Source organism: Nelumbo lutea, chromosome 8 (genome assembly GCF_056320005.1).
Source record: "Nelumbo lutea isolate HS-2025 chromosome 8, American lotus-T2T, whole genome shotgun sequence".
In the NCBI taxonomy this organism is placed as follows: Eukaryota; Viridiplantae; Streptophyta; class Magnoliopsida; order Proteales; family Nelumbonaceae; genus Nelumbo; species Nelumbo lutea.
The window spans coordinates 36,050,240-36,112,690 of NC_142691.1; the positions used below are offsets into that span (position 1 = coordinate 36,050,240).

At 39.0% G+C, this 62,451-nt stretch overlaps 1 protein-coding gene and 1 long non-coding RNA gene across 2 annotated transcripts; both read left to right on the top strand.

Moving 5' to 3' along the window:
* The first annotated feature begins 18,246 nt into the window (after window positions 1–18,246).
* On the top strand, window positions 18,247–19,573 carry LOC148843819 (uncharacterized). Its single transcript, XM_088958799.1, has 4 exons — window positions 18,247–18,377; window positions 18,464–18,597; window positions 18,677–18,955; window positions 19,172–19,573. Exons 1-4 carry the CDS (start codon window positions 18,360–18,362, stop codon window positions 19,221–19,223), a joined length of 483 nt encoding a protein of 160 aa, XP_088814925.1. The 5' UTR covers window positions 18,247–18,359; the 3' UTR covers window positions 19,224–19,573.
* A 3,249-nt stretch (window positions 19,574–22,822) lies between these two features.
* Window positions 22,823–34,484, top strand: LOC148843820 (uncharacterized). The gene is made up of 2 exons (XR_016103532.1): window positions 22,823–23,729; window positions 33,999–34,484. It is a non-coding gene; the product is annotated as an uncharacterized LOC148843820 (long non-coding RNA).
* Window positions 34,485–62,451: the final 27,967 nt, after the last annotated feature.

Here is a 62,451-nt window from a genome sequence, read left to right on the forward strand (position 1 = left end):
TTTTAGTTTAATAGTCAAACTGATGAATCAGGTCATGAAATTTAATGTACTAGGGTTTCTTTTGTCTTTGATTACAATGGTAAGGTTTGATTGGTCAAATAAGGCTGGGATGATGAATATTTATAGATGATAAGCTTTAATCAATGAGATTTATTGAAAATGAATTTATACTCAATTGTGGGTCAAATGGGGGATTTTCAGATGAAATTTGGTGGGTAGGCATTTTTGGATGTCCTGAATCTGATGGAAGTGATGGATTTGTGATAAAAGTTGTTGATTGACATATTTGGTTCATATCAAGGTTTCAACTTATTGTTTATCAACTGATGAAAATGATTGAAATGGAATCTTGCTCATTTTGAAAGGAATTGGAAGACTTTTAGGTAGAAATTGGACAAGAGGATGTTTTGGACTTAATAAGAGGTTCTTGGATGCTTGGGCTACATCTTCTAATGTGATTTAATCATAAACACCAAATTGGAATCTTTGTTGATCAAACGATTAAACAAGGGAATTTTAAGTTAAAATTTGGTGTGTGGGGCATTGATTGATATGAGAAGTGTATGTTTCCAATTTGAGAAAGAATTGGATGATCTTGGTTGTCTAGTTCTATTTATTCAGAGCCGCCATAATGGAATATTGGAATTTTTACGGTTGATTGTCGTAGAGTTAATGTAAGATTTGGGGGGTGATCATATTTTAATGTCCTTAAGGCAATGGGCGTGTTGGATTTGGATTTATGGAGTCAAGGTTTAAACATCACGTAAGTTCGGATTGTTAGAGAAGAGGTTGGTGTAATGACCAATAGATCTTTAGGGTTTTGTCATGAAATTCAACGTGTAACTAAGCTTTAGTTTCCTAAGTCTAGAGATCATGTTTAATTGGATTTTTGATGTTGATCTTAATGTTCTTGTTTGTCATGTAGATTGTGCCAAATGAGGGAATTTTGGGTTTCAACAAATTTCAAATTAGACTGGTTACATTTTCAAGTTTTGGGGTCTTAAAAGAGTGTATGAAGAGATAGGGTGAAGGGACCAAGCAAAAATTGGGTGCTGACAACAACTCATTAAGGAGAAGACTACATCAAGTGTTCAAATTGTGTCAATATTTTTGAATCTTGAAGCAATCAACTACATAAGATGCACTTCCTTGATGCTCAACATCACTGAACTTAGTATGTGTAACCTTAAAGACCAATAGCTAGAATAGATTTGGTTCATAGGTTTTCTTGAACTTAAACAAGTGATATAGTCAAAAAATTATATTTTGAAAGCCAATGGAAGAAATACCAAACCTTTGGGTAAGAATTTCCAAGGTTTGTAAGTGTTAGGATGCTTGTTAGGCAAGATTTCCTAAGCTCTATAAAATAGTTAACTATTCAGAAATGTATAATTGTCACAACTAAGGAAAGTTTAGTCTGGATAAGAAATAGAGTCAACTACCTACAAAGGCATAGCCAACTAAGTGTGATGGTTGAGGCATAAAATGCTAGGACTATGAAATATAGTCAACCAACCCAAGAGGCATAGTTAACTAACTATGATAGCCAATGAATGTGTTGTATTTGAGAAAAAAGATAGATTGAGATCAAAATGATATTATTTAGCTAATATGGAGGAACCCATTGCCTAAAAGAGAAAAAAGATTCCTCCCTTCATAAAGTATCCAACTAACGATTTTCACAACTAACTACTTCAAAGAAAATTTGACCATTTAAAGCCTTAAATCATTATTACCATTTATGGAAAGCTTTGAATCATTTGTAAGAAACAAAAAACAATCCCTTTAACGGCTAGAAAAAAAATTACTTGCTTTCAAATCCTCTATAAGTAAAGAAGTTTTGCTTGATTCAAAACAATAAGTAATGTGTTAGGACCCCAAACCTAGAAGAAAAGGCCTAGGCCTATCTGGATGGTGTTCGGATACCTGAAGGAGACAAAGCCATTAGAGTTAAGTATCAAAAGACAAAACCATGTGCATGGACCTCATATGATAGTATCTATGCTAGACACAAATCCTTGCACATCAACCAAAGCCATTGAGCCTATTCAAAGAATCAGAAGTTGTTATGATTGTAATCATGAGCATTTGCATATAAATATCGGCATTGCTAATGAGAAAGACAAAGATATTTTACCCCAACTCTTCCCTCTTCTTCTTGTAGGAGGTTGTGTTCTCTAGAAGAACACCTGTGTCAGGTAGAACTCTAACAATTGGTATCAGAGCTTGGTATGCCAACCACCAGGTCGTCCTCGATGGAGGACAAGGTCGGTCAGTTGGAAATGAGCTTCCACCAATTTGAAGGGAATCTCAAGGAGATTAAGGAGTCTCTGACATTGGTGGTATCTGTTGGAAGGGTCAGGATCCATCATAAGGATGGCTGAACCATGCTAGACGGCTAGGCGAAATTTCAAAATTTCCTAATCCTTCTATGAATCGAATTCCCTATATTTTGAAAAGGCTACAATTTTTAGGATTGGTCACGCACTGAACCAGACCATATTTGAAATCAAATGAAGAGGGAGATTTGTACTTGATACAGATACCAAAAATGTAGATCCCAAGGTGGAAGTTCATGACCAAATCAGTTATAAAGACAACCTCCACTGAAGATGGCACAATGTATAGGTGAAGTTGATTAAGCAAAACTGAGATCCAACTACATAAATCAAACTAAGGATGATGAACCTAATATCCCGTGAATTTTTCTTGCAAAAATCAGAGGAAAACTGGTCTTTATCAGTTTGATAGCTGATGTCAAATTAGGAAAAAAAATGGGAAACAAAAGGGTACAGAGAGAACTTGAAACTTCAAAAATATTAAGTTGTCTTGTACTGATCTCTATCTGTCAGGTGACAGATTTAAATCACATCTGGACTCTAATTACAGATATACCTTATCTTCTTATAAGATTAAGTGCTCCATACCTAGATGTGCCCCATATATATGACAACTTAAGTTGTCATGTAACAACTTAAATAGTCATATTAATTATGGACCTTAAGCCCATCATCTATAAGGCTCACAACTCAAGGGTGTTAATGTTAGACAGTTTTGTACGCCCTTAGCTTCAATCAAAATGATGTACTTTATGACTTTATTGTAAACGAATAAAAGTGCATATTTGATTCATGTTCCCTTGGTATGTTTCTATGTAATACCCTTAAACTGGATACTTAATGAGACTCGTGTTAGTTTAGAATGTTCACAGTCAGTGGGTCGGTCTGGGGAGACCTATCCTGACAAGGCTGACACTGTGGTGCCACCAAGTCGGTTGGGGTGGTTTGTCTCAGCTACCGGGGTGAGACCCTAGGCACATATAGTGTAGGATTAATTGAATCTTTGAACTGGACCAGATTTCCAGTATTGCCCTAGACCTTGGAGATTGATGGGCAAAATTGAAAAGTTACACTCGACCCCTAGACTCGATTATGATACTGCACTAGGTGTCGGATTGGGCTGTCTTAGATGTACTAATCAGTAGATCCTTAACGGGGGTCAAAACCTGGGTATGTTGGGACAATCTGAGAATTCATTTGAGTGGGTGATCATAGTGACAGGATCATCCCCTTTGTTGAACAAAGGTAATGATCGGTGATGCACTCTCACTGATGGAAACCAAGATTGCCGGCAGCCGATTTCAATCATTGAGATTTGTTTTGCAAAATATATTTTATATGAGATATAAAAGTATACAAATTATGGTTTCAAAATGATTTGCAAAAGGTTTTAATTCCCAGGATCCATATAAGAGAGAGTGCAACACTGTTCCTTGCAGCCGAGGGAGAGGTCCTCTCTTGTCAGGTAGTGTATGATCATTATGGGCTGAGAGGTTAAGTGTAAGACCATTGAGGATAATACCTGATGGGCTAATCTTGCATCTGCTCACAGTCCCTGGGTGTTACAAGGTGGCTTGGCCCAGCGACCACTTAGGGTAAGTGTTGGGCCCATAGAGCCCATCTAATGGGTTTCAGGGGTGCACTATCCATAACAGTGTATTCGGCCAGGCCTTGTAACAAAGGGTGGGCTGAACCCATGTGGCTGATGTGTAGATCAATGTTTGGGTACCAAGCCATACAAGGAAGCTCAACTGGGCAGCAGTTTGGAAGGCTAAATGAATACATAACCTTAAATGGGCCCTAAGCCCATTTCGAACTGGGCTAATTTGATTAGTCACTTAAGGGGGCGAATTCTGAGATGGATCAGCTGATAGGATTGGGTCCAGACCCTATCCACTTAGAGAGTCCAAGATCTAAATGAGATTTAGATCTGGAAACCTCCTAATTAGATTAGGAGATGGCTGATCTAATCTGCAGATAAGATAAGGGTTATCTCTTATCTTAAAGGGACTTCTAATCCAAATATGATTTGGGTTAGCAACTCCTAATGGGATTAGGAGCTGATCCCTTTAAGTCTATAAAAGGAAGAAGGGCCGGCAGCCTTTAGACATCACAAGCAAGCAATACATAGTCTTGTGTTCAGAGCTGAAATCACAGAAGAGAGAATCTGGACCCTGCAAATACTCTCTTGCTGCCTCCTTCTTGCAGTCGCCGCCTACAGCAGTTCGATCTTCAGTTCTTGGGAGAAATCAATATTGGATCTTGATTCCAATCTTTTGGAGAAAAGATTGGTGGGAGTTGTATTCACAAGTCATCCAGATGATTCTTGAGAAGGATCAAGTTCTTTTGGAAGAACACTGTTGATTCTGCTCCACCCTGCACTGCGCCATTTTCAGTGGGAGCAGATTTTGGATCCTTCCTTGGGCGTGAACACCTCCATTGGGAGATACCACTTCTCTGTATCAGGTATTATCTCTCCCTACTCCTTTTGGTTCAGATCTGGTTCAGTTTATTGTTCAAGAATGATTCTTGAAAATATGATTTTCTAAATAGGGAATTCGATTCCCAGTTGAAGGGAGAGAATTTTTTTTTGAAATTCGCCCCCTTATTCCGCAATCTTTGGGCATCTAGATTTGGTTAATATTATGGATTTTTAACGGGCTTCCAATGGGCCTTACAGATAATTAATTGATTGGATCAATTTATCCCTGCATGAGATGTTTGGATGTGTGATGTGCTGCGTACATGGTCCATAAGTACTTGGCCCATGCTTATTCGACAGTGGCTCTTACATACACCATGGCTGAATGCACATCATTGCTATGGTGTCCCTTCTAGTCATTGGATGACCTCCCTCAGTAGTGGACCCCACACCTCATCGAGAGATTACGTGCGAAACCCTAGCCGATTCAAGGCCCACTGAAATCTGACTTTATGAAAGTCAGTGGGAGCCACTTTGGTTTGACCTAAATCAAACTAGGGTGTAATTAACCGTTCCCTCCAGCTAATATGAGTGCAAGTGATAGGGAGATTCATATGATGAACTCTCTAAAGGCCTTCCATCATTAGCATGATGATGGATCCTTCAGTATGAGGAAACGCATCAGAAAATGGGCTATCCATTTGCTATTGGGCTTGTTTAAGTGTTTCATAAGATGATAGGGGCGTCATAGACCGATGTGGGAGGGGCTTCACCAGAAAATGGGAACTCTCTCATGGTACCTTGGCATTCACGAATATGATGGGTAAGCACTCACTGGATAGAAAGGTTTACCTGAAAACGGCTCTGAACCTTGTTTGACAGAGGCCAAAGGGAAAACTCATATGATGAGTGGATATGATCCTTCACAGAAAGGTGGTGGGGTTATGCAGCTGAAACAGTTGACTCCATGCACCCTATGTGATTTCCCACATTTCCAGAGACAATCCGTAGTCTTTGTCACTAAGAAAGGAGGGAAATCTCAGAGATGAATAAATGGAAATGGATCGTAGATTAAAATCCATATCTATGAAATGAACATGAATCAAATTAGGTTATGGACTGATGTTTGCTCTTTTATCAGAAAATAGCAAATGGATCATTTGCAAAGCTTCTTGACGACAACAAGCTTAAGGGCCCAAACTATGCCGACTGGTACAGGAACCTTATGTTGGTCCTATCTTCTGAAAAGCTGGACAAAGTGGCAAAGAATCCTGCCCCGGAGCGTCCGGGTGACGGGGCTTCTGAGGCCCGAAGGAGAGACTATTAGGAATGGGAGGAGAAAAACTCCCTTGCCCGGTGTTACATCATTGCCTCCTTGGACAACTCAATACAGAGGCAGTTCGATCAAATCGAACTTGCCAAGGACATATTGGACAGTCTGATGACGATGTATGAAGAGCAGAATCGTTCTACTCGACAAAAGGTCTTGAAACAGTTCATGACCACACAAATTTCCAAGGGCCAACAAGTTCACGACCATTGTCTTCGGATGATGGGTTACATCAATGAACTGGAGGGTCTTGGATCCGGGCTTGACCTTGCGACCCAGATAGATGCTATCCTTAATTCTTTGCCTCATTCCTTTAATCCGTTTATCATGAATTATAACATGAACAAGCTGAATGTCAGCTTGCAAGAGCTCAGCAATATGCTGCAAAGAGCCGAAGAACTGATTAGAAAGGATGAGCCTGTAGCTATGCTTGTTGAAGCTAGCAAGACGGGCAAGAGAAAGAGGAAGGCAAAGAAGCCTCAGAAGAAAGCCACTAAGGGTAAGAAGCAGAAGAAAGACAAAGCATCGGATGCCTGTCACTTCTGCAAGAAGACCGGCCATTGGAAAAGGAACTGTCCTACCTACCTGGAATCCAAGAAAGGTAATTTCGAATTTTGTGTTATATAGAAGGCTGAGTGAAAGAGAAGTTACACTCTACTTGGGGACTACTGCAACTGTTGCAGCTGCGGCAATAGGAACCGTGGAGTTAATTTTTAGAGAATGAATAATTGCACTCAAAGATTGTTTTTATGTACAAAATTTATGGAGAAATTTGATTTCTGTTTCAAAACTGTGTGCAGATGGTTATTCTGTCTTCTTTAGTAATACGATTACTATTAAAAGAAATAACAGATTCATCGCATACGGGGAACTGGAGAACGGTCTCTATGTTCTACATCCTTCTCTAGAAACTAACATAACCGAAACTACGTCGGTTGAAATCCCTAAGAAGAGAGCCCATGATATAGTTAATCCCACGTGTCTGTGGCATTACCGACTTGGCCACATCGGTGTTGACCAAATCACAAGGTTGGTAAAGAATGATCCTTTGGATTTTCTAATTGTACAAGATCTTCCCACCTATGAGCCTTGCCTACAAGGCTAGACGACGAAACAACCATTTAACGGTAAGCCTGAAAGATGTACAGGCACACTTGACCTAATACATACGGATGTATGTGGTCCCCTGAGTGTTAGCACACGAAATCAACACATGTATTTCATCACCTTCACAGATGATTACTCACGATATGGTTACGTGTACCTAATGAGACACAAGTCTGAATCCTTTGAAAGGTTCAAAGAGTTTAGACAAGAGGTCGAGAAACAATTAGGGAGAGAAATTAAAGCCCTTCGATCTGATCGAGGTGGTGAGTATCTCTCTGACGAATTCAGGGACTACTTAAAGGACAATGGGATAGTATCACAATTAGCTCCTCCTGCTACACCACAACTCAACGGTGTTTCAGAGAGGAGGAATAGGACCTTATTGGATATGGTCCAGTCACTTCTCATACACTCAGGGTTACCCACATCTTTTTGGGGTTACGCATTAGAGACTGCGATTTACGTGCTGAATCGGGTTCCAACCAAATCGGTACCGAACACTCCATATGAACTTTGAACCGGAAAGAAACCAAGTGTCAGACACTTGAAGATTTGGGGTTGTCCAACACACGTTAAAAGAACGAGTGCAGACAAGTTGGAATCCAAGACCAGTCGTTGCCTATTTGTAAGCTACCCAAAAGGCTCTTTAGGTTACCTGTTCTATGACCCAAGTGAGTAGAAAGTGTTCTGCAGTCGAAATGCCCAATTCTTGGAGACCGATTACATCCTGGACACCCATCATCAGGAAATTGTTCTTGATGAGGAGAGCTCAGGAGCAGTGGGAGATGTCCCACAAGTTCCAGGTAATGACCAACCTAGAAGATCCACTCGGGTATCTAGGCCACCAGTCCGTTATGGTTATGACCAGGATAGTTACCTGGTGGAAACCTTGACTAGTGAGGAGGATCCCGTGACTTATGCGGAAGCTATGTTGGACATAGATTCCCAGAAGTGGGTGGAGGCCATGAGAGTAGAGATGGACTCAATGGAGACCAATGGAGTCTGGACTCTAGTATATCCGCTCTCTGGGGTAAAAGCAATCGGTTGCAAATGGATTTACAAGAGGAAAAAGGGCCCCGATGGTAGGGTTGAGACCTTCAAAGTTTGTCTGATGGCGAAAGGGTACACTCAGAAAGAGGGCATCGATTATGAGGAAACCTTTTCGCCTGTGGCCATGCTTAAATCCATTAGGATCCTGCTAGCTGTAGCAGCATACCATGATTATGAGATTTGGCAGATGGATGCCAAAACTGCATTCCTGAATGGAGATCTTACGGAAGATATCTATATGCAGCAGCCACAAGGCTTCATAGCTGCGGGTCAGGAAAACATGGTATGTAAACTCAATAGATCTATTTATGGACTTAAGCAAGCTTCTAGAAGTTGGAACATCCGTTTTGACTCTGCTGTCAAATCGTTTGACTTCGAGCAGAATCCGGATGAACCCTATGTTTACAGGAAGTACAGTGGAGATAAAGTTACCTTCTTGGTTATGTATGTAGATGACATTCTACTCATTGGGAATGATGTAGGAGTGTTGACTACGGTGAAAGTATGGCTTTCACAGCAATTCTCCATGAAAGATCTTGGAGAAGCCTCCTATATACTGGGTCTTCGACTCTATAGAGATAGATCGAAGCGGATAATAGGATTATCCCAATCTGCCTACATTGACAAAATAGTCAAAAGATACAACATGGAAAACTCCAAGAAAGGAAATGTTCCTTTCAGGCACAGAGTCACTCTCTCCAAGAAGATGTCTCCAAAGACTTCTGAGGAGATTGATGGCATGAAAGACATTTCCTATGCCTCTGTCGTAGGGAGCATCATGTATGCAATGCTGTGCACTCGTCCTGACATTGCTCAGGCAGTGAGTATAGTAAGCAAATTTTAGGTCAACCCAGGGCAGGAGCACTGGACTGCTGTGAAAAACATACTAAAGTACCTTCGAAGGACAAAAGAGTTTTGTGTAGTATTCGATGGTAATTCACTACAGATCCAAGGGTATACAAATGCCGATTTTTAATCGGATCCAAATGATAGAAAGCCTACATCTGGATATGTTTTCATGATAGGATCGTGTGTTGTTTCCTGAATGTCAGCAGACAGGGGTCATCAGTAGCAAATTAAAAGTCCACAACCGAAGCCGAATACATTGCCGCAAGTGGAGCTGCCTTATGAATGAAAGTGTTCATTCCTGAATTTGGAATTCAGCACATCACCCATTCCACTGTTGTGTGACAACAGAAGGTTGATGTTAAGAGGTAGCATCAGCGGAGAATGTGGTAGACCCAATGACTAAGCCACTGACACAGAAAGTGTTTGAGAAACATGTGGAAAGCATGGGACTCCGGATAGTACCTAATTGGACCTAAGTGCAAGTGGGAGCTGTTAGACAGTTTTGTATGCCCTTAGCTTCAATCAAAATGATGTACTTTATGACTTTATTGTAAACGAATAAAAGTGCATATTTGATTCAGGTTCCCTTGGTATGTTTCTATGTAATACCGTTAAACTGGACACTTAATGAGACTCGTGTTAGTTTAGAATGTTCACAGCCAATGGGTCGGTCTGGGGAGACCTATCCTGACAAGGCTGACACTGTGGTGCCACCAAGTCGGTTGGGGTGGTTTGTCTCAGCTACAGGGGTGAGACCCTAGGCACATACAGTGTAGGATTAATTGAATCTTTGAACTGGACCAGATTTCCAGTATTGCCTAGACCTTGGAGATTGATGAGCAAAACTGAAAAGTTACACTCGACCCCTAGACTCGATTATGATACTGCACTAGGTGTCGGATTGGGTTGTCTTTGATGTACCAATCAATGAGATCCTTAACGGGGGTCAAAACCTGGGTATGTTGGGACAGTTTGAGAATTCATCTGAGTGGGTGATCATAGTGACAGGATCAGCCCCTTTGTCGGACAAAGGTAATGATCGGGGATGCACTCTCACTGATGGAAACCAAGACTGTCGGCAGCCTATTTCAATCGTTGAGATTTGTTTTGCAAAATATATTTTATATGAGATATAAAAGTATATAAATTATGGTTTCAAAATGATTGCAAAAGGTTTTAATTCCCGGGATCCATATAAGAGAGAGTGCAACACTGTTCCTTGCAGCCGAGGGAGAGGTCCGCTCTTGTTGGGTAGTGTATGATTATTATGGGCTGAGAGGTTAAGTGTAAGACCATTGAGGATAATACCTGATGGGCTAATCTTGCATCTGCTCACAGTCCCTGGGTGTTACAAGGTGGCTTGGCCCAGGGACCACTTAGGGTAAGTGTTGGGCCCATAGAGCCCATTTAATGGGTTTCAGGGGGTGCATTGTCCATAACAGTGTATTCGGCTAGGCCTTGTAACAAAGACTGGGCTGAACCCATGTGGCTGATGTGTAGATCAATGTTTGGGTCCCAAGCCATACAAGGAAGCCCAATTGGGCAGCAGTTTGGTAGGCTAAATGAATACATAACCTTAAATGGACCCTAAGCCCATTTCGAACTGGGCTAATTTGATTAGTCACTTAAGGGGCGAATTCTGAGATGGATCAGCTGATAGGATTGGGTCCAGACCCTATCCACTTAGAGAGTCCAAGATCTAAATGAGATTTAGATCTGAAAACCTCCTAATTAGATTAGGAGATGGCTGATCTAATTTGCAGATAAGATAAGGGTTATCCCTTATCTTAAAGGGACTTCTAATCCAAATATGATTTGGGTTAGCAACTCCTAATGGGAATAGGAGCTTATTCCTTTAAGTCTATAAAAAGAAGAAGGGGTGGCAACCTTTAGACATCACAAGCAAGCAATACATAGTCTTGTGTTCAGAGCTGAAATCACAGAAGAGAGAATCTGCACCCTGCAAATACTCTCTTGCCACCTCCTTCCTGCAGCTGCCGCCTACAGCAGTACAATCTCCAATTCTTAGGAGAAATCAAGATTGGATCTTGATTCCAATCTTTTGGAGAAAAGATTGGTGGGAGTTGTATTCACAAGCCGTTCAGGGGATTCTTGAGAAGGATCAAGTTCTTTTGGAAGAACACTGTTGAGTCTGCTCCACCTGCACTGCGTCATATTCAGTGGGAGTAGATTTTGGATCCTTCCTTGGGCGTAAACACCTCCATTGGGAGATACTACTTCTCTGTATCAGGTATTATCTCTCCCTACTCCTTTTGGTTCAGATCTGGTTCAGTTTATGGTTCAAGAATGATTTTTGAAAATATGATTTTCTAAATAGGGAATTCGATTCCCAGTTGAAGGGAGGGAAAAATTTTTTGAAACTCGCCCCCTTATTCCGCAATCTTTGGGCGTCCATGTGATGGATTTCCTATCCCTTCAGTTAAATGGCCAACTTAAGCCTGATTTGTATGGTGTGGGACCCCACAATGACCTCACATAAGTCCACACGGGTTCAGCCTAGCTTTCGTGAAAAGGCTTTGTTGAATTCACTACTAAACGTAGCGAACCCTTGAGCACATCACTATGGGCTCAATATGGGCCCAATATTTACACTTAAATGATCATTGAATTTAGCAATCCTATGAAGACTCAAGGATAATGGACTTAAGTAAAATAAAGCCCTTTAGGTAATCAACCCTTAATGGTCTCTTACACCTAACCTCTCGGCTCATAGTGATCAAACACTGCCCAACATGGAAGTACCTATCCCTTGGCTGCAAGGTATAGTGTCACACTCTGCTTGAATGGATCCTAGGAATTAAAACCTTTTGCAAACAAAATTTCAGACATAGTTGAAATCCACTACCGACAATTTAGGTTTCCATCAAAGAGAGTGTAAGCCCTACAATTCATTTTTTTTGACAAAGGGGGCCAGCCAATCTTATCACTATGACACCCACTCAGATAAATTCTCATACTACCCTAACATATCAGGTTTTGACCCTTGATGGATTCTATTGATTGGCATATCAAAGACAGCCAATCCAACACCTAGTGTAGTACCATAACCAAGTCTACGGGTTATGTGTAATTTTCTAGTTTTGCCCATCAATCTCCAAAGTCCATGGCATAATTGGAAAATGGCCTGGGTTCAGTTTTTCATCCAAACACACACTGCAAGTGCTTCGGGTCTAGCCTTAGCAGTTGAGACGAGCTACCCCAACTTCTTTGGCAGCACATCGGTGTCAGCTTTGGCAAGACAAACTCCCAAAGTCTATCCAATGGCTGAGAACATTCTAAACTAACATGAATCCCATAAGTGTCTAGTTTAAGGGGTAATTACACAGAAATATACCAATATCAACATGAAACAATAATGTACTTTTATTTGTTTATAATAAATGTATATGTACGTCAATATGATTAGAGATAAGGGCATACACTTCTAACAATATCATAGTATGAGAAACTTAACACATCTGTGAATGCTAAGAACGAGAACGAAGATGGATTTTCCCCATTTCTCAGGTAAGGATCCTTTATCCTAGGTATTTAGAGCAAATTAAACCCCTAGCTATCAGAGGGTTTCTGTAGCTTCAATTTACCTAGAAGGAGAAGCCATCTCTTGGTTCCAATGGTATAACTCCTCACACCCCCACTACTCATGGGCAGATATGGAGGCACAATGTGCTTGATTTGGCCCTACTGAATATGAAGACTTTAATGAGACCCTTGCAAAACTCAGGCAAACTGGCTTGGCAAGAGAATACCAAGTCGAGTTTGAGAAAATAGCAACCTGAGTTACCGGCTAGACTAAGAAGGCTCTAGTCGGGAGCTTCGTGGAAGGCTTGGAAGATGAGATAAAATTGGAAGTCAAGTCCTGGAGACCCATTATAGTTCTAGCAGCAGATGGCCTTGCGAGGCTACAAGAGGAAAAGCTAAGCTGAGCCTGACGGCTAAGTTGACCGACAAGACCCATTCTTAAGAACCTTAGCCCAAGACCAAAAAACCCTAGTTCTTCCAACACCAAGAATCAGTGCCCAACAACTCTCCCCTTTAAGTGACTAACTTGGGCCGAGACGCATACCCGTAGAGAGAAGGGCTTGTGCTATAATTGCAACGACAAATTCGGCCTAGGCCATAAGTGTAAGGACCAACAAGCTTTTGCAGACTAATGATTCAAACAATGAAGAGAATCTACAATGGGCACAAGACCCATTAAAGAAAGGAAGACGCTAGTAACTTGATGGTTATGGGGACCCTGAAATATCACTACAAGCCCTAATTGGTCAAAAGACCCTTCAAACTATGCAGGCAAATGGATTGCTCCTGGGCCGGCCCATATCGGTGCTCATTGATAGTGGAAGCACCCTAAATTTTGTGACACAACTATTAGCTTGGCAGTTAGGACTGGCCATTCACTAACCATACCTCCCCCTTTGCTATTCGTGTACCAACGGACAATGAATCTATTGTGAGCGGGTTTGCCCGAACCCGAACTTAAACTTACAGGGCAAATATCCCTTCAATTCTCAAGTGCAGATGTAGTTTTGGGGGTCCAATGGTTGTGCCAGTTGGGCCCTGTGGTATGTGATTGGGAAGCCTTGACGATGGACTTTATGATCCAAGGGGAACACCACCACCTATAGGGCATTTCACTAGAACCTCCTCGGTATGAGAGCTTGTAGTCCTTGTTCAAGGTCAGGCTAAGGTCTCAACAACCCACTGATCAAAAATATTTACAACTACAACAAGTCCTCTTCCAGTATTCGGATGTATTCAAGGAGCCTAAAAGCCTTCCCCCAACCTGACCCCAAGACTAGGAGTGGCCACGAGCCGATCTCTTCACGAACTATTCGAGCTTGGTTTGGCTCGGTTCTAATCAAGCTTCGAGTCGAGTTCGAGCCCAATTTACAATCTCGATTAATAAACGAGCCAAGCTCGAGCCTAATAGAGCTTAGCTCATGAGGCTCGCAAGCTGAACCAAACTCGAGCTCGAGCCTTGTCCTACCTTGGCGAGTTGAGCTCAAGCCTCGTACTATTCAATTCGGCTTGGCTCGGCTCGAATCAACCCCTACCCAGGACCACCGAATTCCCACTATTATCGGATCCCATCCAGCAGATGTACGCCCTTACAGATACCTCCAGTTCCAAAAGGAGGAGATAGAGAAGATTGTCTCTGAACTCTTAGACAAACAACACATCTAGCCCAGCAAAAGCCCTTATTCCTCCCACGTCCACTTGATCAAAAAGAAAAGTGGAGCATGGAGATTTTGTGTAGACTATATAGAACATTAAACAACATCACCATCAAGGATCGCTTTCCCATCCCACTCGTTGACGAACTTATAGATGAGTTAAGGGGAGTGAGTATGTTCTCCAAGTTAGATCTGAGATCAGGGTACCACCAAATAAGGTCCATCCTGATGATGTTCCCAAAATGGCTTTTCAGACCCACTATGGTTATTATGAGTTCCTTGGGCTGACAAATGCTCCTTCGACGTTTCAGGCTGTGATGAATGAAGTGTTTAGACCCCACCTTTGGAAGTTTATTCTGGTCTTCCTTGATGATATCTGATATACAATTCAGATTGGCCCATTCACCTCCAGCATTTATCCACCACCTTGGACCTTCTGAGGCAACATCACTTCTTTGTTAAGGCATCCAAGTCTAGCTTTGGATAGAACCAGATTGGTTATTTGGGTCACATCGTTACTGATGATAAATTGGCCCCTACCCAAGACACAAAAGGGTCTGCGGGGATTTTTGGGACTTACTGGCTACTATCACAGATTCATAAGAGATGGATCTGCTCCTCACATATGGTGCCTCACACGCACATCTTATCATGCATGGAACATCTCTCATGCACGGTGGATGTGCATGTGAGGCGTTCAAGTGTGAGGAGCAGATCCCATTCTGATTCATAAAGGGATATGGGTTGTTAGCAGCCCCACTTATGACTTACCAAATTACTCCACAAGGACTCCGTTGAGTGGGCTTTACAGGCCCAACAAGCTTTTGATAAATTAAAACAAGCCATCACTTCTCTAGCATTGGTCTTGCCAGATTTCTCAAAGGTGTTTGTAATTGAGTGTGATGCATCCGGGACTGGATTGGGTGCCATCCTAATGCAAGAGGGTCAGCCCTTGGCCTTGTCTCCTCAGGCTCAGGCTAAATCAATCTACGAAAAGGAGTTACTAGCTATTGTCTCTTAGGAGGACATTTTGGCATATTGCAAACTTACCGCCGGCTAGCAGCCTAGTTCTATTGGCCTTGAATGAAGAAGAAAATCCGAGAATACGTGGCTTCTTGCAGGGTTTGCCAACAGCAAAAATATGAAGCTCAAGCTCCCGCTAGGCAGAACCCTAACACAATGAAATCAAGCGAGAGAAAAACAACTAGTGCTTTCCTTGTAGATATTGTATAAGAGCAAGTTAACTAGAGTCATTTTGTTAAAAAAACCCATAAGTTTCAATAATTTTAGAGGTGAAAAAAGTTGAGAAGTCTTGAGCTTATGCGGTCTCACCCATCTATTGTAGACCTCTTCATTGAGATGAGTATCTATAGAGAAACTTTAGCAACTAAATAGTTTGAGCTTTGTATTATTATATCTACCTATTTAAGGCTTCTCTTCTTGTAAACTTCCTTGAGCTAAAAATAGTATTATCTTTAAGCAAGTAGATTTTTATGTTTTGAATACCATTAAAGTCTTGTTGGCACCTCTATTAAGCCCAACTACAAGGTCTTGCTGGCACCCAAACGTCCTACTGGTTAGGTCTTATTGGCACCCGTAAAGTTCAACTGGTTTAAGTTTTGTAAACACCCATGAAGTCCTACTAGTTGTTAAGGCTTTGGCACCTAGGATGTCCAACTAGTTAGTGGAAATCCTTGGTAGTAGTTTGAGGTAGAAGACATGGGTAGGTTTGGTTAAGCCTTTATAAAAATCTTGTGCATTTTATAAGTTTTATTTTAAAGTTTTGTAGTTTATTTATTTACTAACACTACTAACATTCTCTCGTAATTGCAATAACTTGAATTATTGAGATCTTGCAAATTAAACATTGCACATATTTTGTTTTTTCTTTCTTTAAATATGCAAAATACAAGATCATTTAGTGCAGCTATTGAGCTACTAACCCTACTAACATTTACTAACTAAACTAACTCCTTGGTTCAAAATCTAGGGATTTGTTTCTTACTAACATCTTCTAACCGCTAACCATTTATTCTAACTGCTCTATGTTTACGTTTACATTTGCAATTGTTTATCTTTATTGTTCATTTATTATTCAACTATATTTATTGTTTATCTTTATTGTTCATTTATCTTTATTGAGTAATTGGTCCTTATCTCAACTACCTTCTTATAGCTGGTCCTTTTCTCAATTACCCATTAGTATGGTCCTCTCTCTTTAGCTGTTAATCCAAGCACATACCACCACTGCAACTGCCATTTAAATTTTAGTCTATTTACTATCACTACCATTTCTACAGTGTTTATTTTGAGTGTTTTATATTTGATTGATATATTGCATTTCACCTGCTATCATCTTGTTAGTGGTTTATTTGTTCTTATTGTTTATTTCTCTTTAACTATTAACCCTTGCAGCTCATGTTATTATATTGTCTATCTATTCTTTAGCTACAACTCTTGTTTCAACAGTTAGGTTAATCATTGAGACTAACATCTTGATTAAGTGGTACTAAATTGACTAAGCCTTTATTCTATTGTATTTTGATTTTGATTATCAAGAAGAGTTAGTTTCAGTTTTATTTGAGCTTGACTTGTTCATAGTCAAATTTTTAAAACTCTACCCAATTCATCTCCCCTCTTACCACTATCGGTCCCAACAAGGGAGTCAATCCTTAGGTTACCAAACTTTTAGAAACATAGGCCCTTCATTGGTCTCTAAGATTGTGTGATAAACTAAGGTAGGTCTGAGATAAGCCCTTATAGTGGGAATGCAACTAATTACATCAAGTCCTATGAAAATTTAAACAAGCTTGAAAGTTCTTGAACTTGATTTTTTTTTTATTTTCACCATTTGAGAGGATCTTTCTTCTCTTAGACAATACTTGGTCCATTTAAGAAAACACAGTAGATGTCTACAAAATCATACTCTAAACACATTAGTACTTTCAATGAATTTATTATCATCAAAATCCATAATACCAACATTAGTTTGATAGAATTCTCCCATGGATTGGCTTGAAACATATATTTATAATTTCCTTTCTAATTAATGTTATTTTTCTTTTATCAATCAGAAAATCTATTTGGGAATGTCCTAAGTTTCTTTCTAACTTGATTTTGCTTAACAAAACTCACATTAAAGCCTATGGAGCTGCTTCTTTGGGCTTCTCTTCTCCCCAAGACTGATTTGGGTATTGTCCTTTTTGGCTTCACCTGTGTTAGATTTAAACTGTGGTGGTTTTCGTAGGAGGGTTGGTTAGTTTGTTTTCTTGTTTTGTTTTGTTTTTGTTGCAAGTGAGACCAGCTTCAGTCAGTGCAATGTGCTTTATTTCATGCGAAGATATTTTCAATGCAAGACTACAGGAGACTATACAAAGGGTGAGGGCATGGACTAGCACTGACTAAAGCCGATCTTGTTGTAAGCGTGTTGCTTTTCTTTTGCTTTGCTTGTTTTTCTTTCCATAGTACTTGTCTTAGCTAAGTTTGGGAGTGCTTATTTAAATGAGCACTTATTTTAAGCCGGAATATACCAATAAACATTTATTTGTATTTTGAAAATAAATCTGAAATAACTGCTTATTCGATAAATCCAAAATTTGGGCTTATTTTATAATTGTTTTTTTATTTCCTTTTTGCCCTATCTTGACCCGCCATACCATTTTAAAAAATGCCTACAAAACCCCTGTTTATCTCTAAACGCTCATTAGTGTTTTTAAATAAACACTTATTTTTTAAATAATCATTCCCAAACGTTTATTCTTAACAAAATTGCTTTTTTTTACCCAAAAAAAAACACTCGTACGTTATTCCCACTCATGGCTCACTGCTGCTTCCAGACCGTTCCAAAATATTCGAATCCATCTTTTATCCTCCACGTGTCCGGAAGCTTCTGTCTGGCCCCACTTTCTCAGCCACCAACTCCCTTTATATATTCATTACTGGATATGTAGAGTTCAGGCATCTAGTTTCAGGCTTCCAACTTTTGCTTGATTTTACACAATTTCGTTTCAGTTCTGTTAAGGCTTATTAGCATCTTCACTCTGCAGATATCTTCTCCATCGATCATGGTTTCAAGGGCGACGGTAAGATCCTATCTACAGTGACTACACCGTCGATTTAGATGACTTCTTATCTTTGAGCAGTTGTCTGATCATCATACATGATGTAGGGTTATTGGAGATCAATGTTGAGTTGGATTGGAGGGCACCGTCCTTTCGCCTCGTGGACCACGCCAACGATGAAGCCTTTCGCACCACCGTCCGATGCTGCTCTCTCCCAAGCTCTGCACTCCAAGACAAGCAGGTTAGTTTAGTTGTTGCCTACTGTTATCGTTGTCGTGTTGACCGGAAGTGATATATTCTGTTTGTACGTTGGAGATTAGGCAGGTGAAAGGGGATTTGGTTGTGTACGTAGCGTTGGGGATGATAATGTTATCGGTGTCTCTGGGGCTTTACACAGCAAAACATGAGCTTCTGTACTCGCCGACGGTGTACGTGAGGAAGAAGAAGAGGGAGACTCTACCGGAGTTAGAAGATCCCGATCATGTGGTGGATGAGGCTGATAAATTCGTCAAAAAGTCTCTGTTCAGGAAGGTGGCCCACATCCAGGATGATAAGGAGGAGACCATCCCTAATCCCATCAGGGGAGACCCATTTAACAGGTACGTTGGATGTTCTAGCACCGGGTTTTTGTTAGATTGACGATGACTGTCAGTGGAAGCATAGACGACGGTAATTATTAATGGGTCCCACCACCATCCGGGTAAAATTCACTCTCGTATGTGGCGAACGGACGGCTGGGATCAATGCTGTAGGAGATTTGTTGTGGTTCTTCATTTGGTTGATCTAACGATTATTAATGTTGTGCTTTAACGCAGCCCACGAAGGGTGGAGACTCTGAAGTCGATTGGTGTGGAGCCCAGCTTGTAAATTATGTACATAGTTGTATTTGGACACATGGTGTAAACTGTAAATGGCGCAAGTGTAGCATACGGCGAGTTAGTGGTCCATTTGGGCGTTGTTTCAAGGAGTAGCATAGATACGACGTTGTAAGCTCTTTTTGTAAGGATGGTAAAACAAATCAAATATCATTTGTATAAATTAATTATAAATAGTGTATGGTTGAGCTGTGAACAATCAGTTCAGAAGCCCCCGTGAATTGAGGTAGCGGTTGTGGTCATCAGTGTTTTATTATTATTATTATTATTATTTGTAATTAGCAGTAAAGGCTGTTTAGGTGATGTTTGGCATGAATGTTGATTTTTGCTTATCGATTTTTTTTTAAATTATGTTAGATATCATATTTGGTAGATTCGGGTTGATAATTTTTATATTAAAGTTATTATTTAATGTGATGTTAGATATCATGTGATTCTCTGAAACAGATAGTAATAGAAATTAAAAAGAAAAATTGATTTTTGAAAAGGGTTGATTTCAAAAATCGATTTTTTACCAATTTTCTGAAAATCACAAAAATCAGCAAATCGAACAGAAATTTTAGCATCTATTCCTCTAGAACTATGTGGCATCAATATCTCAGTAAGCTTTAGCAAATCGACGTCGATATCATTAACAGAGAAGTTGCTGTTTTAATATTATTCGCAGTGAACGCTATTTTTGGTCATGAGTGGCAAAGGCTCTGCTAATCGTCTAATATGAAAAAGTGGCTCAGTATCAGTTCATTTTTCGCTAGTGCGTATGGTCATTGAATCAAACGTTGTACCTATGTCTGGCTTTATAAAGAGATCTTAGGGTCCGTTTCGTTTCCAGTTCCTATAATTTGTTTGATTCAGACAGGAATAGAAATAAAAATCGTAATTAATAAGGATGGGATTTTTAATCCCTAAGGGATGGGCAGGGAATGGCCATTCGCTCAAATGGGGAATGCCATTCGAACAAGAATGAAAGTAGGATTTTGATTCTATTTCACCAAACAGTTAGAAACTGGAATGTCCAATTCCGATTTTGATTTCCAGGGGTTTTACCTTGTATGGGTTTTCTTAACTTTTCCTTCCTTACAGCCTTAAAGTTTTTGATCAATTCCACCTTGGGCTAAATGATTCGTGTTTCTGTGGGCATGCTGAAAAGTCCAATTGGCCAGTGATCTAGCAATGTAACAGATATCCGGATAACACAAGACAAAGCAGAAACATCAAGGAATAAATTAAAGTTATTGAGAACCTTTGGCCTCTCTTCTTGGATACCAAATAAACAAGGGAACTAATAGATCCATGACCATGTCTGCTTTTCTCAAAGCTTGAAAACTCAATTGAAGTTAGTTATCTTCATAAAAACTTACCCGAGTAAGCACATTTACCCATGATTTTATTTTTTATTTCTCAAATAAATAAGACAATAGCTATTTTAGCCATAAAAAGTTATTATTAAAAAAAGGCAATTTTGTCTCATTCAAAGTGTTGACAACTTTTTCCCAGGTGAGAAAATTATTTATCCACCTAGAAATGGGTATTACTTAAAAAAATTTTCATAAACCTCACATAAATCTAAACAAAATGAGTATGCTGGTCAATGAGAACCAAAATCCCATTGACCAACTTCCCCCCTCCCAAAATCCAGAAAATGAATAAGCCCTTAGAAGCAACATAGTTCATTCAATCAAAGGCATAGTGAAATATGGCAGCCTTGAAAGATGGACAAACCACTTGGGGTTTCTTTTACTGGGATGGGAGGGAAAAATCTCTCACCAATGCAAGGCATGAAGGACATGGATCCCAAAACATCATATAGCTTAAAGGAAAATATTAAAACATTTTGAGCACAGTAGAATGATCATGTTTAAAGGCTTTCTTGCATGTTGAATATGCGTTTGGATAATCAATGCAAAAGTAACATTGTCCTTTTGCTCACGTTTGGAAAATACCCAATTGATGTAAAATCTTCATCCCTCTTTTCTTTTTACAAACTACTCAGTACAAAGCTTGAAGGCTGTTGGTGAGATGGCAAGAGGTTCTGAGGCCCTGCCTGTGCAACCGATGTGGCAACAGGAGCTACTATTTGCTTGTGTTCTAACCGGGAGTGTGTGCCTGCATTTTGGGTATAAGGAAGGAAATGATGCAAGCTAGGTGCTCATCTCCCTTCTAGATGACAATGAAGAAATGGTTTGACAATCATTTCTTTTCAGCCCAAGAAAAAAATCAGCCCTACGCAAGCACCTACCTCCACATCTCATTAACGCCATCTCCACATTTGAGGTTCTAATAGCTTATATGTGGCGATGTCACACAATAGCACCTAAGCCAAATCTTGATCAAACCATCAATTCGATCACCGTTGTCAATGCACAAGACAAATATCTACCACCTTCGCCGGCACTCTTGTTCAACAACATTTTGATTTCTATATCTAATCATCTATCTTTTTTTATTTTTTGTGTTTGGGTCGGCTTGCTCTCTCATGGTAGAGTTGAGAAAAAGGTTTATAAGTTTTCCCTAAGAAAACCCAAAACTGAAACCCCTAATCATAATCTGTTAGTCTCTGTGTGCCTGAGGAATGCCGCCCAACTCAAAATCCGCAAAAGGCCTCAAAGCCTTGCTGTAGAACCTTGAATCCATTAGTATGTGAGCAATATTTCGTTTGACTAGCACTTTATAAATATGGCTTCGGATGGCTGAACGGAGAAGCAACGACACCGGCAAAGAAACACCACCATGGGGTTGAGACGGAGCAGGAAGAAGATGGAGAAGTAAGAGATGTTATAAGCGGGAGTATTTACTTCGATGGAGAAACAAAGAGATTTTATATTGATTTTTTCGATGTTCTTTTCACATCGATTATCGATGTAAAAGTCTTTCAAAAGAGACGTTTTACATCGATCTTCGTTGGTGTTTTACATTCCGTCCAAACAATTGTAAAACTGGACTGGAGGGTAATATTACACCAGTCCAACATTTACATCGCTTCCAAACGCAGCCTTGATAAAATTAAACAGTGACCACCCCTTCACCGGGAGTTAAGTTTGGGGTTAGAAAAACCTGATTACCATGCTTAGATAGTTAGATGCACACAAGACTTTGTAAAGGTTTAAAATTAAAATCTAAATATATAGAACAATATGTATAACACTAAAATATAATAACTAATTAAACTTGCAAATATATAAATTTCAGAACTCGATTTTTGCTCAGTTCGTTGTTTGTACCCCCAATTCACCCTAAACACCCGATCAGACTCATCTGACATCTCCGAAACACCCAAAAGCCTAAAAAACCTGAATTTCACCCCAAGAATCCTCAGATCCATTATTAAACCTACTCAATACCTATCCGATGGCCCCAATCAACCCCCACTTACACCTCAACCATTAGACCCAAGATCTCTCAAAACACTTATCCATAAAATTTCAATTCAAGATTCCCCTACTTACCCCCTCATCAAACAAAGATTCCATTTTGACCTCCCTCATTAGTCTAAACACTTAAAACCTAGATTACATTGATCTTGACACAGCAGAACCTATCTGACCACACCTTTAGACTCAAGACACACCAAATGCCCATGAAGTTTCAATCCGTACATTCCCTCACTTGTCCCTCTATCAAACCCTACATTCCATTCACCCAAATTCCAAATCGACACCTCCAAAAACTCACTTTCATCACCTCTCTCATTTTCTCTTTCCCTTCATAGTTCTTTCTAATCACTCGAATCCACCCGAAATACTGTTTATTATAGACAGAGCAGAACCGAACGGAGCTTGACGCCTTTGCAGTTGTGCATCTCCAGCGTCGTCCCTACGAAATCCGGCTGCCGCTCCTTCTCTCTCCTTCTCTCCTTCTGTACTCTCTCTCTCTGTACCCTTCATCTGTACCGCCGAACGACGTCTCTGGCCTGCTTCCCACCACTGCCACTCACCGCATCCGTTCCGGTCATCAATCACCGCACCCGCATCATCTTCTTCGTTCCAGTCATAATTTCTATGTGAATAAAAGGATTCACCGCCTCTGCCATTAAAAGCTTCACACGCAGCTGACGGGAGAAACTCACTCGCATCATCTTCTTGGCGTTTCCCTGTCGTATTCAGCATTCAGCATTGTTGCTCAAGGATAAATCACCCGTTAGAAAGCTCTTCTGAAATTTGGTCAACATCCAACCAGAACCTAGAGTCCCAATCCGTGGCGGAAAACTTGAGTGTTGATCAACTGGAGCATTATCTCCTGCAACCGAATCTGGTGCACCACTTGACCATCGTCATCGAGGAGTAACACAGGCCGAAATCCCAGCTCAGATTCACAGCCACTTGAGCAAGTTTGAACATAATAGCCATCATCAGAGGTAGTGTTCTTCTCGGTCTTAGGCGAAAATCATACCAATACCTTTTTGGCTTGCAGGCTTTAGTACCGTTCTCCATCAGTGAAGAAGGTTAGACGCGAATCTCAGATCCCCCTGTCACAGCAACCGCGTTCAGGCCAACATCAGGTGAGATAAGCTCAGCCTGTGTTATTTTCTTGCTATTCTGACTTCTTTCTTAATTGTGTTTGCCTGATTTGCCGCAATGGATTGTGTTTCTCGTTTTCTTATTAATGTGATGTTTATATGGGTTTCATGATTTTCTGCTTTTGGTTTTTAAACGTTAATTTGTCTTGGGCTTTCAGGTGGTTATCATTAATTCTGTTCATTCTGTTTATTGAAATTTAACATCCTTAAATAGAATAGTCAAAGATGATGACTGCTAGTACCTCATTTCATTGTTATCCGCTGTTCTATGGTTTTATCAATTGATGTTTATAATCACTGCAATGTGTACATTATATGCTTATTATTCTCTTTTAGTTTAATATTAGATTGTGTATTCGTGCTTGTCAGCATCCCATGTCGGCCCATCTATTGGACTCGGGAGAGGGGTGCCTAATCCCTTCCCTCTCCCATTCGAGATCTATTCAGACTGGTTTAACCAGTGTCTTGGATTATTGGAATCACTATTAGACCAAAATCATTTTGATACTATCCTCGGGGGTCTCATCATCTCTATTTCCTAATTTGATGGATGACAACTCCATTTTCAATCCAAGTGACAAGTGAACCTGATTTTTCCAACGCTCACAATAACATAATAAAGGGTTTAGAATTGTCCAGACAACACACACTACTTTGATTATACTACTCCCCTATAATTTTTGTGCTATTTCCATTCTCTTGATAATGTTTATAAATAAGGATGCTTATTTAGCAAAAAAGGGTCTTTGATTTTAGATTCTTTGGACTAATGGAAAGGGTGAATGGTAGTCAGACAGAGTGAAGGCTCTACTTTCTAGACTCTAGAACCCAAAGAAAATGGCTTAAGCCCCCTCTTGGTGTAAGGCCATGGAGGTGGTCTATATACCCTGAAAATCTGAAGAATTGGCTAGCTAAACCAATGGAGAGAAAATACGAGAAGGGGAAATAGGAGTTGGCCAGACTCTTGAAGGGGCTGCCTATATACCTTCTGGGATCAGGCCACCGTAACATGTCGGAGATGGAATTCTGGCAAGAGGGGAGAAAATAGTTGCTGGTTGTGAAAAGAATGGAGAGGACGATGAGAGCGGAGAGGAGAGAGAAAATGACTCTCAATGTGAGTAATGGGTAAATGTCCTTTGAAATGGGATAGAAGTCCCTATTATGGAGTTCAGGGTTGCAATCCAAAAGTTTTTTGAGCTAGACCACTTTTCCTTTCTAATTTTGTCCTTGGAATGTTCCCTTATTTAATGAACATGTTCAATTATCCTTCTAGAATACTCAAATGCTTTGTTCCTACTTGAATATTCTAGCATTAATCACATGCTTATTTATTTTCTAGAGTGCTCGACACTTAGACCTTCAATTAATTGATCTAAAAAGAGGTCTGGTCTGACCCGGTTCAGCCCAAGTCAACCGGGTCCACATACTTACGCAATACCATCCTCTTCCACTTGGTAGATAGTGTCTTTAGCAATAACATTAGATGGAACATGATGAAGATTCCTCTGCTGTATTTCATTTTATGGAAGGAAAGAAAAAAAAAGGATTTTCTTTCTTTTATTCAAACTGTCATTGTATATTAACAAAATTTTGTAGGATTCAAATCTTCCTATACTTTCAGCCTCTCTTTTTATTTGCTCAAAGGATCATGGACTACTCTGATCTAAAATTGCATTTGATATATCATGGACTACTTTTAAAACCTTGGCTTTTAAAATCCTCTTTGTATTTCTGGATCTACGTTTACCACTATCTACTTTTTTTAAGTATAATTGTCATTTGAAAGCAGCTTACACTATTGGACATCTTATTATGTGCTAGGTAAATTTATGAACAATCAATGAATTCATAAAATGTAATATTCCATAACTGAAAGGGCCATTGATCTCAAATATCCTATGTGAAACAAACCATTCTAGTCCAAATGTAAGCAAGCTCCATCTTCTCTGAAGACGATTACTTGATAGGGTTCGGATGTAGTAGGCATGTTACGTAAGCACAACGAGTGAGCACATAATAGTTATGTGAACATATCTCAATTAATGTGCCTTTCATTCAAACGTTTTTGCTCTATTAGATAGAAATTATCCATTATTTTATATTTTTGTCAAAATAATTAAAAATAAAAAACAATGAAAAAGGAAAACATAAATGAATCCCAACTTCCAACATGTTTAGGTTTTCCTCTTTCATTGTTTTTATTTTTAATTATTTTGACAAAAATAATAAAATAATGGATAATTTTTGTCTAATGGAACAAAAACGTTTGGATGAAAGACACATTAACCGGGACATGTGTCGCACAGCTATTACGTACTCACTCATTATGCTTACCTAATGTGCCTATTACATCTAGACCCTACATGATAAACCTAATAACAATATACTTTGACTTTGACTGAGATCTCATTTAGGCTTGATTATCGATTCCTTTCAAACTGATCCTTTGAGGGAAAGTTAAATTCTCCAATTTCAGGCAACATAGCCATGCGATTCCTTCTATGTATGATTACTATAGGACTTGAAATATGAGATTAGAGCTTTCATAGCTTTGGTAAAATTGCAATCATCAAAACACATTCCAAGAGTACCTTGTTTTACTTGATGAATGGATGGCCTAAGGTCTATTTAAAAAGAAAGCCATCATCCCGAATAAACGCAACTTATTTTTTTTCATCATAAGTAGGGTAGTTGCAAGACCACTCATTTTCCTATTCAATTACCATATTGGTATAAATGGGTGATTCAAATATGATGGTGTGTAATTTGGCAGCTCTCACTTGGCAAATGATTCGGACGCTAAGTTGGAAATTTTTCTCGTTAGAGGCCGAGGCTGGGCCGAGCTGAGTTGTTATGCAAAAGAGAGAGTTAGAGTGTCCAGTCTGCTTTTATCCGGGGAGGGTACTCCGATGCTTAAGTCAGTGAATATTTTTTTAGAAAGCTAAGGAGTTTAGAGAATGCGAGAGTTTAATCATGCATACCTTCTCTGAGGAGAATGGTGCCTTTATATAGGTGTGAGGGATTAGAGACCTTTTGTAATGGGTCATACATTCCGGAAGAGTTGGTTCCATTAAGTTGGGAGAGAGTATTTACGTCCGATCGATCTTGATGTGGGTGATGCGAGTAGGCCGGCCTAATGGTCAAGCATTAATACTCCGGAGAATTCGGTCTAGTAATGGTTCTATATAATAGGTCTGTGAGCACGCCTTGCAGGTCATTGGCCATATTCTTCTTAGCTCAACCAATCCTTAGAAGAGGTTGCTCTTTGTTCAGAAACCCTTTAGGTCGGCCAAGCCGAGGTACTTTAGGTCGGCCCTAGGCGAGGTGCTACTAGCCAACCTGATGAGGTGATTTGTTTACTCAGTACCAAGGTGTTACTTGCATGCTACATGTCGTAATGTTATTCGGATGACCAAATTATCCCTCATGAAAATCCCTTAAGCTCAATTTTGAAGGAGTACAAACATGAATATGCACAGTGAAAATATATACAAAATAATACAAAATACTAGATTTTGCACTCTACATATTTGTATTTGTACTCCTTCCGAACTGAGCCTTAGATGTTTTATTTTTTATTTTATTTTGAAATCCTCACAATCAGAGAATTTAAGGCTATGCTTAGTTTGAACAAAAGGATGGGAAGGGTAAGGGAAAGAAGGGAAGGGAAGGGAAAAGAAAAAAATTTCCCATCCATTATTTGGTTAACTCATGAAAAAGGTAGGGAAAACTAATTTTCCCTTGTTTGATAAGGCAAGGAAAACGTTTGGAAATTAATAATCAAATTTTGATGAAAAATAATGGGACAATTATATATAAAATACTCAATGACCAACACATAGCCAAAACATGAGGGACAACAATAAGAAAGCTAAAATAAACAATGTGGGCCCTACATCAATTATACATGAAAGATATGCCCATCGTTATCCATTTATTCAAACTAATCTCCATTCCAAAGGGACAAAGAGAAAATGTATGTCAAAATTGTCATGCTTATAATCAATCAAACCAATTGTCCATAGAATGTAGTTCAACCATTAAAAAAATTTACCAAAACTATCATATCAGACTATGAGGTAAAAAGTTAGTTAAGTTAATAGACTCGCATCAATTAAGTATAAAATGACATGATAGCATCAAAAAAGGGCCTCCTAGCTTCATAATCAACCATTTATTCCTTAGTTCCATCATAATTCATAAAATTTCAAGGCATGAAACTGATCCTCTAATAAAAAATTAAATGCCTTCAACAAGAATGAGCTCTTCCAAACTCATAAAATCTCAAAAGAGATCATCTCTATCAAACAATCCATATCCACATTCAATAGCCTTTGCAAGCTTTCCCAAGTTTTCTGCAACCTCTACAAGTTTTCCTTCAATTTCTAGTTCCCTTTCTCCTTTTCCGTTTGATGATGGTGGTGGATCTATTGTTGTTTCTCGTAGTGAAGAATCTCCAATTTCATCATCAATGTCATATGATGGTGTGAGAGCCTAACTATCAGTACCATGAAACACAAATGCTGAAATTGTTTCATGTCTATTCAACTCCCTTGTAGTAAAAGCTTTGCTTCTAGTAACTCAATCATTTTCACAAACAAGTGTCAGATCATCATAGTTATCAATTTTTCCTATGATATTGTCTCTCTTCTAAATGAGACCTTGAAACAGAAGTCCATTCATCACATTAGATAATGATAACAAAAGAAACATAACTCAAGCATTATATAAAATCACATGCCTCAACATAGGAATTCCACACTTCAGGTTCAACGTCTATTGTATGTGTTTGATCACTCTAACTAAAGCCACTTTGATTAAAAATAGTTTTTAAATGTGGCAAAAATTTTTTTATAGTCTACAAGTGATTCTTAATATGATCAATATTACAATTGACATCGAATTTAAAACCGATTACCTTGCAACTTTATAAGCAAGGGCCCTCAAAACTCTTATTGACCTTGTTCCCAAGATGCACTTTCTAGACAAGTGCTTCAATTAGATAGCTGTCCATTTCTAAGGTCCATGTCATATTAGGCTTCTGGCATCATGATTCTTATCCTTCCAAAACTAAGACATAACAAGTACATATTGAACACACAATAAACATGTAATAAACCTAATATAGTAGAAATTGCATATAAAAAAAGTACCACATTCAACAATGATTTTCTAATAGGTGAAACAATAATTGTCTAGTGAGATTTAACAATACCAATATATGTCTAATGTCAATAGTCCTTGTTTACATAACATCATTTTGGAATCATAAAATCACAAAAATCAAATCAGCACCTTCATCAAGAGCATTATAATTCATAATCTTTCTGCATTTTTGTTGTAATTTCTTCTCTTTTGCAAGCTCCTTGTCTCATTACCTCATTCTTACTTAAATGATGTGAAGGTCTTCTTAGTTGTTTCTCATCATCCTCTTCCTTGATTTCAACACCATCTTTATCGCCTTCCTCTAACTCCCTATTTCCTGTTTCGTAGTTGCATTGCCTCATCATGAAGTCATATAGATTCACACCCATCACATGGTTGTGTAAGATACAACAAGAATGTGTTATCTTGTGTTTCAAATGGATAATGTTGCATGGACACAAGGATGGGAAATCTCTTCTTCAACACCACAAATATCTGTTCAATCACATTTCTCAGTGAGGAATGAAGAAGATTAAATAGCCCCTTGGCAGTTTCAAGTTGATGTGAACTCCACGCTTTTAAATGATATCGGGTGTTCTATAGGGCATAATGAAGTCAGCTTTCAATGCGAACCCAACATTCACAAGGTAGAACTTACCTATTGATAAACAACTATTTTAATAACAATACCTATAACAAAAATGGTAATTAGTTGATTTGGGTTAGTACATTCAACCACCTTAAGTTTTTGTTCTCTAGTGAGAGTAGACTCCAACATACGAGAATTTGAGGCTCCACCTTCCAACCTAGGCAAGACATAAGTAAATTTTAAACCAAAGGAACATGTCGCTAGTATGTTTTGGGTAGGATAAGTTGTGTCCTTGACATGGTTCAAAGTATTGATACTAGCCGATATGTCGGTAGGGCATATTGGCCTATATCAGTGCTTTTTTTCTCTATTTTTTTATTTTTTTTAAATCTGGTTCAAAGGGGTCAATTTAAGGCTGGTCTATCCCCTGGACCATTGTCTGACTTGAAACACCCCCTGTAGGAGCGTATTGGGAAGCTCCCAATATCGATACATTGAACCTTGGTCCTTGAAACCTATCAACATCTACAATTAGTACCTTTAAAGGGATATATGTTCCATCAATTGCTCTTACACAATCCTGTCAAACAAAACATTAAAAATGACAGTTGTTACCTTAAAATAAGGCTAACAGTTTGTCTTGTTCCTAATCTCTAGTGCAACTTCACTAGTTGGTTGGATGAGATACCTATCCTCTAGATTTAACACTGCATTAAAAACTTGATTGAAGTAGCAACTCATAGTCTCCCCAAATCGACTAAAATGGAATCCCATGGTTTAGTTTCTCACGTTATGGCCAAGTATGAAGAAACCATGCCACTTTCTCTTCAACAGTATCTTTACTTGAGTCATGTAACCTACCAAACTCATGAAGTGTGTTTACTAGCCTTGCAAATGACTCTATCTACATTCTAAGTTGATTATAGAAATCAATTTCCTTTGTATGGTAAAGGCACCTTAGTAAATCATTTCTTTGTACATCTCAGTTAGTGGATAGTTCTCTATCTATATAATTTAGATATTCGTCTACTAAGGCAATGCATACTACAGCAGCAAAGTAGTGCCAACAATTGCAATCAATGTGAAATCATCCAAGTTATCCATCTAAATCACATTCAGTGATGAAAAAATAAAAATTTTCAACAAAAAATTTAAGGATTAACTTACATCCAATGAAGCATCATTTCAAATAAACTAGATAAGTACCTCAAGAGCTATATTAATTAGGTAAACAAATTACAAGTAGCAACCATGTTGGACTAGAACCTCTCAAGCGGAAGAATCAATTTATATGAATTATAAAGAAAGATATGGATGAAAACAAACAAAAGCAACCTAAAATTTCTACTCAAGACCAAATATGTGGGTTTAACATAGTTTAATAGGACTCCTACATATATGAGTAAGGACAAATACAAAACCCATTGAGGATCAATGGGATAAAAATGAGAACAAATACAAAACATAGCCAAAATCAAGAGCTAGCTTAAGCATTGCTCTCCCAAGACCTTCATACATAGTTTAGTAGGATTCCCACATCTTGTTTTCTCATGCCAATTTTATCAATTTTGTCCTACACTAGATAATTTAGCGAACAATATTGTAAATGTTTCCTTCCTAGGGGTGGCAAATGGGTGGGTTGGGTAAGGGTTGAATACCAACCCACCCATATTGACCCACCAACTCACTATGACCCATCATCAATCCTTGTTAAAGGGTCATAACCCACCCCAACCCTAACCCACCCATATTGACCCACTTGACCCATCCATATTGACCCTTAACCACCCTCACCCATAGTAACACACCTACCCTCACTTATAAATACAAAAATGGGCCAGGATGGCCCGTATACCCAAAATAATAAATTTTGAGAGAATAATCCCTCTCAAAACTATCACCTGACAAAAATGTGTCAGGTCAACCTGTATACCTAAAAATGCAAAAATTGTAGGTAAATGCAGAAAATGCAAAAAAAATACCAAAAAATATAAAAAATACAAAAAGAAATATACAGAAAATTCGGAACACTTGTAAAAGAAATCAGAAAATATGCAAAAAAAAATACAATAAGATTATACGAAATGCATGAAAAACACCAAAAAAATGCAAAAATTATGTAGAAAAGCACCAAAAAATTTACAAAAAAATGTAGAAAATACCAAAAAATATAGAAAAATAAAAAATAAAAAAATGCAAAAAATGCAACACTTTTATAGAAGTGCTTTCACAAAATTACTTTTATGAAAGTACTTCTACAGAAGTACTTCTATCAAAGTGATTTCATAAAAGTACTTTCATAAAAGCATTTTTATGCTTTTATGCTTTCATAAAAGTGCTTTCGTAAAAGTACTTTTATAAAAGTGCATTTCTATAAAAGTACTTTTGTAAAAGTGCTTTTGTAAAAATACTTTTATAAAAGTGATTTTGTGCTTTCACAAAAGTGCTTCCGTAAAAGTACTTTAATAAAAGTGCTTTCATGTAAAAGTTCTTTCATAAAAGTACTTTTATAAAAGTGCTTTTGTGCTTTCATAAATGTGTTTCTAGAAAAGTACTTTTGTGAAAGTACTTTTATAAAAGTGCTTTCGTGTAAAATTACTTGTATAGAAGTGCTTTTGTGTAAAAGTACTTTTATAAAAGTGCTTTCGTAAAAGTCATTTTTATAAAATTGCTTTTGTGAAAGTGTTTTTGTATAAAATTGCATGTAAGCACAAAAGTTAAAAATCTATTTTATTTCACTTTTAATCTTAAAATGAAATGTGGCATGGTGGTTTGGAAGTCTAATGAGATGTGGCCATGATAGGAGGCATGAGTTTGAATCATTGCAACTCCTAATTTTTGAGATCTGGCGAGTATTGATAGAGTTGACTTTGACCCAACCCATCTTGACCCACGCAACCCAATCCATCCTAACTCTAATGGGTACCCTCGACCCAACCCACTCTGACCATTTTCCACTGACCCTAATGGGTTTCTCAACCCATATTGACTCACCAATAGATTGGACGGGTTTGGGTGGGTTCCAAAGTGGGTAGATTGGGTGGGCCAAATGGGTTAGGGTCAAGATTGCCAACCCTATTCCTTCCCACTTGTACCCTCAGATTGGTAATAAAATCTAAATAAGCTCACTTTTCAAATGGCCACCATCACAATATTATCTTCAACCAAATTGGGCCCATCTAGGAACCCATTGGAATAAGAGGATCATTTTGGAAGCTAAGGATCTAATCCTTGTAATCTAGTAGCATAGTCTACTAGGCTCCTCAACTTATTACTATCACAAGGCCTCCTCAATATAGTTCATAGAAACCAAAATGTCTAATATACTAAGTACTTGAGCACAATGAACTACGAAATTCATAATATGAAAGTATGGCGTGTGATTGCAGGGACACAAGTATCTGATCCATTTCTTTGATTATGAAATAGAGAACAAGAAATTCATAATATGGGGTTTTTAAATTTTAACTGCTGAGATCTTGATTTGTGTTGCATTAGTTATGTACGAGCAACCACCTCCCTTTCTAGAGCAGAATTCAAATTTCAGACTTCTTATGTGTGTTACACCAAATACCACCTGCCCTAAATCTATTACTCCAAATTTCAGACTTCTTGATCCATGATACATATACTCAGTGATGACATGACACCTAATGGTCCGTTTGGTTGCCGAGAAAGGATGGGATGGGATGGGATGAGATAGGATGTGATGTAAAGGGAAAATTTTTTTCTCAATCTTGTCACTTGTGTTTGGTTGCTGAGACTAGTTATCCTGTCAAATCTGTTTCCTAGTGTTTGATTGTTGAGCAAATTTTACAGGATTGTTGGATTCATCCTAATTAAAGTGACGACTCACAGTTTCTCCAGATCTACTGAAATGGAATCTCATTGTTCTATTCCTAACATTGTGTGCTAAATTGTGTAGGAATCTAGCAACTTATTCCTCTACAGTACTTTGTAACGTATCATTCAATTAGTCAGTTTCTCGGCTGATGGAGTCCAAGAAGCTCAATAGAGAGAAAAAGTGGTTTCATATATAAGCTATGAAAGAACAAGTTAAGAATAAATGGCCCACACCATTGTGGCTTTGTACCAAAGTGTTTACAGATCTATTTGATGAATCTGCCTAAGAAAAAAATTAAGAATAAATGGCTCACACCATGAAAGAACAAGCAACCATAACTACTGTTCTCCTTTATGCATATACTTACTTTTTTTGTGTGTTGACTTAGTCAATTTGTCTATATCTAGAAAAGAGAGTGTTTAGCAATCTTAATTTCTCAGAACATGTTATGCTTCTTATACTCAGCATATTATAAAATTTTAAGTTACAGAATTTTGCTTTTGTCAATTGCCATAGCTATCTTCAGTGTTGCCATTGATAAAGAGAAGCAAGGTTTGGAAGCCTTTGCTCACAATACTTCAGACTGTTCTGCACTTTTGTAAACATTCACAATTCAAAGCATAATGCCAATTATAGAGGGCTCGCATATTGACATATTCCATTTTCTGTACAGATTTGGAGTGGAAACTCATATATGTTGGGTCGGCAGAGGAGGAGACCTATGATCAATCTGTTGCTAGGCTGACCCACCCGATCCATCAAAGATCAGAGAAGAGGATATCATTGGTTTAACGGTGGTGCTGTTGACTTGTTCTTACCTTGGACAGGAGTTCATTAGAGTGGGATACTATGTGAACAATGACTATGAGGATGAGCATCTGAAAGAGGAACCACCCCCAAGGGTGGTTATTGATCGGGTCCAGAGAAACATCTTTGCTGAGAAACCTCGGGTAACCAAGTTTTTTACTATTTAAGGTAAAGGGGTGAAAAGATTCATATACCTAGTAACAGAGGAATTCAACAATTCTTGTGTACAATTGGTGACAGTTAAGCATACATTTGATTCATATACCCAATCGTGCTTCCAACAGTTTAGCATACATTTGATTAGGAACTTTCATTAAAAATTATTTATTTTGAACACCACATATATTGATTCAATCCTACATGCAGACTATGTAAAGCTTGATTCAAGAAACTACTGCTAAATACAGAGTATTATTGAGAAAATGACACCCAAACCAGCATATACTACTGCTATTCATCATCATTTGCAACAGAGTATTCAATACCCAAATCAGTATATACTACTCCACTACAAAAAATGAAAACCCTTGCATGGGTTGACTGAGATGTAGTACCTTAGTTTGAAAACCCCTTGGGTTCCCTGAGATAATTTGAAACACAACAAAAAATGAAAACAAAAGAAATATAGATATGAGTTCGAGCATTATTGAGAAGAAGACGAATGTATTTGAGACCAAACCTACAATAGACCTAAAACAAATCTACAACACAAGAAATATAACATAGACAAATGTATTCGAAACCAATGCCATCAGATCTAGCGACAACTCTGAAACAAATATATAACACATAGCAGATTTAGAAAAAGCCAGATACCAGATGATAGATTTGGAGCTTCGGCCTTAAAATAAATGCCTTCAATGGTAGATCAGACGTATTTTTGGATCTAGACGATCATAGATGGCTCTAGGCGTTGGGAAAATCTCGTGGGGAGCTCATTCATGAAAATAGGTAAAAATGGTAAAGAAACGAATGAAAAGTGTGAGAGGAACCCAAATATGAGCTTACCTCCGAGAAAGATTGCCGGAGATGGTGCCAGTGAGAATATAGTTGGACGGCGGCTGAGAAGAAGACAACGCTAACTTGCCTCCTTCAATAAAATTTTTGCAGTTGTTTCCTTTCATAGTGGGATCACACCTATTTGGTGAGACCCTGCGCCCTAAAAATTGAGAATTCAGTTCTCATTGCATCTCATCATTTCGCTCAAAACAAACATGGGAAATTAGAAATCTTTGAAGAATATTCTTATTTTCCTATCCCAGTCGCACAAACCAAACAAACTGTAAGGTTAATGCCTTTGTTAGAATGACAGATTATGGTGCACAAGGTAAACAATAGGGTGGCGTTTGGATGCACTTTGAATTCAGATTTCAACGCCATTTTAAATCATTAGGGTCTTTCTAATGTACAATTTCTACCAACTTGACAACATTTCCAACAGGCCAAATCGACATAAACAGCTATCATAGAAATACACAATCATGTTTCTTCGTGTCACTACTCCAAACATAGGTAAGTAAAGGCCTTTCAAGTTTTAACAATAATCATATACTAAAAATATGTTTGAAAACAGAAGATATAAGGTTGGAGGAATTAATATGGGTGGAAGGTCTCTTCACCAACTTACTCGAACTTTGTAAAGCTTCATAAGTGATGGGTAATAAAGGCCTTTCAATTTTTGCACTTTCCCGCAACAGAAAACCAGAACTCCAACCTGTAGGCATCACACAAGAAATTTAAGTAGATTACAATTTATAATAAAAGTGATGGGTAATATACTTTTGGGTTAAAAGCATATATACTCCAATTATTTCCACTCCCTTCAATAGTAAGAACTAAATTATAAAGAAACCACACATCAAAACCCCCAATAGAGACTTTACTCCAATGATGCAATGGTAGTAAAATGAACAACAGTTCTTGCCTCCTTGATCTCCAACTATGGTATGCAAAACACCTTTCCTGTTTTTGCATTGAAGAAGTAAAATGCTTAGCCCAAGGCAGTTAAAAGAATGAAAAGATGGATAAGGAATCAATGACAGCCCAGACAGATGTGATGAGTTATGTAAGTTTTTGTTCACAGTAATCCATAACCCAACTCTCCTCACCACCCTTCTCAGCAAACTCCTATTCTTTTATAGCTTTGATTTAAAAAAATAAAAAATAAAATATGTTGTTTCTTTTGGAGCAAATGGACCAGATAAATATTTAATAAAGCATAGCTCCATGAACAACAATAAAAATCAATGAGTTGAAACAGAAAGAGAAAAGTGCTTTCTATATGCTTCATAATGTATACAAATACGAAGAATCAACATAAAATTGACGTAGGCATTGGTTAGCTCTTCATACCGGTATTCTATTTAATATCCAAGCTTGAAATTCCAACAAAACAGATTTGGTTTCTTTTCATAAAATGCTTTCAAATCCTCCTTTCTAGTGCTCAGTCGGATAATCCATCTTATTGTATGGTGGGAAAAACATCTCAAAGAGCTACTCCATCTTGAGGGAATTCAAAACATCACAAAAAGCTAATGCTGAATGACTAATATAGCAACCAAGCAATGGAATTAATGCTGCTATGAACTTTAATTCCATTTAAAATAAGCCCAACTGAGAAGTGAAGCTTTCCATTATTTTAATCCTCTTCATTTCCCACTCAATCACTTGCATATTGGAAATTGAGCATCCAAGACTTAAAACTCTTAAACTAATCCAATTGAAACCTATTTTAACCTTTTTTTCCGAATTATCTCAATGACTCTATCTACTTGAAATTGCATATTTGAAATTGTACATCCGAAGACTTCTCTTGACCTACTAGTGCAATTGAAATTGCCATTGTCATGGATTTCCCCAATTTAAAATTCAAAATCGGACAGCCCCTCATTTTCCTAAACGTTGCTCAACCCAACATAAACAAAACGCGAGAGGACTTCAACCCAAGCACTTAGAACAGAGACCCTGAAAAGGTTGAGACCGTGACCAGTACAATATTTAATGGCATTCACAGTTCACACTTGGCAGTATTTTCCTGGTTTATAGGATAAGATAGCGAGAGATGTCATTTGATTGATAACTTGAAATAATTATAGATACAAATCTTGTAACTACGTCAAGAGAATGAAAAGGAACAAAAGAGAACCAAAATTAAAGGGCAAGTCAATCAAGTGAATGTATCAGGCATTAGTTAACTCATAGCCAGATCTGAAGGTTAGTGGTCGATAGAAATTTCGTTGTAGAATCCATTGTTTTCTGATGTACAGGTTTCCAAAAACAGGAGGATCGAATGTCTTATATGATATATCTTTTTTTTTTTTTTATAGAAACCAAGAGGGGCTACACAACACGGGGGGTAGCACATACCCAAAAATCAGACTTACAAATACAAGCTAGATTCTAAGGAAGATCACTAAGATTGAGACTTACTGTACCCTGTATGGATGAAAAGGATTGATTGACAAGCCAGTCTGCCGCTTTATTAGCTTCCCGATAGACATGATTGTAGACAATCTTCGTTTGCTTGATTCTTCAAATCCAAACACTCTTCAATGATGTTTCGAAGGTTCCAAGGGGGTCGATGAGTCATTTCAGACAAGAAATCATGATCAAGGAGTCTCCTTCAATGATGATGGAATGATTTGGGAAATTCATTGCCAAGTTGTGGGCCACATGGGCCCAAGCTTCCGCCATGTTTATTGTCATAAAACAAGTGATAAGCCTTGTAATCTACCACCCCACCCATGAAGTTCCTAGCTATGGCTGCGGTTGAGCACAACCCATTGTTTGGCTGGGATGCATCGAAGTTAATTTTGATAGTACCAATTTTTGGAAGTTGCCACACAACATATTTGTACGACTTATGGGAATCCACCCCATGAGTCTTCAAATTGGTTTCATAGTATATAATATGTCTTTTTGGTCTTTAAAATGAAAAGAGTGGATTTAAGCTAAATGAAACATTCAAATCATGAAAACAAAAGAAGAAGAAGAAGAAGAAGAAGAATAGAGGTTGACTGCAAGTTTTAGATTCGAACTTACCTCTGCTTGTTGCCTCTAGTTGCTAGAGTTCAGTGAGTTGATTTACTTTGTTTCTACGTTGAACTTGTCACCTCTTTGGTTGGTATACGTGATTCATCGTTGTTGCTACACCAGAAGACTTTCAATCAAAGGAAGAGTTTCTCAAAATTTCCCTCATTTTTACTTTCTTTTTTCAAGGGAAGTGGTTTCCGACTGAAATGAAAAAATCATGTTCCCTCATTTTGATGATTTTAAATTCTCACATTGTAAGTAGGAGGTGGTTAGGTTGGGTGGGGATGATCTCCTTGAAGGACACAAGAAGACTGGGAGCAGGGAATCAATTGAAAGGTTAGGTTAAAGGGAGTGATGAGACAGCTTGAGTAGGGAATTCAACGATAGGGTTAATCAGTGGCCGAATGAATGAATCTCGTTATGAGGGGGATCCCTATTTATAGGGAATGGTCCCAAGATCCTAAAAGGAAAGAGCCAAAAGCGTTTGCTTTCTGTTAGGAAAGATAATATTAGATTCAGTGTTGGCCATTAAGGAATGCTACTAGGGCTTCACCACGTGTTCTTATGGGATCTCTTAAAGGTTGGCTTTCCTTCCACTCAAGGATCCTCATAACCCATGTGTACTACCACCTTTCGCATCTCACTTTACTAACATGGAGTTAGTGACATCATTACCTAGTGGGCAGCCTTTAATTAAACCTATGTGGCACCCGGTCACGCGTGTAACTTAAAATTACACATGCAGCCGGTATTCGGATCCGATTTTGGTGAACCGCTGTTCTGCAATAGTCCAGGGTTTATTGCAAGACCACACTCCTCCAGTCATAGCAGAACAGTGCACATCTGAGGTTTATCGTTGGGTCGCGTGTGACCAAGGCTCATCGCAGGTTTAACTAAAACCAACTTTAGACTCGAATCAAGCACAAACCCATTGTGAATGTGCGATGGACTGTGTGTTTATCGTGAGTGTGCAATGCATTATAAGTTCATCATAGGTGACCGATGAGCTACAGACCAATCACAAGCGTCTATATGTTATCCATTTAGTGTTTTCTGTGCTCTAAAGGATTGAGCGAGCACTATGTACCTACACACATTTTCTTCTATTTTCATCACTTGTGGTCAAACCAAATGAGGGATGATTTGGAACCTTTTAGAATATTCCAAATTTCCCTTCCTTCAAACCAAACATATCCTAAAGGATTGATCATGTAGTAGATTTTTTAGAGTATTTAAAGAGTTCAATGAAGTACCCTTTGATACTAGATTCAATCTCCTCACAATTAGAGGTCCATTGGTTGCTATCATTCTTTAGACAATAAATTACATTTCTCCATTTTCTCTTTATGCTAATGGTATGGAAATTCCTTGTGATGATGCACGATCTAGTGCTCCTCTATTAGAAGGTGGCTTGGATGTCCAATTGGCGAGTTCACTAGATCGATCTGAAAAAAAAAAATAGTATCAAAGTGCATGGGCTGCTTTACCCGGGGTGGGCACTCTGATGCTTAAATCAGTGAACTGGAGATTTTGAAGAGAGCTATATGAAGGGTGAAAGAGCTAGAGAGTTGCGAGAGCTAAATCGTGTGTACCTTCTCTGAGGGAGGGGATGCCTTCATATAGGTGTAAGAAACAGGGAGCTTCCTATAACACGTCCGAGTTTCCCGGGAAACTGTGTCCGCCATGTTCGGAGTGTTAGACAGTGTATGCCCTTAGCTCCAATTAGAATGATGTACATTATGACATTTATTGTAAATGAATAAAGTACATATTTGATTCGTGTTATTATGGTATGTTTCTGTGTAATACCCTTAAACTGGACACATATGAGACTTGTGTTAGTTTAGAATCTTCACAGCCGTTGGATAGATCTAGGGAGATTTATCCTGCCAAGGCTGACACTGATGTGCCGCCAAGTTAGTTGGGGTGGCTTGTCTCAACTGCTAGGGTGAGACTTGAGGTACATGCTATGTGGGTTTTCTAGAAACCCTGAACTGGACCAGAATTCCAGTATTGCCCTGGACCTTGGAGATACATGGGCAAAACTGGAATGTTACACCTGACCCCTAGACTCAATTATGAAACTACACTAGGTGTTGGATTGGGCTGTCTTTGATATGCCAATCAGTGAGATCCTTAGAAGGGGTAAAAACCTGGGTATGTTGGGACAGTCCAAGAATTTATCTGAGTGGGTGATCATAGTGACGGGATCAACCCTTTTGTTGGACAAAGTGAATGATCGGGGATGCACTCTCTCTAATGGAAACCAAAACTGTCAGCAGTCAATTTCAACCGTTGAATTTATTTTGCAAAATATATTTATATAGAGATATACGTATATATATTATGGTTTCAAAATGTTTGCAAAAGGTTTTAATTCCCGAGATCCATGTGAGTAGAGAGTGCAGCACTGTACCTTGTAGCCGAGGGAGAGGTCCTCTCTTGTCGGGCAGTGCTTGATCATTATGGGCTGAGAGGTTAAGTGTAAGACCATTGAGGGTAATACCTGATAGGCTAATCTTGCATGGGTCCCGGGACAGTCCAAGAATTTATCTGAGTGGGAGATCATAGTGACAGGATCAACCCCTTTGTCGGACAAAGTGAATGATCGGGGATGCACTCTCTCTGATGGAAACCAAAACCAGCAGTCAATTTCAATCATTGAATTTTTTTTGCAAAATATATTTATGTAGAGATATACGTATATATATTATGGTTTCAAAATATTTGCAAAAGGTTTTAATTCTCGGGATCCATGTGAGTAGAGAGTGCAGCACTATACCTTGCAGCCGAGGGAGAGGTCCTCTCTTGTCGGGTAGTGCTTGATCATTATGGGCTGAGAGGTTAAGTGTAAGACCATTGAGGGTCATACCTGATGGGCTAATCTTCCATCTGCCCACAGTCCTTGGGTTTTTATAAGGTGGCTTGACACAAAGACCATTTAGTGTAAATGTTGGGCCCATTAAGAGCCCATGGTGATGGACTCAGGGTTCATTGTCTCCTACAGTGAATTCGGCTAGGCCTTGTAATAGAGGCTGGGTTTGAACCCATGTGGTTGATGTGTAGATTAATATTTGGGTCACACGCCATACAAGGATATCCAACTGGGCAACAGTTTGGAGGGTAAGTGAGTAGATAAACTTAATGGGCCTAAAGCCCAATTCGAACTAGTTTAATGAGATTAATTAAAGGAGGGTGGTTCTAGGATTTAAATCAGCAGATAGGATAAGGCATTGTCCCTATCCACTCAGAGAGTTCAGATCCAAATACAATGGATCAGGAAACTCCTAATTAGATTAGGATGGCTGATCTTTATCTACATATAAGATAAGGGATTATCCTTATTTCTTAAAGAGAGTCCAGATCCAAATACAATATTTGGATTAGGAAACTCCTAATGGGTTTAAGTGAACATCTCTTTAAAGCTATAAATAGGAGAGCAGGGCGAATCCTCAGTACACAACAGAAACCAATTTGACTACTGAATTTAGAGAGAGACAACACAGTTAGACTGTACTGTCTCCTTCTCTCCTACTCTTGCTGCCATACCAGTTCGATCTCCACCTATGGGAGCGATCAAGAAGTGTTCTTGATTTTACCTTTTGGCAGAAAAGGTAATCAGAAGTCGTGCCCACTAGCCCTCCATTAGATTCTTGCTGAAGAATCAGGTTCTTGCTGAAGAGACATCCTCTTGATTCTGCTTCATCATGCACCTTGTCATCTTCGGTGGAAGTAGTCTTTGGATCTTTCCTTGGGCGTGAATACCTTCATTGGAGGTTATCGTTACTTCGTATCAGGTATAACCCTCCACTCTCTTTTGGTTTTAGATCTGCTTTGATTTAGGTTCAAGATTGATCCTTAAAAATGTAGTTTTCTAAAATAGAGAATGTGATTCCCACGTGAGAGAGAGAGAAATTTTTGAAATTTCACCCAACCTTCATGTAGGATTCGGCCATCCATATGATGGATCTCTCGTCCCTTCAATGGTATCAGAGCCAGGTTCAAATCTTGAACCAAAATTAACCAGATCTGGAACTACACAAATGGGCAGAAGGCATTCTACCCGATTTGCGTATATTAGCGATTTTCTAGGAAATCGGTTCCCGGATTTTGGGCGATTGATCTAAAATTAAATATTTATAAATCTGAATTATATTTAGAATTGTTTTGCATATTTTTCTTGATTTATGGGTTGTTCGTATGGTGGAGATCGAAATCATTAGTGGCGCAAGAAATCTGCGTTTTTGCTGTTCTTTTACATTCTTGGTCTGTAAATAGTTTTTTTTTTTTTTTTTTAGATAGAATGTATAGGAATTCAATTTTAATGTAATATTAATAGAAGTTAGGTTTTCTATTTTATTTCATTCGAATTTGAAGTAGAAAGTGCAAGGAGGAGAATTTCGCAGATTAGGGTTTGGCTATCTGCGATTTGCGGTTTTGGAAACTGCATGTTGTGATCTAACTTTTGTTTTGTAGGGTAGAAGTCCTACGAACAACCCTCTTACTGATTATTGAATGTTTTGTTTCAGTAATTTAATTTCAGATCATGTTCTTGAATTAAATTTTGAATTAAAAATCACACTCTAGACCCATTCGAACCAAATTGGACCAAACAGGTTGGACCGAATCTGGGTTCGATGGGGGCTGTTCTCAGCCCTAATTTTTCACTCATGGGTCCAGGAATTGATGGTTAACTGCAAGATGCGATTCAGCCCACACCTGTAAAACCTAGTTTTAATATGTTAAACTACTTTAGCCCATTTCAGCATAAAAGCTATATGGGCCGAACCGCTCTTTGCAATTCAGTCCATATACCTAGATAATATTAATCAGTAATATTATGAATTATTATGGGCTTTAATCATGGGTTTTACAGTTATTAATTGATTAGATCAATTATGTTGTTCCTGCATATGATGTATGGATGTGTGATGTGCAACGTTCATGGGCCATAAGTGCTTGGCCCATGTTGAAACGATAGTGGCTCTTGTGTACACCATGGCTGAATGCACATCATTTTCCATGGTGTCCTTAAGATCATTGGATGATCTCCCTTCGTGGTGGGCCCCACACTAGCTTCCTCCCAAGAGGAACCATGCGGAACCCTAGTCGTTTAGGGCCCTTCTCAATCTGGCTTTATGAAAGTCAGTGGGAGCCACTTTGGTTTGACCTAAATCAAACTAGAGCATAACTTTTGTTTCCTCCTGAAATATGAGTGCATGTGATAGGGAGATTCATATGATGAACTCTCTAAAGGCCTTCCATCATTAGCATGAAGATGGGTCCGATGTGGGAGGGGTCTATCCTAAAATGGAAGACTCTCTCACGGTACTTTGGCGTTCACGAATATGATGGGTGAGCATTCATTGGACAAAAAGGTTTGACCTAAAATGGCAATGAACTTTATCTGACAGAAGCCAAAGGGAAAGCTCATAAGATGAGTGGATATGATCCTTCACAAAAAGGTGGTGGGATTATGCAGCTGAAACAGTTGGCTCCATCCACCCTATGTGATTTTCCACATTTCCAGAGACATAATTCACAATTCCGTCACTAAGATAGGAGGGAAATCTCAGAGAAGACTAAATGGAAATGGAACATAGATTAAAAGTCATATCTATGTAGATAACATGAATCAAATAAGGTTGTGGACTAATATTTGCTTTGCCCTTTATCAGAAATGGAAAACGGACAATTCACAAAATTGTTGGACGACAACAAACTTAAGGTCCCAAACTACGCTGACGGGTATCGTAGCCTTATGCTAGTCTTGACGTCCGAAAAATTGGACAAAGTAGCTAAAAACCTTGGTTTGGATCATCCGGGTGATAGGGCTTCTGAGGCCCGTAGGAGAGACTATTAAGAGTGGGAAGAGAAAAATTCCCTTGCCCACTGCTACATCATAGCATCCTTAGACAATCCGGTACAATGACAGTTCGATCAGATCAAATTGTCCAAGGATATCTTAGACAGTCTGAGGATGATGTATGAGAAGCAAAATCGTCCTAATCATCAGAAGGTCTTAAAATAGTTCATGACCGCACAAATGTCCAAGAACCAGCAAGCTCATAACCATTGTCTTAAGATGATGGAATACATCAATGAACTTGAGGCCCTTGGATCCGGGCTTGATCATGTCACCAAGGTTGACGCCATCATAAATTCTTCGCCTCCTTCCTTCAATCAATTTCATCATGAACTACAACATGAATAAGCTAAATGTTAGCATCCAGGAACTCAGCAATATGTTGCAGAGGGTCGAAGAACTGATAAAGAAGGATGAGCCCATTGTCATGCTTGTTAAAGCTAGAAAATCGAGCAAGAAGAAGAGGAAGGCAAAGAAAAAGCCTCAGAAGAAAGCTACCAAGTCCAAAAGGCAAAGGAAGGACAAAGCATCAGATGCTTGTCACTTCTGCAAGTAGGCCAACCACTGGAAGAGGAACTGTCATCAATACCTACAGTCCAATAAACAAGGTAATTTTGCATCCTTTGTCGTAGAAACCAATTTGTTGGAAACTTCTACTTCCTGGTGTATTGACTCTGGGGCTTCAACTCGTGCGTGTAACTCACTGTAGGGGTTCAGGACAAGCAGAAGACTGAGTGACGGAGAGGTGACTCTTTACTTGGGGATTTCTGCAAGTGTTGTAGCTAGAGCTATAGGAACTGTAGAGTTAGTTTTCAGAGAAAGAATTATTGTACTGAAAGATTGTCTTTATGTACCAACCTTGAGAAGAAATTTGATTTTTGTTTCAAAGTTGTGTGTGGATAGATATTCTATTCTCTTTATTAATATGATTATTATCAAAAGAAATAACAAATTCCTCGCATACGGAGAACTTGAGAATGGTCTCTATGTTCTCCATCCTTCTTTGGAAACTAACATAACCGAAACTACGTCAGATGATATCCCCAATAAAAGAGCCTGTGATACAGTTAATCCCATGTGCCTGTCGCATTACTGACTTAGCTGCATTAACACAAATCGTATCACAAGGTTGGTAAAGGATGGTCATTTGGATATTTTAGCTGTAGAAGACCTTCCAACCTGTGAACCTTGGCTTCAGGGTAAGATGACGAAATGGCCATTTAACGGTAAGCCTAAAAGATGTATAGGCACGCTTGACCTTATACATACTGATGTATGTGGTCTCATGAGTGTTAGGACATGTAACCAGCATGTTTATTTCATAACATTTACCGATGATTACTCATGGTATGGTTACGTGTATCTAATGAGGCACGAGTCTGAATCCTTTGAAAAGTTTAGAGAGTTCAGACAAGAGGTCGAGAAACAGTTAGGGAGAGAAATTAAGACCCTTCAATCAAATCAAAGTGGCGAGTATCTCTCTAATGAATTTAGGGACTACTTAAAGGACAATGGGATAGTATCACAGCTAGCTCCTCCTAGTACGCCACAACTAAACGATGTGTCAGAAAAGAGGAAACGAACTTTATTGGATATGGTCCGATCACTTCTCGTACACTCAGAGTTACCCACATCCTTTTAGGGTTACACATTAGAGACTGCGATGTACATACTGAACCGGGTTCCAACCAAATCAGTTCCGAAAACTCCCTATGAGCTTTGGACCGGTAAGAAACCAAGTGTAAGACACTTGAAGATTTGGGGTTATCCGGCACATGTTAAAAGAATGAGTGCAGACAAATTGGAATCCAAGACCAGTCGTTGCCTATTCATAGGCTACCCCATAGGCTATGTGGGTTACTTAGTCTATGACCCAAGAGAACAAAAAATTTTCTGTAGTTGAATTTCCCATTTCTTGGAAGATGATTACATCCTGAACAATCATCATCAAGAAGTTGATCTTTATGAGGAGAGCTCAGGGGTAGTGGGAGATGTCCCACAAACTTCAGTTAATGACTAACCTAGAAGATCTACCCGGGTTTCCAAACCTCCAGTTCGTTTCGGCTATGGCTAGGACAATTACTTGGTGGAAGCCGCAACCAGTGAGGAGGATCCCATGACTTATACGGAAGCTATGTTGGACATAGATTCCTTGAAGTGGGTAGATGCCATGAGAGCTAAAATGGACTCAATGGAGACCAATGGAGTCTAGACTCTTGTAGATCCACCCCCTGGGATAAAAGCAATTGGTTACAAATGGATTTATAAGAGGAAGAAGGGCCCCGATGGTAAGGTTGAGACCTACAAGGCTTGTCTTGTGGCGAAAGGCTACACTCAAAAAGAGGGAATCGATTATGAGGAAACCTTTTCGCTGGTGGCCATGCTTAAATCCATTAGAATCCTGCTAGCTGTAGCAGCATACCATGATTATGAAATTAGGCAAATGGATGTCAAAACAGTGTTCCTGAATGGAGATCTTAGTAAAGATATCTATATGCAGCATCCGCAAGGTTTTATAGCTGCGAGTCAAGAACACGTGGTATGTAAACTAAACCGATCCATATATGGACTTAAGCAAGCTTCTAGGAGTTGGAACATCCGGTTTGACTCTACCGTCAAACAGTTTGACTTTGAGCAAAATCCAGATGAGCCCTGTGTTTATAGGAAATCTAGTGGGGATAAGGTTACATTCCTGGTTCTGTATGTAGATGACATTCTACTCATTGGGAATGATGTAGGAATGTTGATTACGGAGAAAGTATTGCTTTCACAGCAATTCTCCATGAAAGATCTTGGAGAAGACTCCTAAATACTCGGTTTTTGGCTCTATAGAGATAGATCGAAGAGGATAATAGGATTATCCCAATCTGCTTACATTGATAAGATAGTCAAGAGGTATAGCATGGAGAACTCCAAGAAAGGAAATGTTCCTTTCAAGCATGGAGTCACTCTTTCCAAGGGTATGTCTCCCAAGACTTTCGAAGAGATTGAGAGCATGAAGGACGTTCCTTATGCATCAGCCGTAGGGAGCATCATGTATGCCATGCTGTGAACTCGTCTTGACATCTTTCAGGCAGTGAGTGTGGTAAGTAGATTCCAGTCAAACCCAGGGTAGGAGCATTGGACTGTTGTGAAAAATATACTAAAATACATTCGAAGGACAAAAGAGTTTTGTCAGGTATTCGATGGTAGTTCACTATAGATCCAGGGGTAACTGATGCCGACTTTCAGTCAAATCCAGATGATAGGATCGTGTGCTGTTAGGTGGAAGAGCAACAAACAGGAGTCCTAAGTAGTAAGAATAATAGTCCACAACCTAAGCCGAACACATTGCTGTAAGTGAGGCTGCCTAATGAATGAAGGTGTTCATTCTGGATTTTAGAATTGAGCACATCACCCATACCACTGTTGTGTGACAACATTGGATCTACGGGAGATTGATGCTAAAAGGTAGCATCAACGAAGAATGTAGCAGACCCATTGACTAAGCCACTGGCATAGAAAGTGTTTGAGAAACACGTGGAAAGTCTGGGACTCCAGCTTATACCCAATTGAACCTAAGTGCAAGTGGGAGCTGTTAGATAGTGTATGTCCTTAGCTCCAATCAGAATGATGTACATTATGACATTTATTGTAAATGAATAAAGTACATATTTGATTCATGTTATTATGGTATGTTTTAGTGTAATACAATTAAACTTGACACATATGAGACTCGTGTTAGTTTAGAATCTTCACAGCTGTTGGATAAATCTGGGGAGATTTATCCTACCAAGGCTAACACTCATGTGCCGCCAAGTTGGTTGGGGTGGCTTGTTTCAACTGCGAGGGTGAGACATGAGGTACACGTAGTGTGGGTTTCTTAAAACCCTGAACCAGACCAGAATTCTAGTATTGCCCTAGACTTTAGAGATAGATGGGCAAAACTGGAATGTTACACCTGACCCCTAGACTCGGTTATGATACTACACTAGGTGTTGGATTGGGTTGTGTTTGATATGCCAATCAGTGAGATCCTTAGAGGGGGTCAAAACCTGGGTATGTTGGGACAATCCGAGAATTCATTATAGTGGGTGATCATAGTGACAGGATCAGCCCCTTTGTCGGACAAAGTGAATGATCGGGGATGCACTCTCTCTACTGGAAACCAGAACTGCTGGCAGTCGATTTCAATCATTGAAATTTGTTTTGCAAAATATATTTATATAGAGATATACATATATATATATATATATATATATATATATATATATATATATATATATATTATGGTTTCAAAATATTTACAAAAGGTTTTACATCCCGGGATCCGTGTGAGTAGAGAGTGCAGTACTATACCTTGCAGCTGAGGGAGAGGTCCTCTCTTGTCGAGCAGTGTTTGATCATTATGGGCTGAGAAGTTAAGTGTAAGAACATTGAGGGTCATACCTGATGGGATAATCTTGCATTGCTTGACCCAATGACCATTTAGTGTAAATGTTGGACCCATTACACTGTCTCCTATAGTGAATTCGGCCAAGCCTTGTAACAGAGGCTGGGTTGAACCCTTTTGGCTGATGTGTATATCAATGTTTGGGTCCCACGCCATACAAGGATATCTAACTAGGCAGCAGTTTGGGGGGTAAGTGAGCAGATAGACTTAATGGGCCTAAAGACAAATTCAAACTGGCTTAATGAGATTAATTAAAGGAGGGCGGTTTTGGGATTTAGATCAACAGATAGGATAAGGGATTGTCCCTATCCACTCAGAGAGTTCAGATCCAAATACAAGATTTGGATCAAGAAACTCCTAATTAGATTAGGAGGGCTGATCTTTATCTCTAGATAAGATAAGGGATTATCCTTATCTATTAAAGAGAGTCCAGATCCAAATACAAGATTTGGATTAGGAAACTCCTTTGGGATTAGGAGAACCGCTCTTTAAGGCTATAAATAGGAGAGCAGGGAGAACCCTCGGTACACAGTAGAAACCAATCTGACTGCGGAATTCAGAGAGAGACAACATAGTTAGACTACACTATCTCCTTCTCTCCTGCTCTTACCGCCATACCAGTTTGATCTCCACCTTTGGGAGCGATCAAGAAGTGTTCTTGATATTACCTTTTGGCAAAAAAGGTAATCAGAAGTCGTGCTCACTAGCTCTCCATCAGATTCTTGCTAAAGAATCAGGTTCTTGCTAAAGAGCCATTTTGTTGATTCTGCTTCATCCTGCACCATATCATCTTCGGTGGAAGTTGTCTTTGGATCTTTCCTTGGGCGTGAACACCTTCATTGGAGGTTATTGTTACTTCGTATCAGGTATAATACTCTACTATCTTTTGTTTTCAGATCTGGTCTGATTTAGGTTCAAGATTGATCATTGAAAATGCAGTTTTCTAAAATAGGGAATGTGATTCCCATGTGGGACAGAGAGAAATTTTTGAAATTTCGCCCAACCATCCTACAAGGTTTGGCCATCCATATGATGGCTCTCAACCCTTCATAGAGGAGATCTCTTAGCCAGATACATGATCCACACAGAGGGATAAGGTCCATCTGATTAACTCCGATGCAGACAATGCGAAAAGATGGGTCTAACAGTCAAGCATCGTGATCCCTGAGAAGTCGGAGACGATAACCCGCTTAAGGAGGTCTCCCGGTAGGTCAGTAGCTGAACTCAGGTTAGGTAAAAAAAGTGGGTTGCCTTTCATACTATCCTGACGTCTTGACTGAACTAGGGCAGTCCGGGGGAAGTAGGTCGTATCATACACCAATCTGAGATCCCATCTAGTTATTCGTAGTTCGGTCTACCAGGGTGACCCCGAGGTCACTGATGCATTTGTAAAGTGTCTAAGGTGATCTACTTACATGGTGCCAAGGTGTCACCCAGCTATTATATGATGTCACATGTCATGATGTCATTGGAGGACCAAATTACCCCTCATCGATTGCACCCGCTCCCGATTTTGGGGTGGTCAGTTCGGCGAGGGAGTAGTTATAACATGAGGTGGTTTGGTCCCTTCTCCATCCTCATTTGCGGTCTGAGCAATGGATTGGGATCGGGTTGGTTCAGTCGATTCAGCCTTGGCACAAGGTAGCGTACTGGGGACGTGCTCATGCCACACAACTATTAAGTCATGTAGACGTCAAAAATGCACTAAATTGATTTCACCTTGGAATATGAACCGTTGCACCCTTGCAAACCGTTGGATCCAACTGATCTCAACCTTCCATAGTTTGGTCCATCCTTCCCCTTAGATGTTAAGACCTTCGCTGGCCTGTGCCACATAAAGAAGAACCCTTCCAGCACTCCTAGGATTTATAGCTATTACCTGTCCTACCGACTTGGGTGCAAACTGTCGAATGACTTCCCCTCTAAGGTACCGGCCTGGAAGAGGAAGTATTTCTTTCTTGACTTGAATGGTGGATGGTCATTCCTGACGACCTAGAGAGAGTGAGTGAGGGACTCTAGGGAGGACACTCTATGTGAGTGGTTGCAAGAAATGGTGCAGGTCCTAGTGGACCAGAAGTCTATGCTGAGTGAGTACTTAGCTAAGGAGAAGTTGATCCAAGCTGGGATGAATCCTCCGAGTAGGTCATCACCTTAGGCTTGGGTATTTTCTTTTTTCCTTTTTTTTCTTCTTACAGTTCGGTTCATCCTTGAATTTCTTGTGTAAGAGACATGTCGGGCATGCCAACTTTCAGGCTATTTGAGGCTATGAAGAGGAAGAAGAGGAAGGTGGCTCACCAAGAGGCACCTCAGGTAGCAGCTCTGGAAACCGCGACGTGAACCACTAAGGCTATACCTATTGTTAACCTAGTCGAGGGAGACCAGCTAGAAAAGATCACGCCAAAACCCGAGGCCACTCATGTATCCAAAGAGCACCTTCCACCACCCGAAACCAAGGCATTGAAAGGCTTGAACGCCGACACCTATCCCGAGGAGAGGCACACCATCATGGATTTTTGGACCACCTTGGTGAAGAGAAAGGAGGTCGTCTTTCCTAAAGAGGTAACGAGGCTTCGCAAGTCATGTCTCGACATGCTCGAGGGGGGGGAAGCTTATGCGTTGTCTCATGGTGGTACATTCCAGACCTTCCAGTTGTATTCATTCTAGATTCATATTGCTTAATCTTTTCTACAGGCGAACACTTTGGCACACTCTGTACTGGGGCAGGCTGAGAGTAATTTGGCTAGGTCCTAGGTTTCCGAGGAGGAAGCAGCAGAGTACATGTCTTGAGTTGAGCGAGCTGTTTGTCTCATTGGTAACCTAAAGGATGAACTCATGGTCGAGTGAGATCATAAGGTGGACCTGGCGAGGGAGGTCAAGAAGTTGATCGGGGAGCTGAAACGCAAGAAGGCCAAGCTCACTGAGTAGCAGTCCAAGTTTCTCGATGATGTCCGTGCTATTGAGGTTCGTGTAGTCAAAGTATTCAGGACTTCACCTGATTTCTTAAAGGAGAGGAAGGATTTTGGATCCAATACTTTTCGTCAGGGAATCAAGTAGTACCAGATGCTGGTAGCCTTAGTGTGCCTAGAGTTCGACCTCAGCAAGCAGAAGTCCTCAGTGTGCACCATCAAGATGATGGGTTGGGTAGATCAAGAGCCTGACTTCGAGGATGAGGAGGATGTGATCAGTGTAGTCGGTGATGGAGTAGACAAGGGAGTAGACGTCGACGTAGAAGATGTTGGGTGTGAGCTCCGAGAAGCTCATGGTCGGCTCAAAGAGATAGAGTTGCCACCCATTTTTTAGAGGAAATGGGCCCTCATTTTTAGATTTGAAAATTCGATTTAAGTCTTTGATAGTGATTCTATCCTCCATGGAAAAGGCACATAACTGAGAGATTTCGGGTCCCAAGGATTAGGAGAGAGAAGGTATTAGGCACCCCTTTCTCCAAGTTGCTCTAGCAGCCTAATACGGGAGTTGTTTAGGCTCAATTATTTTTGGAGAAAAACAGAAATGGTTGTAGGAATTTCTTAAATCTGGAGGAACATTCTTTCAACTTTTCCTAAGACCGATTTTGATGTTATGTTATTAGGTCTTAGGTATTGATTTTCCTAAGACCCTCGCCTCCTTGCCTCTATTCTCATTCAAGAAGAATTTGAAAATGATGGTTCTCCAATATTTCAGAACCTCGAGCAACCCAAAAATAAATAAAAAAGACTTACCTTTCGTATGTACATTGTCAAAAGTTTTCCAACATCTAGAGATGAGATAAAATGATGTTTAAATGGGTTCTTGAACTAGGGGGTGCTTTCAGTTCAAACAACTTCCCCTTGAAAATGGAAGATGTGAGTTTGGAATTTGAAGTTCAGAGTACCTTCAAATTTTGGATGAACAAGAGGCAGTATATCGGCTAGGAGAAAGCTCTCTTCTCTCTTTGCCTCTCTCTTTCTCTCTGGGGACCTCCCTCAGGTTTCCTCCTTCTTCTCTCTGGTCCCCCCCACCTTTGAGCTCAAATTAGATTAGTATTTATAGAAAAAGGGAGGGGGTTAGGTCTGAATTCGTTCAGCTATAGTGCTTGGGATTCAACAGAGTTTTTTTACATAAATAGGTAGAGGTTCTTCAAAGAAATAGATGCCCAGTCAAGCTTTCCAATTTGGTGAAACATTTTCTTTGATTTGGGGGTGGTTTTCATGGGTTTTATGCGTCCAATGGGTGCTTAGGGCATGTCTATCTTGGCAGTCTCGTATTTGGAACTGTTAGTGGTATAAAATGTAAATTTGAAGAACTTTTAAATGCTATTTTGTCTTTTCTTGGTCTCAAGTGCGATCTGTTTGGTATTTTGAGCCTATTGGGCTCTGTTTCACTAGTCCAAGTATTCTAATGAGTCATGAATGGGTCTGACGTCAGCCATTACCCTTTTAAGGCTTCAAGTTAGGATGGATGATGTGGCAATTTAATATAGTGCGTCAAAATAATATATTTCTAGTTTAACGATCAAACAGATGAGTGTGGTCATGAAATTTGATGGCATAGGATTTCTTAGGTCTCTAAACATAGTGGAGAGGTCTGATCATAAAAATAGGGTCATGAAGATGGAGATTTATGGATGACAAGTTTGGATCAATAAGATTTGATGAAATAGAATCTTTGTTTGATGAAGGTCAAACGAGGGAATTTTAGGATGAAATTTGGTAGGTAGGCATGAATTAGGGTGACGAGTCAAGTGGATGGTTCTGATCTGAGCAAGATAAGGTCAATCTTTATAATCATTCAGGACCATCAGAATGGGATCTTGATGTTTTTGTAGTTGATCATCGTAGATTTGTAGTGGGGTTCACTAGTTGATTGCTTCCTAGTGATCTTGAGGTGATAGGTGTGTTGGATTTGATTTTAAGGAGTTGGAGCTTGAATATCGCATAGATCGGGGCCATTAGAAAGATGCTAACATGATAAACTATGAATCTTTGGAGTTTAGTCATGAAAGTTGATGTGTAACTAAGTTATAGTTTTCCAAGTCTAGGGATGGTGTCTGATTAGATGTTGATGTTGATCTCAAGGTTCTTATTCATCCCGTGGATTGTGGCAAGGAAGGCATTTCGGGCTTTGGAAAGTCTCAAGTTGATCTAGTTGTGTTTCCAAGATTTTGGGTTCTAAGAGGAGGGTACAAGGAGGTAAGGTGAAGGGATCGAACAAAAATTGAGTACTGACAGTAGCCGCTCTATGTTGGATGTAGAAAGCTGCCGAACAACAAAGAAAAAGAAGCACACAAAGATTTTTATGAAGGCCAAGATTTGGAGGAGGAGATTTTGCTGCTAAAGTTTTAGTCAAGGTAGAAGTTGATCCCAAGCCTTGGAAGGCAAATGTAGCTGCCAAACAAACACAAGAGAAACATAGTGGTGTCGTCCCAAAAATCTCTAGCCTTAGTTAGCATTTGATTTTTAATTAATGCTTGAATTGGTGATTGTTGATTGGATGGATTTGATATGCTTTTTTATTATTTTATGGATTTCAAATTTGTTGTTTGTTGGATGCTTATAGGTTGAGTTTGTATGGGTTTAACGTTTTTCTATTGCGGCATTTGAATTGATGACATGATGAAAGCCTACAAATTTTGATTTGATTTTTTATAGGTTTGGGTCTTTGATAATTGATGTTGAAGCTTGAATTTTTTTTATTTCATTCAAATGTTTGATGGGATTTTATCAAGTTAATATGGATTTTGGTTTTTTATTTGAATTTTTTACAGGTCTAGATTTTGATTTAAATATTTGATGGATTTTGAATTTGATACAAGTTTTGATTTTTGAAATTAGTTATTTGATTTAAATATTTGATGGATTTTGACTTTTGATTTGAATTTTTATAGTATTTGATTAGTTATTTGATTTATGGATTTTGATTTTTGATCCGAGTTTTTATGGGTTTTACTTTTTGAAAACATTTGATGGATTTTGATTTTGATTTTTGGGTTTTTATGGGTTTTGATTTTTGAAATTTGTTATCGAAAATATTTGATGGAAGTTTACTAACTTAATATGGATTTTGATTTGTTTATTAGAGTTTTTATAGATTTTGATTTTTTGAAATATTTGATGGAAGTTTTATATGCACTTTGGTTTTTGTTTCTGGTTTTTACGGGTTTTGATTTTTGAAATTAGTTATTTAAAATATTTGATGGAACTTTACTAATTTAATATAGATATTGATTTTTTTATTTGAGTTTTTGTTGGTTTTGATTTTTGGAAATATTTGATGGAAGTTTAATATGGATTTTTATTTTTGTTTTTAGTTTTTACGGGTTTTGGTGTTTGATGTTCAAATCATTTTAGGAAACCATTTTGAAAACTTGACAAAGGTCCTGTGATTGCTAAAACACATGTCATTCAGATAGGTAATAAGATCCCTTCAGATAGGAATTACTTGCGCGTTAAAATTTCAACAATTCGGGCGACAAAAAATGTGTGGTGTAAAGCGTACGACGTTAAAGTAAGTCTAATGCCCCCAGTAACGGTTTATATTTTATAAGGGTAGTTTGAGGATAAGGTGGTCTAGTCACAACTTATCAAGCTTTTTGTGCTTCTAGACATACTACCATGCATCGGGGGCAAAAGATTTTTGGACTCTACAATTGATTTTTAGAATAATTGAACTAAAAGTTTTTATTTTTATTTTTACGAGTGATTTGCCCAAAGGTATCTCCCATGGGATTTTTATTACTTGGATTATGGCAAGTGAATACTTTTGATTGATTTTGCATGAAGGCAAGCCACACAAAGTGATGGATTTTGACGAGTATTCGATTATGCCCAAAGGTGGATTGCACAAAGCAAAAGATTTTGATGAATTTGGATGGGTATTTGATCATGCCTGAAGACGAATTGCATGAAGCGAGGGATTTTGATAATTTCTAATGGGTATTCAATTATGCCCGAAGGCGAATCGTACAAAACGAGAGATTTCGATGATTTTTTATGGGTATTCGATTATGCCCAAAGGCAGATCGCATAAAGTGAGAGATTTTGATGATTTTCTATGGGTATTCAGTTATGCCCAAATATTTTGAAGAATTTGGATGGGTATTTGATTATGCTTGAAGGCGGATCGCATGAAGCGAGAGATTGTGATGATTTTAAATGGGTATTCATTTGATTATGCCCGAAGGTAGATCACACAAAATGAGAGATTTCGATGATTTTTTTTATGGGTGTTCTATTATGCCCAAAGGCGGATCACACAAAATGAGAGATTTTGATGATTTTCGATGGGTATTCGATTATGCCCGAAGGTAGATCACATGAAGTGAAAGATATTGATGAATTTGGATGGGTATTTGATTATGCCTGAAGGCAGATCGCATGAAGCGAGAGATTTCAAAGATTTTCAATGGGTATTTGATTATGCCCGAAGGTGGATTGTACAAAACTAGAGATTTCGATGATTTTTTTTGGGTATTTGATTATGCCCGAAGGTGGATTGTACAAAATGAGAGATTTCGATGATTTTTTATGGGTATTCGATTATGCCCGAAGGCGGATTACACGAAGCGAAAGATTTTGATGAGTATTCGATTATGAGAGATTTCAATGAATTCCAATGGGTATTCGATTATGCCCGAAGATGGATCACACGAAGCGAAAGATTTCGATGAGTATTCGATGGGTATTTGATTATGAGATATTTCAATGAATATTCAATTATGCCCAAAGGTGGATTGCATAAAGCAAGAAATTTTGATTATTTTCGAAGAATTTCATAAATTTTGGATGATTTGGATGAAAAAAAGTTGGATGATTAATGACTTTTGGATTTGGACAACTGAGATGAAAGAAACTTGCATAGAATGATTATGAAAAAGATTTTTAGGTGACTTTGGATTCAGATAAATGGTGCAAAAACTTCAAATTAGGTGCATGCCAATGTTTTGGATTTGATGAAATGTTTTTCGATAATGAAGGAGATTCATATGAAAAATTCTTGGATAGATGGGATGAAAAATTTTTAAATGATTAAGGATTTTCTAGAAAACTTTTGGATGGTTTGAAAACAATTTTTTGGATGCTTTAAATGAAAGAAAAAAAATGAATGTTATTGAGTTGTTCGCTATGTAATGACGTGAAACAATATTAATTTCTTCGCTACAAGGGACTTTGATGCTACGATGGAATTTGATGCCGTGAGGGACTTTAATGCCATGATGGGCTTTAATGCTACGAGGGACTTTGATGTCGTGAGGGACTTTAATGCCACAAGGGACTTTAATGCCATGAAGGACTTTGATGCCACGAGAGACTTTTAATGCCACGAGGGACTTTGATGTCACGAGAGACTTTGATACTGCAAGGGATTTTGATGCCATGAGGGACTTTTAAACAGATTTGATGATCAAACATTCATTTCTATGCCATAGTGCAAGAAATGATATGACTATCTGGAAGCTAGATGATTTTAAAAAGCGTGGTGAATAGGTGATGACCCTTTTCTTCTTTTCCTATGATGATTGGCTAGTTTGGGTTAGAGTAGAGGATAATGCGTATACTGTCTACTGGGAAGATGACAAGGATTATGTGGATGGTCATAACTTACGTCCGGCAAAACAATGACACTCAAAAGAACCTGCATAACCTTAATGTGGTGTGAGATTTGATGATGGCAACACTATTGGTTTCAGAGATATGTGTCTTAGAAATCTTAGATGCTAATTAGAAATTCACTTCGGGAAAATGTTCGAGCAAGAGGTAGTCGCCTCCTCGCGCAGAGACTGAATCTTCACAACTTTGCTAAATCAACTTCTTGTGCTTTGATATGCTTTCCCCAAGTTTGAAATGTAACGTTTTCATTTTTTTTTTCTCACCCTTTTTCCCCTGGTTTAGTGTTTCTAGGTCTGACTTCTTTTTTTTTCTCTCATCTGGGGAGCTTGCACTTGATTTCGTCATTGTCAGCAAAAAAAAGGTGTGTCTAAGGTCAGCTTGCTCATCTTTCAAAGATCGAGGAGGTCTTATTGGATGGGACGAAGTGTTGCTTAGGACATGGTTCAGAATCGAAAGACATGAGGCTCAAATATTCTTTTGACATAGGTTTTAGATGCTTGGATCGACAAATAGGGCTTTTAGCTTTTCTTATTTTCCTTTTTTTTCTTTTTTTTTATTCCCTTAGGATGAGATATGCTTTTCATGTTTTTCAATGCCATAAGCCATACATTTTTCTTGATCCAAAAAGACATTTTGTTGGAGTGAAGAATGAGTTGGGGTTAGGATGAAATTAGAAACAGATCTTTAGCTTAACTACCCCAGCTTTGCTGGCTTAGTTTTTCCCTTTTTTGACTTGTTGTAAAGGCATTCAAACATTTGATGTCTGTCTCTCGTGAAAGGGGATTTAGTTATAGAAGAGGTTAAGAGGATTGGTTAGTGGATCAAAGACATGGTGAAATGGTTGATAGATAGCCTCCCTTCGTCTCTTAATTGTATGTATGACTTATGAAAACATGTTAGGCTTTTCCCCAATTGATCCTTCAAGGGAGAAGTATTAATCTTTGACAATAATGGAGACCTTCAATGGCTTTTATTATTTTTCTTTCCTTTTTTTCATCTTTTCTCTTTTTTTTTGCCTTTTAATTTTCCCTTTTGATTCAATAATCTTTGGAAACTTGTGGGTTCTATCAATGCACGGTTTAGATGAAAGACTCAAATGGGCTGACTATTGTCTAAATGAATGATGAGCAACCAAGGGAAATGATTGACCGAAAATGGCCTCCAGTTATTTCTTTGATCAATGAGCAATTGGTATTGGTTTTGATGCCCTTATGCTGACTTAGGAGTAGCTGATGCGAAATCGATTTGATGCCCTATTGCCTTTAGTGCCTATACTACCTAGGGTCATCCCTTTCTCCAAACATTTCCTTTTTTTGAATTTCCACTCAGCAACCAACTTTTCTCAAGAACATATCGATGAGACTTGTTGCAAGTTTTTTATCATCAAATCTGGATACACTAAAATGATAAATTGGGCCCAATTGAATTCATTATTTTGTTGGGAGTAAGCATTGGGACATAAACATAGATTGATAAAAGACATAAAACAAAATTTCATCAAATAAAAATTGAGTACACTGAGCTTTAAGGTGCAAAGAAAACAAAGTTTAATGCAAATGTGTTTTAGGTGGTAGAATGTCCATAAGCTTGAGCCCAGGGTTGTATTGTCCATTATCAATGAGGAGTTAGATAGAATACTTCAATTGCCAACATTCATTGGTCTCATGACCTGGTCCTTGATGGTAGGCACAATAAGTCTTCTGGTTGAAATTCTTTGGATCCACAAGAGGTTTCCAAGACAACAAATGAAGGTATCATTTTTTTACCAAGATGGGCAAAAGTTGGGAAGGTTGGCAAAGTAACTGGCTGAACTTCTTCACTTCTTCCTTGGATGGTTGAGATAATGGCATAGGATTTGAAACAAAAACTAGTGGTGTTTCTCCTGTGTGGAAGATTATCTAATCAACTTTGAGGGTTAACAAGTTCATTGCTTTTTGAAGTTCTTTGATCTCTTGTTGGATTTTGAAATGATTTTTGGTAGGTGTGGTCATCTTTCCTACTAAAAGCATTAGGCTTTAGATGGTATGCAAACACCCATGGAATGAATGCAAAGATGATGCAAGCAATGCCTAGACTATTTGGGTTGGTACCTAAGGGTGTTTGCATGGATAACCTAGGGTTTTAGGTGACAATGCTAAAAGGTGTTTATTTGAGAGTTCTATAGTTTTATTTTTATTTATTTATTCGAGTTGCACCCAAGCGCTATTGCCCAGGCTACTTATGTATCCCTTGTGAGGGATCAAACCAATCGTAGTTCTTGATTAGATCTTGGATGTTGACTTTGAAAACTGTGCAATTACTTGTCGAGTACCCCTGTCCTTAGTGATAATACTCGCCCATCTTGAAGCTCTTTGGTAGGGGATTGGGAATTAGTTTAGGTGACAAAGGTTTTAGATATTCATTCTTGATCAATTGAGGAAGCAATTGAAATTGCGAAGGGATGGAAGTGAATCATATCTTGACTCTTCTTTTGAAAGGATCAGTTAAAGTTCGACGTTTCTGATTTGAAGAGGAAGGTTGATGTATGGTGGCAATTACACTAGGTTATTTGATCTCAACTAGTGGATTTGTGGATGCTAGGTGGATTTTCTCGTGCTTAATTCCTCATTCGATGCGTGCAGCAGCCTTTTGTAATTGATGAAAGTCTTGGTGTCCTATCTCTTCCTAAGGTGTTTTAGAACACCCCATGTCAACAATGGGTGGAAATCAAAACTCTTGATAAAATTTTCACCAATTTTCTCTATATCCTTTGAGTGTCTAGATTGAGTTGGGTATACCAATCCAAAGTGGCTCCTATTAGGCTCCTAGGAAATAGGTGGGCTAACAATCTTTCATTGAATCTAAGCTGAAACATGTCTGTATAATAAAGGAGGATGTGAGCTCTAGGACAATTAGATCCATCGTACTTGTGGAATTTTGGGATTTTAATACTTTTAGGAATGTCAAGGTTGGAGTGAGGGCACAAATCATTGAATTCAATTATTTCATATGGTTGGGATGCTCGTATGTCTTTCATGTCTTCCTTCATCTTGGCCAATTCTTCTTGGTAGAGCACAATTGACAACTCTTACTCGGTGGGAGGTTGATGAGAGGTTTACTCCATAATGATCCTGAAAGGGTTCTTTTTGGTTTAAGAGGGATTTAAACTTTTGTTTGATTTGTGTTGTGACTTTTTGTTTTACTCTTTTGGATCTAGGCTAGGTAGATGTTTTAAACTTGGTTGTTTAAAGGGCCTATGCTATTGGTTCTATAAGGTATCAATCTAGGTTGTAAGCATCTAACGGGTGGGAATAAACTAGTATGGGCTAAGGACTAGTTCTAGTGATGCAACATGTGATGACATGCGATATGCTCATGTAAGTGTGAAACTAGTTCTACGGATGCAACTTTGCCCTTCCTTCTTTCCATGTATTTTCAATTGCTAGAAAATAGGCTATCTCGAAACATCTAGTGTTGCCGAGGTGATGAGGTGCATGAATTGCTTAGGTGCCAAAGTAACTAAACTCGTAATTTTGGCTAAGCCAAAATGATGTCGATGTATTAAATTGTTGATGTGTCTCGAGGTCGGCATAGGGGGCCGGGTACTAGGTCACCAACTCAAAATCAACGTCTCTTAACTCCAGTGTTATAGTACCAAGCTACCCACTACTGGTGTGCTGTAGTCCGAATTTAGACCAATTCACACTTTTTTCACTAGGTCGAGGTCAGTCAGCAGCTCATCCTCGTTAGCCTCCTCAACATACTTGTCAGACCGCAAGGTCAGCACCTCAATCTCGGTTAGAATGGAAAATTCCATCCCGTACGTTAGGTTAAAAGGAGTTTCTCCGATCATTGTCTTGATAGTAGTTCAGTAGGCCCATAGGACACTAGGCATCTCATCCACCTACAATCCTTTAGCTTGGGAGAGCTGAGCTTTGAGTCTGTGGAGTATCGCCCTGTTCGTCACTTTGAACTGACTGTTTTTCTTGGGGGTGGGCCACCTAGGGTGAAGTTCTACTGGACTCTCATCTTGATGCACCAATTTTGGAACTTAATATCTTTAAACTGCTTCCCGTTGTTTGTAATCAATACCTTGGGGAGTCTGAATCTGCAGATGATGCTCTTCCAAAAGAAGTTCTATACGTTCTGAGTTGTGATGGATACCAGTGGCTTGGCCTCCACCCAGTTTGTGAATTAATCAACTACAATGACCAAAAACCTCCTTTGCCTAGTCACAGGTAGAAAGGGACTAAGGGTATCTATTCCCCACTGTGCGGATGGCCATAGGCTAGTAAGGTACCTTAGGTCGACAATGGGCCGGTGTGGTATGTTAGCATGTAACTGACACTTGTCGCACTTCTGAACCAATTCTAGTGTTTTTGCCTTCATCCTAGACCAATAATTGCCTTGTCATAGCACTTTCTAGGCGAGTGCCATGCCCCCCAAGTGTCCTCTGCAGAGACCTTCATGGATCTCACGTAGCTCCTGGATTACTTTAATCTGGCCTAAGCAGCGCAGGTAAGGGAGTGTGAACAGCCTATTGTACAGTTGCTCGCCTATGATTACATAGCGAGCTGACTATTGCTCCACCCTCCTAGGTGCGTTACGCTATGCAGGTAAGGTCATGTGGTGTAGATAGTCAATGAGTGGATCCATCCAGCTCGGTTCCATAACAAAAATAGGAATGACCTCTTCTGCCATCCTTCCTATGCTAGGGCATGGTAGGTCTTCAATGTAGACTATTATCCTTATAGTGTCCATTTCACTAGCCAGCTTCGAGAGTGCATCGACTTCAGTGTTCTCAGACCTCAGTAATTACTAGATGTACCAACAGTGGAAGTTGGACAGGAGCTCTTTGACCTTGGCTAAGTAGGCCAACATGGTGGGCTCCTGGACCTCATTCTCCCCATTCACCTAGTTCACCACTAACTGGGAGTCACTATACACCACGAGATGTTTCACATCGACCTCCTTCGTCAATGATAGCCCGGCTATCAACACTTCATATTTAACTTCATTATTTGAAGTTTGAAACGCGAATCCGAGGGCTTACTCTAGCTTCACCTCAATAGGTCCATAGAGGATTAGCCAAGCCTTGCTTCCACGCAGGTTGGATGAGCTATCCACATGTAGGATCCAGGGCTCCTCGTCCCAAGTCAAGATAGGTGCCGCACTAGTTGATGCCTCTGAGGTGGTCATGAGCTCGACAATTTCAAGGGTTGGCATGCTGAACATACACTCGGCGATGAAATCGGCCCGCACCTGACTTTAAAAATAAAGTCGCGCAACTTACGGGCTGCTAGTACCAACAAAAAGGCCAACTTCTCGATGTTTGTATACCTGGTCTCTACGATGAGCAGGACTTTGTTCACATGGTAAACTGGTCATTGCACCTTATCTACTTCTTGAATAAGGACCGAGTTGACTA

Excerpts from the sequence above, each read along its gene's own strand:
- LOC148843819 (XM_088958799.1), top strand. Across the intron at positions 18,598-18,676 it reads CTGCACTCCAAGACAAGCAG|GCAGGTGAAAGGGGATTTGG; the intron begins GTTAGTTTAGTT and ends GTTGGAGATTAG. Across the intron at positions 18,956-19,171 it reads AGGGGAGACCCATTTAACAG|CCCACGAAGGGTGGAGACTC; the intron begins GTACGTTGGATG and ends GCTTTAACGCAG.